The sequence below is a fragment of the Oratosquilla oratoria genome, chromosome 4, assembly GCF_046742065.1.
Source record: "Oratosquilla oratoria isolate Oo_2021 chromosome 4, ASM4674206v1, whole genome shotgun sequence".
NCBI lineage: Eukaryota > Metazoa > Arthropoda > Malacostraca > Stomatopoda > Squillidae > Oratosquilla > Oratosquilla oratoria.
The window spans coordinates 56,624,355-56,682,425 of NC_134780.1; the positions used below are offsets into that span (position 1 = coordinate 56,624,355).

The window sequence follows — 58,071 nt, forward strand, 5'->3', positions numbered from 1 at the left end:
GAGTGAAGAGGTTAATCAATCTTGTCTCCCAACACCTATAACCTTGCTCTCCTCCACACTTCATTTCTCACTGTCCAGCCTCCTAAGGTTCAGGCATTTCATCTCAAACATTTACTGTTCCATGTTTCTGCTCAATACAATGCTGTCAGCAAAATCCACTCTTCTTGCAATATCTTCTTTCTATTTCCAAATGTCTTATCTTTTTTAATCCCCCAAGGTATTTGCTTCTCAATCTACATTCTACCACCACCTCCATTATTGGTTGCTACATTTGCCCCCAAGTATCTAAAGCTATCCACTTACTCTTCCTTAACCACTTCATTACAACTCATTCTAGTGCACAGTTTGGGCTGCCATGTCAACTCCCTTCCAATTTGGCACACACTCCATTTGTACATCTTGTTGCCTTACTTTTACCCACATGTTCAACTTTCTTTTGCACCTTCCCAAACTCCACTAACTTCTTTAATCCTTCCTCTGATCCTACTAGAAGCAGTGTCTGCAAACAACTGGCTAATCCCCCATTTTTCCTCAATTTAACCATCTCCAATCCCCGGCCCATTATCCTTGCATTTTACCTATCACACCACCCCATCCGTGTATTAATTGAACAGCTATGGTGACGGGATGTCTTGTCCCAGGCAAGGCTCACCTTTAACTTAAACCACTCTCTCCACTTGTAATTCTAACACAGGCTCTACTACTCATTAAAAGCAGCTGCTCTTGTATACATATACCAAGGGAGGTAGCCAAAAAAACAAAGGTATAAAAATCATTCCCATCCATTCCATCCCCAGTACACCCCACCCCTCTACCACTACCTGGATGATGGGTCATCCCTGCATCTTGTCCACTGCCCTGGGTCAGCAGTGTCGCAAGGCACAGCACATCCATGGCTGCTCCTAACAGCTTTATTTCTGTCCCATATATGCAATACTTCCCACAGTGCCTTCCTGACTACCCTGTATGTCTTTTCTAAATCTGTAAATGTCCAAAAAAAACATCCTTAAGTTTTACTAAAGCTTTCTCAAATATGCCTTGACGCATCTGATCTAAGCAACAACCTTTCGTAAACCCTCTGTTCCTCTCCTAATCCTCTCAATCAAAACCCTCCCATAAGTGTTCCCAACTAAACAGACTAATCCCTCAAAGCACTACTTACACTTGACCCCTTTTGCCTTGTATAGTGGAACAATACAGGCAGCTCCAGCACTGCCCTCTTTCAGACAAATGTTGGCGAGAGCCAATCCACCATTGTACCAAACTTTTTTAGATGCTGGTGGGATGAGGAAACAAAGAAGGTTGTAGAAGAGAAGAAGCGAGCATTCACAGATTGGTTACAAAAGAGGACAGGGGAGTCATATGAGACGTACAAAGAAAAGAAAAGAAGTAAAGCAAAAGGTAAAGGAGGCAAAGAGGAGAGCAGATGTGAAATGGGGTATGACAGAAAATTTTGAAAGTAATAAAAAGATGTTTTGGAAAGAAATTAAGAGAGGAAGAGGAGGTAAAAGGTACCGATGGAGAGTTGATAATGGAAGAGATGGCAGTGAGGGGAAGATGGGCAGAATATTTTAGGGAGTTGCTGAATGTGAAGGAGGATAGGGAAGGAAAGATAGCTGCAGTGGGAAATACGAAGAAAATGAGTGAGGAGAAATAAGGAAGGATGAGGTGAAGGCAGTTGTAAAGATGATGAAAGCAGGTAAGGCACCTGGTCTGGATGGATGTCATGCAGAATGTCTGAAAAAGGGAGGTTTAGTGATGGTGGACTGGTTGGTGGTTATTTAATGTTTGCTGGAGAGAGGGTAGAGTACCGGAGGACTGGAGTAGTGCCTGTATAGTTCCTCTTTACAAGGGAAAAGGGGACAAGTGTGAATGTAGTAATTTCAGAGGGATTAGCCTGTTGAGTGTAGTAGGGAAGGCTTATGGGAGAATCTTAATTGAGAGGATTAGGAGAGGAACAGAAGGAGTAATTGGTGAGGAACAGTGTGGATTTAGGACGGGTAGAGGTTGTGTAGATCAGATCTTTGTGGTAAGACAGATATGTGAGAAAGCTATAGGAAAGGGGAAGGATGTTTTTTTGGCTTTTATGGATCTGGAAAAGGCTTATGATAGGGTAGACAGAAAGGCACTGGGAGGTTATGCAGATTTATGGGATAGGAGGAAAGCTTTTGGGAGCTGTCAAGAGTTTTTATGTGAGTAGTAGAGCATGTGTTAGGATTAGAAATGGAGAGAGTGAGTGGTTTGAAGTAAAGGTGGGACTTCGTCAAGGATGCGTTATGTCGCCCTGGCTGTTCAACTTATACATGGATGGGGTGGTGCGAGAGGTGAATGCTAGGGTAGTGAGTCAGGGATTGGAGATGGTTAAAGAAAATGGAGAAAAGTGGGAGGTGAGCCAGCTGTTGTTTGCGGACGACACTGCGCTTTTGGCAGGGTCAGAGGAGGGATTGAGGAAGCTGGTGGCAGAGTTTGGGAGAGTATGTGATAGAAGAAAGCTAAAGATAAATGTGGGTAAAAGTAAGGTGATGAGATGTACAAGGGGTGAAAGTGGCAGTAGACTGGAAGTGAACATTAAGGGAGAGCGACTGGAGGAAGTGGATAGTTTTAGATACTTGGGTGCAAGTGTAGCAGGAAAAGGTGGAGGTAGAATGTAGATTGAGAGAAGCGAGTAAATGCCTTGGTGGTTTAAAGAGTGTAATGAGAAATAGACATTTGGGAATGGATGCGAAGAGGAGACTGTATGAAGGAGTGATTGTGCCAACAGCACTGTATGGGGCAGAAACGTGGAACATAAGAGAAGGAGTTTGAATGTGTTTGAGATGAGTTGTCTGAGAAGTGGTGGGGGTTACTAGGCTAGATAGAGTGAGAAATGAGGAGGAGAACAGGGGTGAAAAAGGATTTGGGAGATAGGGTTGATGAAAGAATATTAGGATGGTTTGGACACATGGAAAGAATGAGTGAAGAAAGACTAGTAAAAGAGGTATGGAAGGCAGATGTGGAGGGAGTGAACATGAGGGGACGTCCTAGGATGAGGTGGATGGATGGGGGGAAGAGGGGAATGTCTGTTGAGGAAGGAAGGGAGAGGACGGAAGACAGAGGTGAGTGGAGAATGGTTGTATGTGGATGATGATGTGACTGCATGAGGAGGAATGGGTGGGGGGGTTGGGTAGTATGTGTGAGTAAATTTTGACGCAGCCCGAAGGGATTTCTCCCCGTCCTCGCCCTATATGCAAAGAGGGACGGAGAGGGGGGGTCGCCGATTAAATGAAGCGGCCTTGCTGTGGATGTACTGTGTCTTGCGACACTGCTTCTGACCCAGGGCGGTGTGCAGGGATGACCCGTCATCCAGGAGGTGCTCAGATGAGAGGAAGGGTGGGAGGGGTGTGGAGTGTATTTGGGGATGAAATGGGTGGGAGTGTTTTTATGCCTTTCCCTTTTTGGCTACCTCCCTTGGAAGGGGGAAAAAGCCTTGGTGTATGTATGATTTATGGTGGAAGGTATGTTGAAAGGAGAAAGGGCTTAGAGAATTGAGATGGAGTAGAGGTAAGAGTGCAAGATGAATGGGGGTGTTTGAAGGAAGAAGTGTGCAAAGATTGTAGAACAATGGGTTTGGGAAGGAAGTGGTGGGATGCAGAGAAGTAAACATTAGGGAATGGGACTGGGGTGGGGGGGAGATGAGTATGAGGTACCAAGAAAATGGGTTAACCAAATGAAGATACATACATATACCAAGGCTTTCTTCCCCCTTACCAGGGGGGTAGCCAAAAAGGACAAGGCACAAAAACATTCCCACCCATTCCATCCCCGAAAACACTCCACACCCCTCCACCCTCCCTCCCATCTTAGCACCTCCTAGATGACGGGTCATCCCTGCACCCTGTCCACTGCCCTGGGTCAGAAGCAGCATTGCAGGACACAGCACATCCACAGCAAGGCCGCTTCATTAAATCGGCGACCCCCCCTATAAAGGAGAGGACGGGGAGAAATCCCTTCGGGCTGCGTCAAAATTTTTGCTCACACACACTACCTCACCCCCATTCCCCCGTCCAATCCACCTCGTGCATCACAACATTTTCCATATACAACCATTCTCCATTCACCCGTCTTCTGTCCTACCTCAACCGACATTCCCCTCTTCCCAAATGAAGATAAAGGAAGAAAAAAGTAGTGTTGATATTTTTTTAAATGGATGTTTTGGAAGGAGAGTTGGGTAGAGAAGAAACAGCAGAAAAAACATGTTAAAGGAGGCTGATGCTGTAAGGGGAAGGTGGGTAGTTTTATAGCTGTTGAATGTGGTTAGGGAAGGATTGATGGTGGCAGTGGGATGTCAAAAAAGTGACTGATGAGAGGTAAGAAAAGAATAAGTACAAGTTTTGAAAAAATAGTCAGAGTTGCATATATCTGAAAATAAGGACTGATAGTAGTTGAAATATACAGTTTTCCTGTATTTCAGATATTTCTCTGATAGTGGGGTTAAAGTGTAGATTTACAAATTTTACAACATAGTTTCCCAAGGAGGTGGCATGTATACCATATCTTGTGTACCACACTTTCCTCCCTCCTATTGTAGGTCCTTACGGATGAAAGGACTTCCTTGCCCTGGTTCAGAAGCAATGCAGCTAAACTACTTGACTTAGTTGGTGACCTTCCCTCACTCCCCTAATGTGGGAAATATGGGAGAAATCCCTAGGGGCTATCATTGTTTACCTACCACTCCTACTCTCCCTCTCGTACCTTCCTTGCATCAAAGTATATTTGCGTTCTCTACTCCTCTCAATCGCCTGCCTTCAAACTTCCTTGCTCAAAGCCCCCTCTCACCATCTCCTAAGTGGTCCGCTTGTGTTCATTCCATCTACCTTTGTATTCCACACTTCCTTCAATCCTTTTTAGCATTTTTTTTTCAAGTGTCCAAACCATTCCAATCTATCTGCCATCATTTCCAACCTGGCTAGTTTCTCACATTTATCAAACCTTGCAAGTCATTTTGTATTGACACTTAAATTCAGCCTCCACCCTGTAATGTAGAGGAAAGGGAGGCTTCGATAGATTTAAATTAGTGCATAGAGGGTTTGGTGGAAATGTCAATGTTGTGGTATTGGGAAATCTGTGCTAGGGTAAGATGAATCAATAGACAAAGTGGTTGGGAGTGGAGTGCCTGGTAAAAATGGTAGTGGAGAGTTGATTATAGCAAATTGTGTTTAGGAAGAAACTAGCATGGGAGAGGGTAGTGGATGGACTATACAATAGTAACCAGAAGAGTTGGAGATAAATAAATGTCGGGTAGAGTGGAGGGAGGTTTCTTCAAGGATAATGTGGATGAAGGTGAAACTGGGTAGGTGTGTAGAGGAAAGGGAGGGTTTTTAGATAGATTTAAACAAGTGCGTAGAGGGTTTAGGGAGATGGAGTGGTTGGGAAATTATAGCATATAGTGTTTAGGAAGAAAATCGAGTATAAGTACACATGGGAGACTGGTGGATAGGGCTTTAATGGACTATGTAGTGGTACCCAAGAGAAGAGTAGGAAGGGTTTTGAATGTACATGTTCTAAGGGGACAGTGGGACAATATTTGATAAATTTTTAGAGGGTAAATTGAGAGTGGAGGATAGATGAGAACAGAAGGTAAGGAGGTGCTTAAAGGAAATTGCTTAAATGATAAAGAAAAGGAACCATACACGATGAGAGGAGCGAGTGATAAAGTAGAACTAGGAGTGGAGGAGGAATAGGGATGGTTCAAGGAGAGTGTTGCAAGATGTGCAAAGTTGGTGCATGGAACGAGGAGGAAATAGAAGGAATGGTAGTGAGTGGTGAGATAAAGAAGTATGTAGAAAAGAAGCGAGCATTCAGATTGGTTACATGAGAGGTAAAAAGAAAAGTAAAGCATAAGGAGGCAAAGAGGAAAGCAGATAGAAGTATGACAATTTTGAAAGTAAAAAAGTTTTGGAAGGGAATTAAGAGGAAAAGGAGGGAAATTAAGTAGAGAAGAAAAGGTAAAAGGTGCAGATTGAGGGATAATTGAAGATGGGCAGAGTATTATAGGGAGTTGCTAAATGTGAAGGATAGGGAGGGAAAGATAGTTGAAATGGGGAGCTCTAAGAAAATGAGAAATAAGGAAAGATAGGGTGAAAGCAGTTTTTAAAATTAGCAAGGCAAAGCACCTAGGTTAGATGGGTGTTGTGCAGTGTTTAAAAAAAAAACTAACAGTAATGGACTGGCTGGTGAGGTTTAATGTTTTGTCAAATACGGGTGATTGTATAGTTCCACTATACAAAGGAAAAGAGGACAAGTGAGTGCAGTAGTTCCAGAGGGATGAGTGTTAAATATAATTTTGATTGAAGAACAGGAATAATTGGTGAGGAACAGTGGAGTTTAGGACAGGAAGGGTTGTGTAATCATTTTTGTGGTAAGGCAGATGTGTGAGAAAACATTAGGATGGTTTTTGGGCCTCAGGATTTTGAATAGGCTTATGATGGTGTAGACAGGAAGGCACTGTGGGAGTTGTTGCAGATATTTGGGATAGGAGGAAAGTTAAGACCAGTTGAGAGTAGTAGAGTTAGTATTAAAATCTGAAATAGAGTGGTTTGAGGTAAAGGTGGGACTTGGCCAGGGATGTATATGTTGCCTTCGCTGTTTATACAAGGATAGGGTGGTGCGAGAAGTAAATGCAGGGGTAATGGGCTGGGAATTGGAGATGGTTAAAGAAAATGTAGATAATCCAATTGTTTGCTGCCAACACTGCTTGTGGCAGGATCAGAGGAGGGATTAAGGAAGTTGGTGACAAAGTTTGGGAAGATGTGGGTAAAAGTAAGGTGATGTGTACAAGGGGAGAATGGCACCAAATTGGAAGTATTAAGGGGGAGGTGAATAGTTTTAGATACTTGGTTGTGAAAGTGAATGGAGATGGAGGTAGATTGGGGGATTAAAAAGTGCAATGAGAAGTAGACGTTTGGGAATGGATGCTTAGAGGAGTGATTGTGCTGACAGCATTATATGGGGCAGGAACATGGACCATAAAAGAGGAGGAATTTGAATGTGTTTGAGATGAGGTGCCTGAGAAATATTATAGGGGTACTAGGCTGGATAAGTGAGACGATGTGGTGAGGGAAGTGGAGTTAGGGTTGAAGAAAGAGTATAAGGATGGTTTGAACACATGAAAATAAGTTAAGAAAGATTAGTGGAAGGGGTGACAAAGAAAGAGACATGGATGGGGTAAGAGGGGACTGTCTGTTGAAGGGAGAAGACAGAAGATGGGGGTGAATGGTCATGTATAGATGATGCTGTGATGCATGGAAGGGAGTGGGTTGGGGATGGGGGTGAGGGAGTATGTGGATTCTCCCATTCTTCTCTTTTTCTACATAAAGGGACGGAGAGGGGGATGTTGCCAATTAATTTAAGCAGCCTTGCTGTGGATGTGCTGTGTCTTGTGACACTGCTCCTGACCCAGGAGCCAAGATAAGAGGGAGAGGGGGTAGTGGAGTATGTGGGGATGAAATGGGGGGGAATTGATTTTTTTCTCTCTCTCTCCTTACCTGGAAAGAATGAGTGGAGAAAGATTAGTAAAAGAAGTGTGGAAGGAGTAAATATGAGGGGGCGTCCTAGGATGATATGGATGGGGTGAAAGGGGCTTTACAAAAGAGGAATGTCTGTAGTGGAAGGACAGAAGATGGGGGTGAATGGAGAAGGGTTGTGTATGGATGAGGCTGTGATGCATGAGGGGGATGGAGGGTGAGGAAGTATGTATGAGAAAAAATTTGACGCAGCCCGAAGGGATCTTGCCCTGTCTTCTTTTCTGCATGAGGGGATAGAAAAGGGGGGTGGGGGAGAGGTCACCGAATTCATGAAGTGGCCTTGCTGTGTCTTGTGACACTGCTTCTGACCCAGGGCAGTGGACAGGATGCTGGGATAGGAGTGAGGGTGGAGGGCAGTGGAATATATGGGAAATGAAATGGGTGGGAGTGTTTTCTATGCCTTTTTTGTTTTGGCTACCCCTGTGTCAAGGGGAAAAAGCCTTTGGTATATTTATGTACCTCTATTGTAAGGGGAAAGCCTTTTTTTTTTTTTTTTTTTTTCCCCATACATACATAGGGGTAAGCCAAAAAGAAAAAGGCATAGAAACCATTCCCACCCATTCCATTCCCTACATATTCTACTCCTCTCCTCCCTCTTATCTTGGCACCTCCTGGAGGACGGGTCACCCCTGCATCCTTGGGTCAGAAGCAGTGTCGGAAGACACAGCAAGGCCGCTTCATAAATTCGGCAACCCCCCCTCATGCAGAAAAGGAGATGGGGAGAAATCCCCTTGGGCTGCGTCAAATTTTTTCTCATACATACAGACGCTCCTCTACTTACGTTCATTCGTTTTACGTTTTTTTTATTTTACGTTTGAACTGACTTTATTTTATTTTTTATTTTTTTTAAGTTTAGCGCGCTCTCCGTAGTTCAAACGATACTTACGCATGACGCTGCGTCCATTGTTTACATGGCAGAAACGACAGAGTGAACGTGCCTTGCCTCCTCCTCCATTTATGTTGCTTGAATTTAATTTATTTGAAATTAATGTTACAGTAAACTCGCGCTTATCCGAACGTGTTTTAACTGAATAATCGCATTAACCGAACATTTTCTCAATACGGTAGCCATCACTTCAACCGAACGTATTTGGATGTCAACCGAACATTCAAACACCCCGACGCCTGTTCCGCCACCCGCAAGCTTCACCAAGTGCTCACATGGTGGCAGCACACTCCATGTTTACACCTGATCGGCTGTTTATACTCCAAGTTTACAGGTACGAATATTGCAGCCGACAATGCATAAAACTCTACGGGAATGAAACATACAAAGTAGGATTAACCGAACATTTTGGTTAATCGGACATTTCTAATCCCCCTTGGAGTTCGGATAAATGGAAATTTACTGAATTTTACAATGTTGTGTGTATAATTAATGATTTAGGGGTGTTTTATAAGATACGGTAATAGAATTTATGGATGTATAGTACAGTATGAACGGTCATACATTACTAGAATGTTCAGTAACAACTTACGTTCGGCCGTTCGGAACGTAACTAAAACATAAGTTGAGGAGCGTCTGTACTTCCTCACCCCCCACTCCCCCTTGTGCATCACAGCATCATCCATATACAACCATTCTCCATTCACCCCTATCTTCTGTCCTCTCCCATCCTTCCTCAACAGACATTCCTCTCTTGTAATGTCCCTTCACACCCCATCCATCCATCTCATCCTAGGACGCCCCCTCATATTCACTCCTTCCACACCTTTTACTAATCTTTCTTCACTCATTCCTTCCATGTGTCCAAACCATCCTAATACTTTCATTAACCCTATCTCACAGCTCCCTTTCCATCCCTGTTCTCCTCCTCACCTCCTTATTTCTCACTCTATCTAGCCTATCATACTTCTTGGACATTTCATCTCCTCTTTACCATTTATAGATTTGGAAAAGGCTTATGACAGGTTAGACAGGAAGGTAATGGGAGGTATTGCACATGCATGGGATAGGAGGAAAGCTATTAAAATCAATATAGAGTTTTCATGAGAGTAATAAAGCCTGAAGGAGTGATTGTGCCAAAAGCAATGTATGGGGCAGAAACATGGAACATGAGAGAGGAAGAGAAGGATTTTGAATGTGTTTGAGATGAAATGTCTGAGAAGTATGATAGGGGTTACTAGGCTAGAGTGAGAAATGAGAACAAGAGAGCTGGGAGATAGGGTTGATGAAAGAGTGTTAGGATGGTTTGGACACATGGAATGAACGAGTGTAGAAAGATTAGTAAAAGAAGTGTGGAAGGAGTGAATATGAGGGGGCATCCTAGGATGAGATGGATGGATGGGGCTTTACAAAAGAGAGGAAAAAATTTGACGCAGCCCAAAGGGATTTCTCCCCATCTTCCCTTTTTCTGCATGAGGGGACGGAGAGGGAGGGGTCACCGAATTTATGAAGTGGCCTTGCTCTGGATGTGCTGTGTTTTGCGACACTGTTGCTAATCCAAGGCAGTGGACAGGATGCAGGGATGACCCGTCATCCAGGAGATGCCAAGATAGGAGGGAGGGAGGGGAGTGGAATATATGGGAAATGAAATGGGTGGGAGTGTTTTCTATGCCTTTTTCTTTTTGGCTACCCCCCGTGTATGGGGGAAAAAGCCTTTGGTATATGTTTGTATGTAATAAAGCCTGTGGAAGAATTGGAAATTGAGTGCGAGTGGTTTAAGGTAAAGGTAGGACTGCCAGGGATGTGTAATGTCGCCATGGCTGTTCAATATATACATGGATGGGGTGATGCGAGAGGTAAATGCAAGATTAATGGGACAGGGATTGGAGATGGTTAAAGAAAATGGGATAAGCCAGTTGTTTGATGACACTGCACTTGTGGCAGGATCAGAGGAGAGATAAAGTTAGTGACAGTTTGGGAAGATGTGCAAAAGAAGGAAGTTGAACATAATTGTGGGTGAAAGTAAGGTGATGAGATGTACAAGGGGAGAATGTGGCAGAAAATTGGGAGAGACACAGGAGGAAGTGGATAGATGCTTGGGTGTAAATGTGTCAGGAAAAGGAGGTAGAATGTAGATTGGGGGAAGCAAGTAAATGCCTTGAGGGATTAAAAAGTATGAGAAATACATTTGAGAATGGGTGCTAAGAGATCGTATGGAGTGATTGTACCAACAGCACTATGGAACAGAAACATGGAAAGCTTGAGAGGAGTTTGAATGTGACATGAAGTGCTTGAGAAGTATGATGGGGGTTACTAGGTTGGATAGAGTGAGAAATGAAAAAGAGAATAGGGGTGGATAGGGAGTTCAGAGATGGTGTTGATGAAAGAGTATTGGGATGGTTTGGACACATGGAAAGAACAAGTGAACATTAGGGGGAGACCAAGAATGAGATGGATGGATGGAGCGGGTTAATGGGAAAGGGGGAAATGCTGAAGGAAGTAAAAATGTACAATGGGGGTGAGTGGAGAATGATTGTGATGGATGATGCTGTGATGCTGAATGATGTTGTAACACAGCCAGAAGTGATTTCTCCCCATATCTTTTTCTGCATGGGGGAATGGAGAAGGGGGGTTGCTGATTAAATGAAGCAGCCTTACTGTGTATTTGCAGTCTTGCTTCATTGCATCTGACCCAGGGCAGTGGGTGAGATGCAGGGATGTTCAGTCATCCAGGAAGAGCCAAAATAAGAGGGAGAGGGAGTAAATGGGAGTGGAGAATGTGGGGATGGAATGGGTGTGAGTGGATTTTGTGCCTTTGTTTTTTTTGGCTACCTTCTTTTTAAGGGCCTGTTGGCATTTGCATGTATTATTTTTTTCTACATTTCTCTAGTCCTGCATTGCAACCAATCCCAAAATGTTCATTTCTTTACTTTATCATCCCACCAGTCGCTACCCTTCTTGCTATTCCCTCCCATCCTCCTTGTCCCACACCTTGTCACTCCCTCCTGAAAATGCCCCTAGTTCCCCTTTCAGTGGTACCTCTACTCCATCCTTCTCTCAACTTCGGTACTCCTGGTCCTTTTCCATCTTTGTGAAATTTAAACATCACTTCACAATAACCACATAAATAATCAACCCCCTCAACCAACAATGACAACACACCCAACCCAAAACAACAACAACGCCAAAACCTCTGTTAGTCCTGTTTTGAGATTTTGTAGCCCTCTGCCCAGGATGAGGGAGAAGATTCAGAAGCAGGCTGAAGTAATACCAACAGCTTGTTACCAACTCCAAAGGTGCTAATGTATTAGATTCCTGTGGAGTCTATACCAAGTGAGACAGTGACAAAGTATATCACTGTCCATCTCTTCTGCAAGATATTAACTTCATTCTTCCAACAAACCATGAGCCCTCTGGCAATATTATGTGATGATAGTCTGAAAGTCTGTTAAGCCACGTCCACATGGTCGAGCTGTGCCTGGCAGGACAAAGTCTGCAGTCTATGCCCGCATAAGATGTCCACACAGCTGTCTGTGGTGGTTGGAGGGCAGTCGGATGCCAGCAGTTGTTGTGAGCGAGTGGTTCATTACAGTAAGATCACCATGGTGCGCTCCATACTTCGAAAGAAGATAGCACTATATTCTATCATAATTTGTGCCTGCATTAAAAAGAAAAACAAGAGACCACAGAGACGTGTCTGGTGCCGGGAGTGGTTGCAGAGAACTGAAAGAATGGGTAGCTCTGTGACAATCCTACGTGAATTGCATGAGGAAAATGAAACTTTGTTCCGCAATTACGTGCAGATGGACATAAACAGTTTCTATATTCTTGTATCGAAAGTGGAGAGCTATATTCAGAGGCAAAGCATTACACCAGCAGCACGTTTGTCTCTATTTCTATAATCAAAACACCTTACATTCCACAGACATTCATGTGATTTATATATATCAATCGAAGTTATAGTGTCTTGTCATGACCAATATGCACTAGCACTCGGTGTGGACATGGTGTACTAATAACGTGGTAGTCAGTGGATCTGCCTACACCCTACCTCGTGCGTTTGGCAGTGACGGAAGACCTCCATCCACTGCCCTCTATTGGCGCCGGGAGCGGACAGTTTGATGGTTTGCCCGCTGAAACTGCTCGTAAAAGGGCATTGGGAAAGAGGAAGGACCGGAGAAGACAGGTGAATGGAGAAGGGTTGTGTATGGATGATGCTGTGATGGATGAGGGAGTGGGTGGGGGGATGGGGGGTGAGGGAGTATGTATGAAAAATAGATTGATGCAACCTGAGGGGATTTCTCCCCATCTCCTTTTCTTCGTGAGGGGACGGTTGCCAAATAAATGAAGTGGCCTTTTGACACTGCTTCTGACCCAGGGCAGTGGACAAGATGCAGGGATGACCCATCATCCAGGAGGTGCCAAGATTTTCTTTTGGCTACCTCCCATATAAGGGGGAAAAAAGCCTTTGGTATAAGTATGTATGTAGGATAATCAAACAACATGTAATGCACAGGGAAATGTATTTTACCCAAAGTAGAAAGTCTAGTAATCCAATACATCACTGGATACAAAAATTGAGGAAATCTTTCAAAACCCACAAACTGAAACCAAACAACACTTCATACTTCACTATACCCAGTTTCACAGTATTCCTTCATTATCTCAGAACTGTAACCTACAACTGTTTTCAATTTTTCAAAATTATTTTGGGACTAGTCATTCAAGATCAGTTTTCATGCTTCACTCAAACTGCTCCAGTGTAATCTTTCGTCAGTAAGTGGCTTCACCAAATTTCAAGGGCTACATCTGTGAAGCACTTGCCACCTGTTTGGTTGCACCAACAATTTTACAAAGTACTGGTCATGGCATTTGATGAAAGGCCTGAATAGTTAAAAAAAAAAAAATACTAAAGGATCTGGTTCTGTACCATATGGCTACATATGAAAATCAAGTTGGAAAAATATATTGGGCTGAGTCCTGGCTTGGATTCAGCTGTTGGTAGAGAGCTTGAAAAAAGTAAACAGCAAGCACCCAATGCCTCACATATGGGTGCAAAACAAGCAAAAATAAACTACAAGAATATGACTAACATACAGGACAAATTTTGTTACCAATGCCTCATGAAAATTGAAATGGTCTTCACAGCACAACCTGGTGCCTGACACGAGTAGAGTGCTGGAAACTCAACCTGGTATGTGAATCTTGCTAGATCCACAGCCCCAAAAATTATGACTTAACAAAAGTTGCAATTGTACAATAAATCTGGAAATGTGAAAAAAACTACACAATACCTTACTATAACTTTTAACAACCAACTCTCGATCTCTTGGAATAGCATCAGTTATACTATTGGTCAGCACTAGAATGGTCTTTGGTTTTTCAATCTCTTATGATTGTGAAACTACTTGTCACATTCAAGGAAAACTGTTTATATACCCAATTTGCACTGTGTATATTCAAAATGGAGCAATAGGGGATTTTGTTTGAGACTTGGTTATTAGAATTTTGAAAAAACAATGTAATCAACAGAAGCCAATATTCACCATATGAATTTCTTACACAACTGAATAAAACTTTAACATATTCAACAAGCTGTCATTTACTATTGATGATGTTGGAAGGTAAGAATGAAGAATTGTTCCTCTTATCCTTGAGTGATTTTGTTGATATCAGCAAGAGCAGACTTTGCTTGAACAATTTGTACATCTATTCGTTCCCTCATGCCGGCAGAGGTAGCTTTGGTACGACTTTGCTCCAGGTCCTGAGAAGAAAATTATTATTGAATACATTTTGACATGACAGTTGCATGTCCTTCAGCCTTCCCATAGATATGCAATGTGAAGAACTTTGACAGACAATGACTTAATTCATGATACAGTTAAACAATGGCATTTCCCTCTTTATGAAGGAGGTAGCCAAGTCAAAGGGCACATACCCACTCCCATCCACCTCTGTTAATACTAACAGTTGTACCACTACAGTATATAGTTACAATATAGTACCTGTGCAATATTGCTGTATAGTAGTATTGTACTTGTGCTACCAGTTCAGTACAGGACAGTGTTTGTAGTGCTACCAGTATAATATAGAACAGTAGATCAGATTTTTGTGGTAAGACATATGTGAAAAGGCTTACAACAGGGTAGACAGGAAGGCACTGTGGGAGGTTTTGCGGATATACAGGATAGGAGGAAAGCTTCTAGGAGTTGTCAAGAGTTTTTATGAGAATAGTAGAGCAAGATTAGAAATGGAGAGTGTGTGTGGTTCAAGGTAAAGGTGGGACTTCGTCAGGGATGCATTATGTCGCCCTGGCTGTTCAACTTATACATGGATGGGGTGGTGGGTCAGGGATTGGAGTTGGTTAAAGAAAATGGAGAAAAGTGGGAGGTGAGCCAGCTGTTGTTTGCGGACGACACTGTGCTTGTGGCAGGATTGAGGAAGTTGGTGACTGAGTTTGGGAGTGTGTGTGATAGAAGAAAGCTGAAGATAAATGTGGGTAAAAGTAAGGTGATGAGATGTACAAGGGGTGAAAGTGGCAGTAGACTGGAAGTGAGCATTAAGGGAGAGCAACTGGAGGAAGTGGATAGTTTTAGATACTTGGGTGCAAAGGTGGAGGTAGAATGTAGATTGAGAGAAGCGAGTAAATGCCTTGGTGGATTAGACATTTGGGAATGGATGCTAAGAGGAGACTGTATGAAGGAGTGATTGTGCCAACAGCACTGTATGGGGCACAATACAGTGCCCCATATGTATGTACTAGTGCAGTTAATACAATTATTTTTATTTATTCATATTTTTTAACAAGGCATAAAATTACTGTCAACCACACTAGCTGGTGGTATTGGGGCCAATGATCTGAGTCTAGAAGACAGGTCCTGACTAATTTCACCACGCAATTCCACAAGGATGGAGGTACACAAGTACAGTATACTATTAGTGCTAGGACTTTGCTAGTGCTCTGAAGTGCTATGCTATTTATAAGTAGTGCTATATCAATACATTACTAGTACTGGTAATAGTGCCTATAATAGTACTACTAGTGCAACTGAAGTTGGATACCAAACTACTGTGCTGAGGTGCAGACCCAAAGAAATCTCTAACAGATCCGAAACTTAAACCATATCATCACCTTTACTTCAATAATTTAGCTTCACAAACTCCCCACCCCACCCCTGTTGGAAGGCTAGGATGGTGCCCCTCAGAGGACTTTGTAGCATGGGATTTAATGAACCATGCTCTTGGTTTAACTTTGCCAGTGGCAGAGTTTGAATTGCCATGCCCCTACATGCCCTAACCCACTCAGCCAGTGACCTTCCAAAGAAATAAAGGTAATGGTTAATATTCTTAAATATTTATTTACCTGCAAGGTTGCCATGTAGCCAGCCACATTGTGGAAGACCTTAGCATGCTTATCTCCAAGGGTCATGATTAACTTACTGCTGGGATCAAACATCAGGCCAACAATGTCCCCTATAAAAGAAAATTCATAAATCATCAACTCTCACCACCAACAATAATCACCATCCTGTAAATGTGTCAAATCATTGTTATAAGCATTACCATACATACACCAATGGTTTTCCCACCCTTACAAGGGAGGTAGCCAAAAAAACAAAGGCATAAAAACCACTACCACCCATTCCATCCCCACACTCCACCCCACTCCCTCTTTTCTGGTCTCCTCCTGGATGACAGGTCATTGCTGCATCTCGCCCACTGCCCTGAGTCAGAAGCAGTGTCTCAAGACACAAAACATCCACAGCAAGGGTCCTTCATTAACCCCCCCTCCCCCTCTCTGTCCCCTCATGCAGAGATGGAGAAGACTAGGAGAAATCCCTTCAGGCTGTGTCAATTTATTTTTCACACATACCCACCCACTCCGCCTCATTCATCACAGCATCATCCATTCATAACCATTCTCCACTCACCCATATCTTCTATCCTATCATATCTTTCCTCAACAGACATTCCCCTCTTTCCCAGTGTCCCTTTTACCCCATCCATCCATTTCATCCTTGGTCACCCCATCATGTTCACTTCTTCCACACCTCTTTTACTAGTCTTCCTTCATTCTTTCCATGTGTCCAAATCACCCCAATACCCTTTCATCAACCCTATCTCTCAACACCCTTTCCACCCCTGTTTCCTCACCTCATTTCTCATTCTATCCAGCCTAGTAACCCCTATCATACTTCTCAGGCACCTCATCTCAAACATTCAAACTCCTCCCTTATGTTCCATGTTTCTGCCTCATACAGTGCTGTTGGCACAATCACTCCATACAATCTTTACTTAACATCCATTCCCAACTGTCTATTTCTCATTACACTTTTTAATCCACCAATGTATTTACTTCCTTCTCTCATCTCCATTCTACCTCCACCTCCATTCCTCCCTTTCCCGCCACATTTGCACCTAAATATCTAAGACTATCAACTTCCTCCAGTCTCTCTCCCTTAATACTCACTTCTAGTCTGCTGCCACTTTCTCCCCTTGTACATCTCATTACCTTACTTTTACCCACATTTATCTTCAAATTCCTTCTTTTGCACAACCTCCCAAACTCTGTCACTAGCTTCTTCAATCCATCCTCTGATCCTCCCACTTTTCTCCATTTTCTTTAACCATCTCCAATCCCCAACCCACTACCCTTGCATTTACCTCTCATACCACCCCATAGAACAGCCAAGGCACATCCCTGACAAAGTCCCACCTTTACCTCAAGCACTCATTCTTTCCATATCTGATTCTAATACAAGCTCTACTACTCTTGTAAAAATTGTTGACATTACCACCATCCTTTTAATGGACATTATCTATTTGTTTTATTTCCCCCTCTCCTATCTCAAAACAACCATTATTATGACTTAAAAGGCAGTGTCAATTAACTGTCATTATCATTACCACCATCTCTTTAACGAACAATGATTTTTTTTCTCGAATCTATACAATTTCATTCAGTTCTTGTCAGAGTTAAAGGTATTATGGAGAGGAGCAAAAATGAAAACAATCAGGTAATGTACACAGGAAAAAAAATTAAACCAAACCTTGAAATTAGAAAAGTCCTTTTGTATACATGTCTACTATTGATATTACACTTTTTACATTATGAGTATAAGGAAAAATAAAATTGTCCTATCGGATGGCTTCTGTGTTTACAAAGTTAAAACCTAAGCCTTACCTGAGTAGATGTCAGTGATCTGGTTAAGGCATTCTCCAGTAATGGCAGAGAAGAAAGACAAGGATGAACCTGCTCCCAGCGCAATTGTTCTGCCATCAGGGGACAACTGGATGAGGCCACGTTGATCTTTAGGTTCATGCTGCCCCGTCAGGATCAGATAGGGCTCCTGACCCTTGTCAAATTCAACTATGAAAACAAAATAATTGTAAATAAAAAAATATATATATAAGGCCTAAATACCAAAATACACATATATATATATACCAATGGCTATTTCCCCCTTACCAGGGAGGTATCCAGAAACAAAGGCACAAAATCCATCCCCACTCACTCCACTCTCTCCCTCTTGGCTCCTGGATGATGGGTCATCCCAGCATCTCACCCACTGCCCTGGGGCAGAAGCAGTATATTGAGATAACTAGGTTGCTTCATTTAATTGGTGACCCCTTCGGGCTACATGTACTCCCTCACCCCCCTCATAACATCATCCATACACAATCTCCATTCAACCCTATCTTCTGTCTTCTCCCTTCCTCAACAGATATTCCCCTCTTTCTCAATGCCCCTTTTACCCCATCTATCCATCTCATCCTTGGTCACCCCCTCATGTTCACTCTACCTCTGCCTTCCACACTTCTTTTACTAATCTTTCTTCACTTGTTCTTTCCATCTGTCCAAACCATCCCAATACTCTTTCATCAACCCTATCCTCAAATTCCCTTTCCACCACCACTCTCCTCACCACTTCATTTCTCACTCTATTAAACCTAGTAACCCCTATCATACTTCACAGGCACCTAATCTCAAACACATTCAGACTTCTTTCTGATGTTCCATGTTTCCCCCATACAGTGCTGTCGGTACAATCACTCCTTCATACAATCTCCTCTTAGCATCCATTCCCAAATGTCTATTTCTCATTACATTTTTTAATCCCCCAAAGCATTACTTGCCTCTCCCAATCTACATTCTACCTCCACTCCTCCCTTTCCTGCTAAATTTGCAACCAAGTATCTAAAACCATCCACTTCCTCCAGTCTCTCTCCCTTAATATTCACTTCCAATTTGCTGCCATCACCTTACTTTTACCCACATTTATGTCCAACTTCCTTCTTTTACACACCTTCCCAAACTGTCACTAACTCCCTCTTCTGATCCTGCCACAAGTGCAGTGTTGTTAGCAAATAACAACTGGCTTATTTCCCACTTTTCTCAATTTTCTTTAACCATCTCCAATCCCTGGCCCATTGCCCTCATGTTTACCTCTCACACCACCCCATCCATGTATAAATTGAACAGCCAAGATGACATAACACAAACCTGGTGAAATCCCACCTTTACCTCAATCCACTCATTCTCTCCATTTCTGATTCTAACACAGGCTCTTGTAAAGTATGACAAAAAAAAATTAAAGTAATAAAAAGATATTTTGGAAGGAAATTAAGAGGAAGAAGAGGTGAATCAAGTAGAGAAGAAAAGGTAGGTGCTGATGGAGAGATGATACTGGAAGAGACAGCAGTAAGAGGAAGATGGGTAGAGTATTTTAGGTTGTTAAATGTGAAGGAGGATAGAGGGAAAGGTAGTTGTAGTGGGAAGCATTAAGCAAATGACTGATGAATGAGGAAAATGGAGGAGAAATAAGAAAAGATGAGGTGAAAGCAGTTACTAAAACGAGAGCAGGTAAGGCACCATGATTAGATGGGTGTCATGTGGAGTGTCTAAAAGAGGGTAGAGTGCCAGATGACTGGAGGAGTGCCTGTGTAGTTCTGTTTTACACGGGAAAATGGGACAAGTGTGATTGTAGTAGTTTCTGAGGGATCAGTTTGCCGAGTTAGTTGGGAAGGCTTATAGGAGGGGATTGAGAGGATTTGGAGAGGAACAGAGGGAGTAATTGGTAAGGAACAGTTTGGGTTTAGGGTAGGTAGGGGTTGCATGGATCAGATATTTGTGGTAAGGCAGATATGTGAGAAATCCTATGAAAAAGGTAGGCATATTTTTTGGGGCCTTCATGGATTTAGAAAAGGCTTATGGCAGGGTAGAGAGGAAGGCACTGTGGGGGATATTGTACATATATGGTACAGGAAGAAAGCTGTTAAGAGTAGAGCCTGTGTTTGAATTAAAAATGGAAAAACCAAGTGGTTTGAGGTAAAGGTGGGACTTCACTAGGGATGCGTCATGTCACCATGGCTGTTCAAATTATATATGGATGGGGTGGTGCGAGAGATAAAGGCTTGGGTAATGGGATGGGAACTGGAGATGATTAAAGAAAATGGAGAAAAATGGAAGATAAGCCACTTGTTGTTTGCTGGCAACACTGCTTGTAGCAGGGTCATAGGAGGGCCTAAGGAAGTTAGTGACAGAGTTTGGGAAGGTGTCCAAAATAAGAAAGTTGAAGATAAATGTAAGGTGATGAGATGTAGAAGGGGAGAGGATGGCAGCAAATTGGAAGTGATTATTAAGGGAGAAAGACTGGAGGCAGTGGATAGCTTTAAATATTTGGGGGTGAATGTGGCAGGAAAGGGAGGAGTGGAGGTAGACTGTAGGTTGAGAGAATCAAGTAAATGCCTTGGGTGATTAAAATGTGTAATGAGAAATTGACATTTCAGGAATGGATGATAAGAGGAGATTGTATGAAGATGTGATCGTGCTGACAGTACTGTATGGGGCAGAAACATGTAAGATGTAGGTAGGGGGTTACTAAGTTGGATAGAATGAGAAACAAAAATAGGAGGAGAATGGGGCTGGAAAGGGAGTTGGGAGATGGGGTTAATGAGTACTGGGATGGTTTGGACACATGGAAAGAACAAGTTAAGAAAGATAAGTAAAAGAGGTGGAGGGAGTGAACATGAGGAGGCAACCAAGGATAATATGGATAGGGTAAAAGGGGCATTGAGAAAGAGGGTGATGTCTGTTGAGGAGGGAAGGGAGAAGACATAAGATGGGGTGAGTTAAGAATGGATGATGCCGTGATGCATGGAAGGGGCTAGATGGGGGATGGGGGGTCGAGGGAGTACATGTAAATGATATTTTGATGCAGCCCATAGGGATTTCTCTTTTTCTGCATGAGGGAATGGAGAGCAGAAGTCACCAATTAAATGAAGTGACCTTGCTGTGGATTGCTGCACTGCTTCTAACCCAGGGCAATGGATGAGATGCAAGGATGACCCATAATCCAGGAGGAGCCATTAAAAAAGTGAGGGAGAGATAGTGGAGTATATGGGGATGAAATGGGTGGGAGTGGATTTATGCCTTTGACTTTGGCTACCTCCCTTGTAAGGAGGAAAAAGCCCTTGGTATGTATGCATGTAAATAGTAAAAATAATATTTAATACAGTAAAAAGGTACTGACGAATGAGTTCAATCAGTAATATTAAGTGACTGTGCTGCCCTTACTGCTTAAATGGGATCAATGATGGGTACCTGCAAGTAGTGGGCCTGAAAGACATATGTTACATGGAGATTCATCTGCTGCTGCCACATACAGACTGAGAAAAGGACCAAGCTAAAAGCAGTCACTACTTAAATGGCTGACATTGCTAACAAGTGGCCCTTGTGCAGGGAGCTTTGCATTACCTGGGAGATACATATCATATGAATGGTGTCCAAGGGGCAGTGAGAAAGGGGGGGATGTCCATTAAGGAAGGAAGGGACAAGATGTAAGACAGGGATGAGTGGAGAATGGTTGTATATGGATGATGCTAAGATGAAAGGAAGGGAATGGGAGGGTTAGGGGGTGGTTATGTGCGAGTGATATTTTGATGCAGCCCAAAGTGATTTCTCTGTCTTCTCTTTTTCTGCATGAGGAGATGGAGAGAGGAGGGGTTGCCGATTAAATGAAGTGGCCTTGCTATGTCTTGCTGCATCACTTATGTTCCAGGGCAATGGGCAAGATACAGGGATGACCCATCATCAAGGAGCCATGAAAAGTGGGAGGGAGGAAGGAATGAGTGAAGTGGAATTATACATTTTGACTTCAGCTACTTCCCTTGTAACGGGGGAAAAACCCTTAGTATATGTATAAACATATCTAAAAAAAAAAAAAAAAAAAAAAAAAAAATACAGGTACTCGGAAAATTTCAAAATCCGCTTTACAAAATGATGAGTTTGTTGCCAACTATAGAATGAACATGCCCAAACTTTTCCAAGCTTATACCAGGCTGTCAAAAATTTGTGTGTTAAGGAATCTGTGCGGGAATTTCATCGAAAGGTGATCAAGTTCAATGATTCTCTACGAAACGACAAAGATTTTCAATATTCCGATGAAATGTTTGACAAGTCTTGAACTTTTTGATGGACAAATTGAAGACTGTTTCTGAAGGTTTTATGAAGCATTGCTTTGTCGTGTAAAACTGGGCGTAGCCTGGGTGCAAAGTGCCCCACAAGCGAAGCGAAGCAAGCAGCGCCGCAGGCCAAGCACCCATGGCGCAGCTGTGGCTGGTGAAGCCAGGTGCTTGTACATACATACATACATATACCAAGGCTTTTTCCCCCTTCCAAGGGAGGTAGCCAAAAAGGGAAAGGCATAAAAACACTCCCACCCATTTCATCCCCAAATACACTCCACACCCCTCCCACCCTCCCTCTCATCTGAGCACCTCCTGGATGACGGGTCATCCCTGCACCCTGCCCACCGCCCTGGGTCAGAAGCAGTGTCGCAAGACACAGCACATCCACAGCAAGGCCGCTTCATTTAATCGGCGACCCCCCCTCTCCGTCCCCCTTGTAATCACTAAAAAAAGATTTTCTTTTTAAATGTGATTCAAGTCACAACCCAACACTAAAATCATACCAACGCTGAACTCGCCTGCCACTCGACACATTATGCCCCAGATACAATTACTACATAGAAAACACAGAACACATTATCTTGAACATTCTTACAACTACTCAGTCCACAAATGTCTGGAATAAAATAGCTATACAATGGAGCCCCTATGGAGAAATGTCTTGTCAGTTGAGGCAGCTGTCCTACTACTGGTACCATGTAACCCAATACTACCAGCTGAATGGTTGGATTGTCAGCAACTAAACTGGCTGCCCCACTGGTGACCTGCCAGTGAAAAGAGTGTGTTGGGCACCCATGTGGAGGAAAAAGAGAACCATCAAAAGGGCAGATGAACTCAGTCATTGTCCATCCAACCTTGTTTTAGGTCAATAAACCATGTGTCAGCAATAGATGGGCAAGCACTTTACCTGGCCCACTGAGCAGTGTAATGCTGTTGTAGTTATTACAGTGCTGCCAGTCCCCTTTACCCTTTCAGAGGGATGACCAGACACTTTTCCCAGTCATAGGGAATGGTACTGCCAGGTTGCAGACAGTACCACAACTCACTCCCAGCTTTAAGCAACTCCACAGTGGTGTTGCACATGCCAGCTGCCTTTTCACCCTTTAACTTACAGCCTCTTTAACCTCTGTCAGAGGGGGTGCAGGGGCGTGTTATGCAGTTATCTTCTTTGGCAAATGTGTCATGGTTCACAACAGCTCTGAGCACAATGATGTGATCAATCAACACTTACGAAAGATCTTACATACCAAAAGAAGCAGCCACCAGTGGATAATCAGCACACAGGACATGACCTGACCAAGCAGATATATAAGGCCAACAGAAACTGATGGAGTGACTAAATACCACGCAACCCAACTGACCACCTCAAAGCCTAAATGAAGAGTATCTCCATCTCTATTGCCACCTCCCCAGAGCTGCAGTTATTTCCAGTGGTATCCTACACTGCCAATCTCTCCCTCTGCATCCAGAGCTACCATTTGCTCTCCTAGGCAGAACCTTCTTGGTGTCCATCCCCTGGTGCATTCCCACATCCAAGCCATGGTCCTGTGGGCAGTGCATTTACAAGAGATTGGTTCCCTGAACCATGGTGTTCTCTTAAAAATAAATCTCTCCATCACCCCTATCCCCCAGTATTTGCCTTCCAATTAGGACCTCCTCTAAGTCACCAACTTCCTGACATCTGGTGCCCAATATGGGGTCAGTGCCTATTCTGATAGTCATCATATTAAGACAGCAGGGCAGGGCTGAAAGTAATGGATTTAAATTGGACAAATTTAGGTTTAAGAAGGAAACAGGCAAGAATTGGTTTACAGAGTGGTTAACGAATGGAATAAACATAGTAACCATGCAGTGAGGACTGAAACAATTGGTTGTTTTAAGAGAAGATTAAATAACTATGGATAGAGATGACAGGTGGAATGGGATATGGAAGTGCCTAGTGTGGACCTTATGGTCTTTTACAGTCTCTTTCTTATAATAACAACGGCATGCTTATATTCAGGACATCATCCAGCATTAAAACATTACCAACACAGAATAGGCCTGGCCACAGATACAAACTGTCTTAAATTTAACATCCCATAAGACACTGAGCATCTCATTCTACACTAATAATCCCTAAACAACACAACATTTCTTCCCCCGAGTGAATTATGGGCCCACCAGGTGGCTGCTGCTGGTTACTTGGAAGCTGCAGGTCACCTGCAGGAGAAACCTGGGGCAATGGACTGACAACTTGACAGAATTTATTCAATGAGTGACCTATCGGCTGACCTGGTGGCTGTGGCCAGTTTAATTAGGGTTGGGGACCTCCAGAAAGAGATTGAGGCAACAAATTGATTGACTGACCAAATACTCAATTCCACTACCAATTTCTTTTTTCCCTTTTTCTATCAACACACCTCACTTCTGATTATAAAGAACTTTTTTGTCCTTACTGTTGGTGTCGTAGAGTCTCCAAGTGCCGTCCTTTGATACAGAGACCATTTTTGTCGAGTCCGAGTTGAAGTGGCAACTGTAAATACCAGACTTGTGACCCTTAAGCTGGTAGGCACGCTTAATACCCTCAAAGGACCCTGTCTTGTTGAACCGTACTTCCCAGACCTTCACATCTGGGGTAAACCCTGTAATGATACAAACATATGGGATAATCATAAATACAAATTGGGTTTAACGAACAATCCTTCTCTGTGAACTTAGAAAATATTCTAATATATGCTTTGTATACACTGTGTATACATAAATGCCTATACTGGAGTATTGACTGCATGTTATTGTGCAGCATTAATTGCACAGTAACATATAGCCAACGCCTTGGGACTGTCTTGGGGTGTCCATTATGACTAGAGCCACAAATCATTTTGTCTATGTTAGAGTGAAATCCCTACTCCTACAGGAATGATGCTACTTTTGTACTGTAGCTATCCCTCCATTATGCTGTTCCCATTTAAAACTATTCTGTGCTACTTCTTTAAGTATATATCCTTTTTGCCTCTACTTCTGTAGTAGGGGGAGGAAAGAATTCTGCCACAGTTTCCCATGCAAATCATAAAAGCAAGCTAAGTGGGATGGAGTGATGGGACTAAGTATCCTGCTCTCTGTAAAATTATCCTACAAGAAATCAAGGCATAAGAGGGTCTGGAGGAAATTTCCAACCAGAACTCTATGACCGTGTCATTGAATGTACATGGATGTGGTAAAGATGAGAGTAAAAAAGAAGAGATAGGCAATTTGTTTGTGAGATGGAAGAAAGTTGTGTTGACATTAAGTGAAACAAAGTTGAAAAGGTGGGGTAATTTTTGTAGGGAGGGTGTCAGGAGTGAGGGGATGGAGGAAAAGGGCATCTTTGCTGGTAAATGATGTAAATGATGAAATAGGAAAGTGCGGTGGAGTGGAAGGTTAATGGTGATGAAGGTGAAACTGGGATGAGAGATGTGGGTCTTTTTAAACACATGGGCCTGATATTGAAAAGAGTGTAGATGAAAGGTGGGGTTTCTGGACAGATTCAAATGAGTGCTTTGTGAGTTTTGTGAGATCTCAATGCTAGAGTAGGGGATGAACCATCAGATGGAGTGGTTGAGACATTTAGAGTGCCAGTTAAAAATCATAGTAGAGTTGATGATAGATAGCAGTGTTTAAGACGAGAGTCGAGCATAAGCACATGTGGGAAAGGGTGGTGGATGGAAAGACGGTTGATAAGGCATTATTGGACTACATAAAGGTATCCAAAGGAAGGATACAAGGATGATTTGATTTCCATGTTCTTTTTGAGGAGAGAATGGGAGAATGTCAGATAATTTTTTGGTGGAACTAAGTTGGGAGTGGAGGATAGGTAGAGAAACAGGGATATAGGTATTTAGAGTAAAAATAGGAAGGAAAAGGACAAGATGCACGGATGACCTGTCATTCAGAAGGACCCAAGAAATGAGGGAGGGGTGATGAATGGAAGTGGAGTGGGTGGGGATGAAATGGGAAGTAGTGGAATTATGCCTTTTGATATTGGCTACCTCCCTTGGATAGTGGAAAAAGGCCCTCTTGCTAAAAATGACAAATACTCTACACTTTGAATATCAATATTCTACATAACTTTCAGATATACATAGAGCTACAAAACTGAATACATAATAAGTACTGTAATCCTTTGTAATAACCCCTTTCCGTACCTGTTGTGGCAACAAATCGACCACAAGGAGAAATGGTTGCCGAGTAAGTATCTCCATGCCTTACATCTATAGTTTCAAGGATCTCTCCTCGTAAGTCCCAAATGACTAGTTGATTTGTGGAAGAACATGTCATTATATATTTTCCTGTTACAGCAAAACCCATTGATAGAACTTCTTCTGTGGCATCATGCTGGAAAGAAAATACAGAATTAATTCCTACCATCTATTACTATTACATCTTTCAATTCTGTATTGGGGCATTAACTGCATAATGAGCCTATTCTTTACCCCTTCTATGACAACTTCATCTTTCTTTGATCCCCCTGTTGTGAGGGGGAAGGGGGAAAAGAATGCCACCACTGTATTCCCATACATATCATAGGTGACAAAGTAAGAAATTCTGTTTGTAGGGAGGGAGAACACATTGTTATGTCAAGGAGAGTGATTTGTTGGTTATGTTGAGGGGGTTGTCTACTGGGGTGATGGCTAGACTTTAATACCTTCAGGCTCCACTCTAGTACAGTGGAATCTCAGGTTATGAATGTCTCTCAACACAAACAAATCAGCTAATAATAATAAAAATAAAAAAATCATGATGAACACGCAAGCCAGAAATATCACTGGAAGGCACAGTTGTGATGTAGTAACTAAATTTTGTAAAATTATACCATTGTGATAAAGCAGTAGCAAGCAAAAACAATTATCACTGGACAATTTTTTTTTGTGAAACAGAAGCCTAGTGAATCTCAAGCAGTCAAGTCATCCTTAACAATAGAAAAGAGTAAGAGAAAGAACCCCAGAAAGACAGTTACTTTATATTTTTATGAAAGGAACCTACTCTTCCAAACAATAAAATTTTCCCCCTTCCCCTTCCCCACTTTTAATCTATGGAGGGGGTTCATCCATTTATATGGCTTTTAGATTATCATACCCATTATAATGGGGAGAGAGTTTCCAGTAGATAATTCTTTCAATTATATATATATATATATAAAAGGGGGTAATGTACCCTTTCTATTATTTTGTCATGTAGGGTAGGAATCCATTGTGGTAACAACAGCTATTTTTCTTTGGAAGCATATCTTGAATATCTGCTATGTATGTGTCTACCTAGGTCTCTTAATCCAACATTCATCAACTGTTACTTATGCGGACATTTGGGCCCAAGACATCCATTTTGGGAATTGGCCTAAGATGTAAAGCACCACCAATTCCCCAAATGGGTGCTGTTTCATTTATAATGACCAATAAGTGACTTCTCACTGGTAATCATGATACACTGGTTAAAACTAATCAACATCTTTAACTAGGCAAGGCTCATCAATAAACTCTGATATACTGGTGTCTCTATGGGTTAAAAACAAAGTTGGGAGAGATTAATTTATTCCAGTTATATACAACTTCATACTGTATGCATACATATTCTGAAACCCTAGTTACTGAATTCTGAGAGATTTCAAATTCCAAGCTTTCAAATTGGAGAATGGGTGCCTGCAAACTTTCTATTTTATTGAGGTTACTGGTGGACTTCTGGAGGAAGACCTCCCGCCCTTTCAGTCATATGCCTACTCATGAGGTGACAGTTATCTGCAATGCAGTCCTCAAGTCTCCTATGGTACCAGTTAAGTAGAATCTGTAGCATATCACAATATTACTTGAAAGTTGACATTGGATGAGGGAGGTGTCAACTACCTTTACCAATAAAAAGTCTAGAATCAATCTTACCTGTGGGAATGTAAGTGCCAGCTGAATGTTCCCTAAAGATCCATCCGATTTCTTTCCAACTTTATATACTTCAATGACATTTGCTGTCGCCTTGAAAACAATGAAAGCCTTTGAGTCCGGACTCCAACAAACATGTGTGGCATAATCATATTCAATGTTTCCTCGGACACTGCGATGATCCTTCTGAGAAAGGTCTTTCGTGTTCCAAATAAGAACACTCCGGTCTGGTGATGGACAAATGTTGGAAAAACTTTAATATAGTACTTTGTAAAAAGATGGCATCAATGCACTGTACATTCAAATGTTAGACTGGTGGAGGTGCAGAAATAGAAAAAAAGGAGGGAGGCAAAATCATTAAATAAATATTTTATATTATATATAATAAACACAAAAAATGAAGAGACATGTGGAGATATTGAGAAACAGAGATACGAGAGAGAGAGAGACGAGAGAGAGACGAGAGAGAGAGAGAGACGAGAGATGAGAGAGAGACGAGAGAGACGAGAGAGAGAGACGAGAGAGAGACGAGAGAGAGACGAGAGAGAGAGAGAGATTCAATAAATTCCATTACAATTATGTTGATGAGAGTATATTCTATTCTGATTATTCATTTTATGTGGTTGAAGCTGGATCCCAGCCTGAATAACCTTGATAAGTTGTCTGATAATGGCCTACACAATTGAAAGTACAGATATGTCACTCATGTTTTCATGAGTATCCATCATGGAGAAATGAGGGATACTCGTGAGGGACCAATGATGGGTACCAGCTTGTGTTGGTATCGTGAGACAAATATCTCGTCTTCAAATTCCATCTTAAACTCTACCTCCATCTGAAGGTCACTGAATCCCAAGTTCTCCATCAACTTTGACTCTCTCTCCTCCATTTTTCATATAAGAGATGAAAACCAGTGACTGATCCACTCCTATTGACCACCAGTGACACAGAAACAAGACCCATACTACCATGGCATACAATAGTACAACACTTCTTCCTAAATAGATCTATACTGTGGGGCTATGGGTTTCTGGTCACATAAAGCAACAGTTATCTTTCATTAAAAAAAATTGTCAGAGATGATGGCTCTCTATATAATTACTAATTATTGTTAGAGTATTGCATATGATGGTGTCTTGTTTAGTGATCTGGTTGTGTATGTTTTTGTGAATGTGGTAGGTGGTGGTTGTTGTTGTTCACTAGATTGTCTGGTTGAGCAGTACCATCTTCCAGAGGAACGCAATGGTTGGAGCAAGGTTTTCCCACAAATCCCTTACAGAGTATATGTAGTGTTGTTGGCATGCAAGATTGTGTACAGTGCAGTCTTCCTTGTGTTGTATAGTATGAGGTGACAGTTATCTGCAATGCAGTCCTCAAGTCTCCTATGGTAACTTTGAAGGGCTGGGTAGCCTCACTGGGGGAGAGAGTATTCAGAGGGATGGATATGAGGGGTTGGGCATGTAGCAATGTGTTGTCTTTCAGTTTGCTATTGGAGCAGTGAGCAATATGATTATGGATATGCTGCTGGAGGTGGGTGTCTGGTGGATGTGGAGGCAAAGAAGAGAGTATTTGTGTGTAATATAGGTATTTGGGTTGTGACATGCAGTGTGTTTTACCATGGTCTTGGATCACGTGTTGGACTCATGACTGACATCTATTTCCCTTCCAGAAGAGCTCAGAGCTCATATATGATTGATCTATGGGTAATGCTGTGACCTTACACGCACACACGCACCCAACTGCCCACCCATGAGAGTTGGAGTAACAACCCACAGCACAGTGATACTGAAATTATTTCAGCCCTAGGCGGGATTCAAACCTGGACCACCATAGTGGAAGCCAGAAACTAACCACTGTGCCACAAGGTGTGTAGTGGGTGGGCTGTGCTTGTGGAGGCTGCAGTAAGTGTTTGTATGCCTCTTGTATCTAGGTGATCCTTGACTGAAGAATTTTGTTCCATGTTGTAGATGGTCTGTAGATGTGCAGCAGATTCCTGTGGTAGGCTGTTATAGATGTTTGTGTAGTTTAGCAGGTGTAATTTTTTTTGTTACATTCTGTTAGTGGTGTTAGTGAAATGTAGTACAAGGGGTGTGTAGTGTTCAGGGTTCTAGCATTGGATCATATTTGTCATTTTCATGGGGTGTTATATGGGGATGATTTTGGTTTGTATGTGCAGGTGTCCAATTAGGGTGGTTTTGGTGCATCCTACTATTCCTCTATGCTCCATTCTGTAAAATTTGTAAATTGTTTGGGTTATGCAGCAGCATCCTCAAATGAAACAAGGTCTGGATCTCTGTCCCCATCACCTCAATCTTCACTGCTGATCTCTGCCATCCTCACTACCAACTGGTTCACAAAATCTATTCATGGATCAGAACTCTACCTGACTGTATACCTTTTTGTATCCTTCTGCTGGGTGTCATTCCATGTAGGCATCCATGGCAACAATAGACTACTACCTACTAGTCTCAAACAATGCACATGTGGCAAGATGCTGGGAACAACACTCAACAAACCATCTAAAAAACAAACCCCATTTACATCTAAGGCCATCTCCATGTTAACATAAGATGTTTTGAAACAGCAGTCGTACACTTAAGAACAGAATATTCCCATTTCATACATGGCCACCTTGTGACAGAAAACTACCTATACCTCTCTGCCAGTGGAAAGCACCTTTACAATATCACAAAAGTACATACATATACTAAGGGCTTTTTCCCCCTTTTAAGGGAGGTAGCCAAAAAACAAAGGCATAAAAACCACTCACACCCATTCCATCCCTATCGTACTCCACTCCCCTCCACCCTCTTATCTTGGCACCTCCTGGATGACATGTCATCCCTGCATCTCGCCCACTGTCCTGCGTCAGAAGCAGTGTCACAAGACAGCACATCCACAGCAAGGCCGCTTCATTAAATCGGCGATCCCCATCTCCGTCCCCTCATGCAGAAAAGAAGACTGGGAGAAATCCCTTCAGGCTGCATCAAATTATTTCTCACACATTCCCTCACCCCCCCATTCCACCTCATGCATCACAGCATCATCCATATACGACTGCATAATCTATACAACATCCTGCAATGACTTCCGAGTCATTCACTTCTTCAAAGAGCACTGATAGTACACAAATTCCTGTCAAATAAAATGCCTGCTACAACTTTGTACAATCATTCACCTCTTCAAAGAGCACTGATGCTACAAAAATTCCTGGCAAATAAAACCCTATCACCTCTATTACCTCTCCACAAATCCCTACAGAAAACAGGACTAGGACTAATAACCAACTATAAATACCCTTGAAATGTAAGATAATGAACAACAGTACTAGGGGATTGTCCATAACCACAGGAGCAATGATAAAGCCATAACAAACCCTGTCAGTTTCACATACACCTTATTCCAGTCCACTAGATAGTTGGGGGTTATCACATGCATTAATGGTAGTACTATTTTAAATGTCACTGATGTTCACAGATGTATTTATAATTCACATGACATTTCACCAAGACTTGTTACATCCCTTTGAAAGGATCTTGTAGACACCAGCTTTGATGTTCTACTACTTTCTTTTTAATTACTTTACTGTCTCAGGTTTGGCATAACACTTGTATGGTGTTAACCTCGAGTATCCAAGCAAGAATTGTGGTGCCATCATTAGTCAGAAGTAATCCCAGCCTCTCTCTTGGACTCTTTGGTGATAAACTCCATGAACTTCAGTTTTGTAACCAGTTATTGGATGTATTGGCATTCAATCCATTATTGCTGGTCTCTTGCAGAATACCTGTGGACTTCAGGTAACTGGCAATGGCCTCTAAGCAGGTCTACAAGTCACCCAGGGAAGATCTACCGTGTTGCCTAGGTATCGTTAGTGTGGGCCATTGTAGTACGAGGTGTTTATGTGTCCTCTGTGATTGTAGCATCTGAGGTAGTTTGAATTTATGGCCAGGCCTATTATGTGTTTATATCGTTTTATTTTATTATATACCTATTTTTTCCAAGATAGATTTTGATAACATACATACATATACCAAGGCTTTTTCCCCCTTCCAAGGGAGGTAGCCAAAAAGGGAAAGGCATAAAAACACTCCCACCCATTTCATCCCCAAATACACTCCACACCCCTCCCACCCTTCCTCTCATCTGAGCACCTCCTGGATGACGGGTCATCCCTGGATGACGGGTCATCCCTGCACCCCGCCCACCGCCCTGGGTCAGAAGCAGTGTCGCAAGACACAGTACATCCACAGCAAGGCCTCTTCATTTAATCGGCGACCCCCCCCTCTCCGTCCCCCTTTGCATATAAGGAGAGGACGGGGAGAAATCCCTTTGGGCTGCGTCAAAATTTACTCACACATACTACCCCACCCCCCACTTCCCCGCCCATTCCTCCTCATGCAGTCACAACATCATCCATATACAACCATTCTCCACTCACCTCTGTCTTCCGTCCTCTCCCTTCCTTCTTCAACAGACATTCCCCTCTTCCCCAAAGCCCCCTTCACCCCATCCATCCACCTCATCCTAGGACGTCCCCTCATGTTCACTCCCTCCACATCTGCCTTCCATACCTCTTTTACTAGTCTTTCTTCACTCATTCTTTCCATGTGTCCAAACCTTTTGTAACCAATCTGTGAATGCTCTCTTCTTCTCTTCTACAACCTTCTTTGTTTCCTCATCCCACCATTCACTACCCTTTCTTCTATTTCCCCCTGTCCTCCTTGTTCCACACACCATCCTTGCACACTTTAAGACTCCCTCCTTGAACCATCCCCATTCCTTCTCCACACCCATCTCTGCTCTATCCTTTACTCCCTCCCACTCCTCCTTCAGCTAATTTTCGTACTCCTTCTCCTTTTCCTTTTCATTCAAGGAGTTCACTCTAAGAACCTCCCTACATCTAAGAACATCTCCATTTTTGTTTGTAACAGTCCTGGCAATAAATCCTAATAGCCACTGATGACAACACAGCCCATGTAGATTATATTGCTCCAAAGATACATCACTTCAAATGATAAATACTAGCCTTACTGTTGTGCAATAAACCCAATTTCAGGGTCTGGTCATTCCACTGCTCCAAATATCTTGCAGTAGAGCCCATGGCTCACAGGTAACTGGCAACAGTGACCAGACTTATTCCATGTCACTCAAATTTTGTTATATGCTATAGCTAAGGCAAAACAGTGAAACACTAGGTGTTCAGTATCCTGACCATTACATCTGGAGTAATTTGTAGCCAGGCCTATTCTGTACTGGACAGTGACTTACACAAGCATGCTAGTGTGGTTCTAGTTTCTCTTGTGAGGAACTTCAGACATGTACGGGGGGGGCTTACTGGAATATGGAGGTTATAAGTAACTTGAGCCTGTTTTGCAAGACATGAATGTACTATGTGGTGGTGGTAGTTTGTAGGTAATTTTAGATTGTTATCCTTGCATGATGTAGTTTTGGGCAATTAGGGTTGTGGGCCCTCACATGGTGTACCTACCATTTTCATGTGATGTTCTATGGGAAGTCTTGGTTCTAGTGTGCAGGTATTCTATCAAGTGGTTTTGGTGTCTTTCCCAATTGTTGGGAGCCAAGCTGGGAAAGCATAGTCAACAGTTCCCAAACCAGATATTAGTTTCTTTCTGTTCAAAGCCTATGCTTACTATTTAGCATACTCGTTTCTTGCCAATTCCCACTGGTCATTTGATTTCACTACTGTACAATTTTTGATTCATGGTTGTCTGGAGCAAGGAAAGTTCCTTACAATTTCTGGGGGAAGGAATGATCTATTATCAAGCCAGTGTTCTAGTTTGTCTAAGGACTGGTTCTGTACCACCATTTTGTACTTCCTATGCTGTATTCTTTGACCAACTTGCCCACCTACACAATTGTATCTTGTATCACAGCTCCATCTAAAACTATCCCACAAAAACAATGGGAAGAATTGTTCTGGAACCTATACTATGACCTAGTATGGAGCAATCAAGTACAGATGTCAGGCCTACTACTGTCCACCAACAGCCCTTTGAATACTAGAACCTATACACTCCCTATGCACAAGTTCCTTTCACAGTAATCCACTAGTTTCTACAAAGTGGGCCTCACCACCTGGTACCACAAAAGCATTCGTAACCACATCAAGAACACCCAATTTCCCATTCCCTCAAAACCTCTACAACACATTACTAAACTTTACGAAGACCTGCATAAATTAGCCTGCTTATACAAAAAAATTGCAGTCCCACAACCCCACCTTCAACCTCTGCCTACTTCCAGCACTCCTGCCTCACCCTAATAGCCATGAAACCATTTGCCAGCTGCATTCAGATAAGAATCTCTCCCACATTTATCAGGGGTCACTAATGACCCATTCAAACCAAGGAATATATTACATTCTAGTGTCCCCAAACTATACAAGGGCTCCCCCGACCCCCTCACAAGATAGGTAGCCAAATCACAAGACATGTACCCACTTACCACCTTCCCTCCCTCATCTTGTTCCCTAATTATTCTTACCCAACCACCATCAAGAACTACCATTCCTGCCCCTTCATATTCACAAACCCTGCCCAATGCATCCTTGGCAATTAGATTGTGTCCTACTGGCAATTTCCACAACCCACTTGTCCACAATATCTACTTATCCAAACCCCTACTGACTTCAAATCTATCTGCTGGGTGCCACCTTGTTTCCAGCAATGAAGCTGACAAGGATGCTCAAATGGCATTCATTCCTTTTGACGACTCCAGCAACACAAAACATGGCTAAGATCCTGGGAACAATACCAAATATTTATGTATACCAAGGGCCTAAAAGGCATGTGCCCACTCCCATCCACCACACTTCCCTCCTATCTTAGCTCCATAAGTCTCTGCTCCAATTTTTTTTTTTTTTTTTTTTTTTTTTTTTTACATCACTTTCATTTTCTATATCCTGAACTAAAATAATTACTACATACAGCCAGGTCTTACAATGTTAAATTTTCAGTAGGAATTAAGAAAAGCCTTGGAATCTTACTCTATTTATTACTAGTTTTAACCAATACAAGTATAAAAAAGTTAAGAGTTTGTGTTCTGTACAGTTCAAGCTATAAATGGGGGTAGGTCATTTTAAAACTACTCATTCTCTCATTCATGCATACAAACTAGCAAAGGTATGAAGAGGTTCAAATGCGATGGAGAAAAGGTGTTGGTCATGGACAATTTGTTACCTAAAAACATTAACAAGACTGTGGGATAAACAAGTTGTTGACAAATTAAATAGTAGCACTTGGTACATGGATAGAAGATTAGAATTTGAGTGCATACACACATGTGTGTGTGTGTGTGTGTGTGTGTGTGTGCGTATGTAAACAAGTGTTCATGCAAGTGCATAAATTCAAGTGTTTGTGCAAGCACTTTTGAGCATGATATGCATGTTATACGTGCACCTGTACATGCACATGAAAAATCTGGTCCCCAACCTAGCTGATGGACCATACAGGGAATTAGATTGGATACTTGCAGCTAGCAACAATCGTTGGGCCCTTCCACTGATCACAAGAAATACGAGCCCTCAACCATTTCTTGTGTTCAAATAGTATGAAGTTCTGGATTACATCTTCAAATATAGTCAAGCAATTTTGTTCAATGCCATTATGTCAAGATGGAGAATATTCCAAGTACTGGTGCATCTAATGAACCTACACCATGAAAAAGACCATCTGAACAAGTGTGCAGTTTTGCTGTACCTTATTACCATCTTTGCCATACAATCACTTTGAATCGTATGCCAGATCCCCTTAACTTTCATAACAGTCTAATAGGACAGAGCAACTCCTTGGGTTCTGGGAAACATGTCCAGGTTAACAACCTCCTTGGTACAATGTTGACAAGACATCAGAATTAGGGCAGTAAGAGAATCTGAATATACAAAACATTACAATACTGCTGCTGAACCAATTTCCAATGGCAAATTCCTCATCCATCATAAAAGGCTAAACAATACTTTATCCCCTAACTTAGCAAAATGGTCAAAGATGCCAACACCCTCCTGTTCTTCCATTACAATTTCCAGGCCTTCAAGATGTGTCACTATCCCTCCATTCAACACCTTATAACAATGCCAAAACTGCAACACTTTTGCTTGAAGATTAAACCTATACAAGCTCTGGGCTAGTGATCAACTGGGGTGAAGGTTATCAAAGTTGTGATTTCTGCAGCAGACTTCTGCTGGAGAGAGACTGAAGAAATTTCAACCTTGGCGAATTTCAGTGCAAATTTTTAGTCTTGCATGATATGTTTAAAAAGCACGTCTTCAAAACAAACTTCCACAATGTTCACATCACAAAATTACATGCATACCAAAGATCCTATCCCCCTTACACGGGGTGGCCAAGTCAAAGCACACGCCCTCTAAAACTAAACCCATTCAAACTTGGAATGATAAAAAGCTAGTCTGGATGGGAAGACCTGGAAAAAAAAAAAAGCTACATCATAAATAAGAGATCAGATCTTGATGCCACTTCCAGGGCATGGATCCTATTGATGCCAAACCCTTCCTTGCTTAAGTAATTATTGGCAATAAGTTTCAGCCACACAGTGGCATGTTGAGACCTAGAGGAAGAGATGAGGTGAGAGGGAAGGGAAGAGGAGCAAGAAATAGAAACAGCAAGGGGAGAGAAAAAAAAAAAAAAAAAAAAAAAATTAATACAAACAGGCTAAACAATACTATTGGAAGGCTGAAAGAACATTACAAAAGCCCCTAGATTCTAAAACCTACAGCTGATTATCATTGAGCATTTTATCACAAAAAAGTTGTACTTTCCTAACTTAAAAATACAGATCCTTCACAACCAAGACACATTAACAGCCAGCCTTTTAAAAACCAACAAGAGCTGCCAGCCTCAACTTTGTGGGTCTACAGCAACATTTAAAACATAAAATCACACAATTTGTTCCTAAACAGTAGCTTTGGCAACACTGGACTCCTTTACCATCAAACAACCGACTAGTAAAAACAATTCAAGTATCACTGCTGGTTCGACTAGACTTCCAGCTCATGTGAAATAAAAAAGAAATAAAAAGAAAAATTACATATAAAAATAAAGATCTAAATACTTTAGGTCCAATACTTACAAATGTAACACCAACCTACAATTATGCCCAGTAATTCCAGCTTCTGGACAGTGGCAGCAATGTAAGGCACGGAGTACCTCTGTAAGCAGACCATATTCAAGGCACTCGTTTTATCTTAGCTTTCCTGCCAACGTGTCTTTGCCTCCTGAGAAGTTTAGCTTTGCCCAATGGAGAACCAAATTCAAAGCAGCACAGGCATCCTCAAAACTATCGTGTCCACCTTCCCCCTGCTGAATATCCTTCTTCAAGTGCCACAAGACTAGACGTTTCAAGCCAGGCTTCTTGGCTGGCACATAGCAGATATTATCTGCCAGTGCAGGAAGAGGTCTTGTTGGAAGTTGTTGGCGGAAGCACAAGGCTGTGTCTATCACCCGCCTGTGAATAATTCGCAAGCAAGCCAAATCACTCTCCATACTGTGTCCTACCAGTACAGAGCTTTTGGAAACCATACTCAGCATTTTGCTTTGCATTTCACTGAAGGACATGGCACCCTCTAGGTGCTCCTCTCTTACTCCTGAGAAGGGCGTGTTATAATCTAATACTTGCCCAACGGGTTTCACGTATACATCCAATGCAGCTTCACCTGTAACTTTCACTAAAGACACTTTGGCAACTTCAAATCCATGTTCAGTGAAGACCATTTCACAATCCAGGCCATAAACCTTTGAATGACCCAGTTCCTGTGTTGCTTTGAATCCCACCAGGGGCCCATTTACACCAGGATTCATTTTCATATACACATGCCTGTTCAAAGCTTTACAACCCTTTGAATCCTTATAACTATTACAACACTGATACCTCATAGTTTTATCTCTACGTTGTGTTAATTTCAGGGGATGATAGTGACAATCATATTTACTTTTAAGGTTTTCCTTAATGCAAAATGCTTCCCTGCATCTAACACATCTATATCTTGGCTCGCTAAATCTTAGAAGACCTACATGTGATATTGGACCAACACGATTATGGTCATCTTCATTTTTACTATTGTTATTTTGTTCTATAAAATCACCTGGATGTTCCTCACCATCTATTACTAAACTAGCAGGGTCATCTTCAATCAACTCTGGTTCCAAGCCTTCCCCCAGACTCTCTCCATTCTCTGAACTGTTGGGCATAATGCAACTATCTGTGCTACTGCTCTGATCAAAATCAAAGCTTTCCCACTCCATACTTTCCTGAATTCTATTGAAGCCTATTGTCATATCGTTAAATGTTGTACCTGCACCACAGGACTTGTAAATGTAGACACCATTATCTGCCTGGAATGGGAAACCATTAAGCATCCTGTACTTGTATGGAACACAGAAAGGAACCATTCCCTCCAACAGCTGTTTTTCTTTCAGATTCAAGGCTTTAAACAGCAATTTTGTTTCACTACTCTTAAGTGTGTTTTTACGTTTCTTGTTCTTTTTCTGCCTCAGTGACTGTTTGTATCCCTGTGGAGAGACCACAATACTGTCATCTGACAAACTATGATCTTCAGTTGACGTGCTGCAGTTATTAGTTGAGGTTTCTGAACTCGTGTCTCCATCCATTTCCCTGCTTGTGGGGATTAATGGCAGGGTGGGTAGTCTCCTGCGACTGATACCAAGGTGTGCGAGGGCACCTCCAGGTTCTAAGGGCAGGGAGGAGAAAGACTGCTGTGCTGACGTATACAAGTTGTTGCCCCCGTCTGTGGAGAAATACAGTGAACTCCGCTTAATAAAGGCACACAGAAACATTATCTCCGCTTTATCGGGACACTTACAAACCAACTACATGGTGTCTCGATTAAGCGGAGTACACTGCAGCTCCCGACATGCAAACCCACTAACTGCCCCTACATACTAACTAAATGTCTAATACTTGTTGTTGGTTGTAGGCAGTCTCAGGAATGAGCTATCTTTATAATTCAAATTCTAAACTAGTTTCACAAATTGAAGATTCATATGCATACCATTTCATCTCAATGAAAGTACTAAGATCATTACTCAAATCACAATCTTATAGACTTGGCAACTTATATTTACCCTTCAGAGGAGAGATATAGAACAAGATATATAAACAAGCTTTAGTCAGGGCACTGCTGTTGATATCGTGTCTTCCTTCATTACATCTGACCCACACTGGGCAGAATTCGTCCACAAGGAGCCAAGATAATGACAGTAAATGTATTTTGGATGGGCATGGGACGAGTTAAGCATGGGTATGTACAGATTGCCACACACCCCTTCTTAGCACAAGGGGTCATATTGGTTTATTATGTATATATAAAAGTATACACATAAAGAGTCCTTTTCACCTTAAGAGTGGTGGCCACATCAGATGCAACACCTCATGCAAAACCCATTTGTTGTTCTGTTTCTGCCTGGGTCAGAAGCAATGCAGCACAGCTATTTCCACAGTAGGGCCTAACATCCATAGTTTGAGTACATGTATGATCATACACATGCATATTGTACATATAAAGAGGGTGCATAGACTGTGGCAAGACAAGTTTTTTGTAAAGGGTGCAGATGTCTTAGCACTTTCATGGAACTAGAAATTGCAAATTACAGGGGTAAGGTAGACATTGCGATAGGGGCATTGGATGCTCGTCTGAACAAGTGCAAAAGATAGGAGTGGATGTAGAACGGTGGTAAATGGACAAAGTAATAATGTGGACTTAAATGATGTCCCTGTCTGTTCCATAAATTCATCAAGTGGATGAGGTAGAGCATATGTGCATTGTGTGCATTTTGTGTGTGTGTATGTTGTGGTGGGAGAAAAACCACAGCTGCTATTTAACACTGCTATGACACCTTGCTGTATTGTTTGTGACCTGAGAGTAGGGGGACGGATGATCATTCATCCAGGAGGTACTAAGATTAACACAGATTTTTGGACATGTAGGTTAGGTGTCCACTGACTCAAAACTATTCTAAGAATGTGTACATGTGCACACTGATGCACATATATACATGTAATACAGCCATTAGAAATTCATTGATCTAGAAAGCAGTACCAACAAAACCATAAATCATATACAACTGCAACTTTTTTCAATATAGCTTGGGACTTAGTGACATTCTTCAACTAAAGAGTAAAATACCAATGCATGATTAAACAAGCCATGTAACAAGTACCAAAATTCTTACCTTCAGCAGCTGTTATTATATATTTCCCATTTGCTGATATATCAAAGCTCCTAACACTAGCGGAGTGTCCTTTCAGGACTGCATACTGGTGTGGATGTGTAGGTAATTTGTTAGGTGCTGTCTTGACTCTTTTCTCTGGTCCTTTCTTTTTACTTTTGTTTCCTTGTGTGGCTGTACTCTCACTTTCCTTCACTTTCTCTTCTTTACTAGGACCTGAAATATAAAAGTGAAGTAAACATTTCTGGTGAAAAAATTCCCCAGATACCAATCCAATAAAAATACCTCCCACAAAATGCAAAAACCACATCATTGAATAACAATGGCACTTCATGCAAAACCCACATCATTGAATAACAATGGCACTTCATGCAACCAGCTAGCTTTAAAACACTGCCCCAGATGCAAACCACCCCACAAATGGAGTCTTGCATCATACTTTACCCTACATCAGCCTTAAGGCCCTATACATACAATCAACCCCAACAGACACTCACTAAATGCACATTCTGGCAAATTAGGCAGGCAAACAATTTGATTGCCAGTGCCCGAACTTCACCCCTATCACCAGACAGTGGCCGACGCTTAGGGGTTTGCTGCCAACCCCCATGTGTTACTGTCGCTAACCACCACCCGTGTGTACAACAGTCTTTGCCCAGTAGATGGGCAATGCTCAATTGTGTGTACAGGCCTTTACATCTCTTCAAGTGATTTGTGGGTTGATCTTATGGCTGGTGCATTACCTGGGAGCTATGGGCGTTTTGCAAGAAACTTTGGGGCAATTGACCAATTTTTTCTATACATGCTAATTACATCAAAGTTCTTTTTTGGCAGAAATTGTTACTTCCAAATCAGGTCATTCATTTTGGCAGAACAACTTTGATAAGATCCCAACAACAGTTACCTGCAAGTAATCCTTCAATCCACTGCCCCAAGTTTTTCTTGCAGACTTGATTCTCTGGTAATTGACAGCCACAAGATTAACCCATAATACAAAAAAAGATTTCAGTTTTGTACAATGGTTGCATCTGAGGCAGTGCCTCCAGTGCTTACTCTGTGTTGATATTGTCTTGTCCAATCAACTTTAATGCAGTTGCACCTGCATAGCTTTTGCTTCTCTTGAGAAGAACTTTTTCAGTGGAACTGATGTCTGAAGGGATATGGTGGTTGGTCTAAAGTTCTCAGTGATCTGGGCATGAACAAATGTATGTGGTGCACATGGGTTACATTTTAGTATACTATAGGTAATGTTTCAGCATTTGACTTTTCTTGCTTGGTGAAATGGACAAGTAGTTATTCTCATGCATGCACCTATATGGAGAGTTTTCCAAATTCTTGAGAAGCATGCTGTGGAAGTTTAGTTGAATATGGTTCCAGATCCAAACTGATTAGCTTCATTCTGCTGTCCAAAGCCTGTGCCTACAATTTATTCAAGTGCTTATTTTCTTGCCAAGTTTCACTAAGATCTTTGGTGTATGGGTTGAAGATCATGTATCAAGAGTGAGGCACAATCACCTATGTTTTCCAATGGAAGAGCTGGCCATTTCATTTTATTACTGGAAATTCCTCACCCATGGAAGTCTAGGGCAAGCAATGTAACTAAAGACTTGTGGGGGCAGCCTCCATCCTATTACTTCTATACTACTATTCTTGTAAAAGAAGGCTTGGGTGTTGGTTATAGTTACTATGATGGGTTATCAGTTTATCTGTAGGTGCACCACTATAGTGCCATGTGCTGGGTCTGGTTTTGGGAGATCCTTAAGGTTGAATAATGTAGGCAGCATTGCTCCTTTTAGTTAATCCCAGAAGCTTTTGTTGCAAGTGAATTGTATCCGACAAATTTTGCAATATCTTGTCACTGTGGATGTCAGACTTTATGGGAAAATCTAGGAACCTTATTAAATTCAATGCTGATATATTGCTACCATGACTTCTTTCTGCTGGTACTGGCTAAATCCCTTCAGCACAGAACTGTGCTCGAGAAGTACCATCCCCCTCCCTGAATCCATGTTGGCCTGGTCCTAACAAAGAATAGTTTCCCTGCCACCAATCTTGAGAACATGTGAACACCAACTCATCTACAAGGTCCAGCTGGATGTTGGCACTAGTCTGGGTCCCAAGATCTATTTACTTTCCCCTTCACCTTTCACCACAAGTAAAAACTAGCTACTGCAGTTTCTATTCCAAGTCAGTGACAATATGCCATGCTAATAACAGTCCACTATCATTTAATGGGCAGGCCTTCCAACCACTGCCAGCCAGTGTGGTATTGTATTCCAGTTAAACAAGGAAACTGGACAATTTTTTTTAGAGTGCAACAAATAATTCTACCATGGAATAATGATAAAATACTATCCAATATCAAGAAGTATGTATGGGCAGCTAGCAAGTTGTGGTTATGCAGGAAACTTGTGAAACTAGGCAATTACAAATGGATTATCAAATGCACACCAATTTAAAACTACCAAGGAATGTGGAATTTACCATGTATGGGACAACTTAATTTCAATCTCAGTACTGAAGCATCAAGTGTTTAAGGGATAAAGAAGTATTTTATGCCAGGAGGCACATTGCTGCAGCCTAAGTCATCTTTGCCCTTAAACACTTGGATTGTTGGGGCAAGTAGCAATCACTACTGGGAATCTGTGCAGGATTTGAATTCACAACTAAGCAAACAAGAGCAGTACTTCTGATTATACAACCAGCTCACACCAAGGGATAAATCTCACTAAAAAATTCTATGAAGCACTTTCAAGCTACATAAACATCAACCTCAAAAGAATGCAACAATTGATATATAAAAATGGGTTATTGCTCCAACTAAAAACCCAGACATTTCCTTTACAAATTTCAAATACAAGTTCTACTTCATACCACAGGTTATACAAATTATTCTACCCCTTTTTCTTTATATACTACACACACAAGACAATCTGGATGGGTACACTGGGAGTTAGGTATCAGGGTCCTCTGAGGGTCCCAACTACCAATAAACTGCACCCTCATGGCATTATGCCATGCAGTCCTTTTCATACTTCTTAGGCCATTCATTCAAAGTCTAATTAAGATTTGCCTCACCAACAACTTTTCACAAATCTAACCATAATTCACACTTGTTGACAAGGCTTACTTCTATTATTGTTATCGTCCTATTCTTTGGAGTTTCATGTTTAAAACTTCTGAAGAGGTGCTCGTCAATTATGTTGCACTGCATTTACTCGAGATCAGTAATAAAAACTGGTATACATATCAGGCAATGACATTTAAACTTTGGTCCCCACTAACGATCACTTAAAATTCATGTTTATTCAATATCCATAATGTCCCCAAGGTATCCAGATACTTTTGTCAAGTATTCAAGTAAAGCTTGAATAGGTACAAATCACTATTTACATGATCTACATCACTAATGGCTGAAAATGGGTACTTGCCAATTCTGGTCAAAGACGTAATGTAATTTTCCCCCATTCAATGGCCCATATGATCTGGATCCCTTTGTCAAGTATTCAAAGTAGGTCTTGAATAGGTACATTATCTGCATCACTAATGGCTGAAGATGGGTACTTCCTAATTACTTCCTCCACCTCTTCAATCAAGGAGATCCAACAACCTGCCACTGCTCCCTTATGAAAATGACACCTAATGTTTACTCCCAGACAAGGGAGAGGCTTACCAGCAACTGTGGTGATGCAAATTACTAATCAAACTTGTAACATCTATTTTCTACACTGCTTGCAGTAGTTCAATCAACTGAAAGACTAAGTGGTAGTCCTACAAAATGGAGTCAGAACTACTGCCCATTTTCCAAATTATCAGCCTCCCCTGCATGAAGAGGTGGACAGCTTCCATAATGAATACAAGATATATCAACAGATTTTCTACACTTAAAATAGGAGGGCAAACTACTGGACACTGCCCCATCTTATAAGCAGAGGACAAGTCCAACACTAAAACAACAAAACAAGTCAGTTTCTCCCCCTAGATTTATTGCATGCATGAAGAACTTTCCATCCACTATGGCAACAAGTCAAATTAACATCTGACCTAGTTCTGGACCAAAAGGTACTTCCAGTATGCTCTTCATTTGTAAACCTTTGAATTAGGCAAATACTTACTATCAATGCCATCTTTATAATTTTTCAATACATAAAGTCTTTCACAAGAGGTACCCTGACAATTCTAAGTCATTTCAAGACAACCCAGGGCTAGGTAGTTAAAACTGATAGCATGAGAAGTCTAAACCCTTTAAATAGCAACAATGCTGGCATCTACATCTCCATTCCTCTGGCATGTTTATAATGTGTGAACCAATCCCTGATCTACCAGGTAGGGGGTGACTGTACACACAGTTATGTGCCACCACAAGGCAAAAATAAGTGTTTTTGATATAGGTGCCACACTGTCACATGGAATTAAAGTGGCAGGCAAACTGCACTCTAGGAAGTGCAACTGTTGCATGGACTATAAGAATTGTACAGGAAATTCGCTTCCTTTTGATCACGTTAGGATTATGTACAGAAGCACTGCCTTACCTTAGGGTGGCAATATCATTGAAGGCAACTGATTTTGAAGCGGTAAGCTTCAGTCTTGAACAGCATCAGCAAGACTTGGTCCAGAGTTAATATGTCCAATCAATAGCTGCATGGCAATTCTTCTGGTAGGTCTTGTCAGACCTAATTCTAACTAAAAACTGCACACAACTTTGCACTTCTGAGAATCTATAGATAACAGGGCACAACTTCCAGTAATGGATTTAGATTGGACAAATTTAGATTTAAGGAAATTGGAAAGAACTGGTTTACCAAGAGTGGTCAACAAATGGAATAGATTTAAGGAAAATGGAAAGAACTGGTTTACCAAGAGTGGTCAACAAATGGAATAGACTCCAAACTACCTAGTAAGTGCTGAAACTATTGGTTTTAAGAAGAGGTTAGACAACTTTATGGATGGGGATGACAGGTGGTAATGGACATAGAACTGCAGGAGGCACCCTAGTCTCTTTTTCTCACGTTTGGATGAAAACTTCAGTATCATCAAAAATTAATTCTGCTGCACACTGGATATTTAAATGGATCAATCCTTTAATAATAGTTAAGCTCACTTCCTCACTTTACACTCATACCAACAGGAAATGTACTAAAATATGGCACCACAACTTCCAAGTGCAGTATACCAATGCTAGGCCTCAATGCTCACATCACTATCCAATGCAAAATGTGAGGCCTTCAGCACAAGAACCTCACATGAATTGCTTGGATTCAAAACATGTGGCAGTAAAATTGTTCAAGATCTGTCCTCCAGTACAAGACACCTCTGCCAAAATTCTTCTAGGAGAGTCCACAACCAAATCTAAATTGCATACGCAATGGATAGTAAGCAAAGCAAGTAATAGCTTTGCTAGTAAACAAATTTTCATGACTTGACATGGACTGTCCTTGTTTAACATTCCAAAAAACAAATGCCAGCCTCTCAGGACTACACCTGCAGATGGAGAGTTGAAACCTTAAATGTCTGGCCGATTCCAACATACTTGTGCCTGTTCAACAGTTCAAACATATCCAAGTTTACCACAGACCAATGACAAGTCTAGGTATCAACCACTTGATCACAGCCAAATCCCAAGTAAACATAAACTAAGGTATTACTTGTGCCTGTTCAACAGTTCAAACATATCCAAGATTACCACAGACCAATGACAAGTCTAGGTATCAACCACTTGATCACAGCCAAATCCCAAGAGCAATAACTACAAGTAGAGGTTTACAACCTTGAAAAGGTGGCTAAACCCAAACAAAAACTATGCAACTTGAAAAAAAGTTATCCTCCACATTGCATTATATACATGTAAAACTGAATAAAAACTAAGAAAATAAGACTGTCACAGTTATCCCAAAATACAAGCAGCAACCCAAATCAAGAAAGCAAGATACAAGCAGAAGTCAAAGAATTCAATGCAAAATGCATTTCTAAGAGTCATCCTATTACCCAGTCATACCATTCTCCCCACTACAATATTCACTTGTACAAAGGATTTGCCTTGATCCTGGAACAATTGGTACCACCAGCTGACCTTCAACTTACATTGAAGGTCTTCCTCACTAAATGCATACATGCCTACAATAATATATTAAAACCGAGCAACAAAATACACTTTAAATAAATTTAATACCAATCAGCTATCCTGTTATGGTTATGCCATAGATAATCCAAGAACTATGGAAAATAAAGTGGAAATAACTAAATATACCCTATACAACCTTAATACATTCTGCTTTAACCAATACTCCAAACCAAGTGGATTTCCACTTTATAAAAATACACAGGGAAAGCCCTTATACATTCACCTGTGTACCAGACTTCATACACCTACACATTCCCCCCTGTACCTTACTTTATACATCTAATCTATCATACTAATTTTCCTGGAATATACATCACTGCATGGCAACACACTGTCCTTGTCCTTGCAACAATGCCTAAGGGAATAACAATGCGAGGTGGTGAAGTAAGGAGGTGGGGAGAGGGGGTACGGCATGATGGGGAAAGGCGGAGGGAGCTGTGGGAGGTGTACTCTGGGTCAGTGGCAAAACAAGTTTGGGTTCCAACTCGGAATGCAGGAAGTGACTGGGGCATACCGGCGTGCACATGCCCGGCCTCGTTCCCATTCCCATCTCTTCTATAGCTATAAACCTGTGCTAAGCTCACAACCTTATTATATAAATAGTTTCTAGTTCACAATGATGCCGTATGTATGAAAGTCTGGGAGGAAAATACACCCCCAAGGGGTAATATGGATAAGCACCCGACCATCGACCTCATCACGTACATACTAGCTTCACAAAAAGCACTTATTCTAATCCTATATGGCTAGACCTTACCTGTTTCTAGAGTTTCTTCACTTGAACTGTTACTAATGCGGCCCCATATCCACAATAATGCAAGAAGTGTAAGGCCAACACATAATGTGAATAATAATATTGCTGGAGTGTAGACGGAGCTTGTCTCGTATCCCGCCATGGTGGTGAATGACGTCACGCCACGTGTTGACCAATCAACGCGTGAGTATACCGCTACGAGCCGCGTCGTGCAGCAAAATATCAACAATAGTGATTCTCCTCAGTTGAACAGAATATCAGTCTCAAAAGATGAATATTTGCAATAAAATGTTCGGGCATTATATCCATCTGAAAGTATCCGCATATTCAGAAAACTGCAAAATTCAACACTAACTTTTCCCAATGTTTCTCTGCTGTTTCAACAGCACTACACTTTCTTCGATATAATGCTTGTCTGTCGTCAAGTTACATGCACTTGCTTTTCCTTAACAGGAGGCTTGACCAGCACGCTCCGCTCTCGATGGTAGCTCCTAGGTTATGGTGCACTGGCGCATGTGGTCGCACAGTCGAGTCACACCCGCAACGCTCGAGAGCCCTGTTGGCGCGAAAATTGAGTTTCCAATTCGTATTTGTTTCCCTTTACTTGAGGATAAACGATAGATACATTCGTCCTTTTGGAATATTCATTTTCATAGAACTACGAAGGATGGCCAACAAATCAATCTACTTTGTACATTACTGTGTGCTTTAACTAAAGATTAAAAAAAAATGTGGTGTTTTTTCAACACAGGAAAATTATTCAAGTTCAATTTATGCTATATTTACTTACAATTTTATATTTCACATTTTTACCTAGAAAGTTCGAACCGTTACCCACAAAATCATGTACATCTACCCACTGAACAAGCCAATAAATCCAAATATAAAAGCGAAATTTGTCAACTTCTTCCAAGCGCACACTGGCAATTCCAATTATACAAAGCTTGTTTAAATTTCGGCGGTTTATGTACGTGATTATAGAAAAGTAGAACAAAACAGCAGTGTGTGGACACGTGCCAAAGCATCAATGCGCTGGTCGGAGTATGTTTGCATAATACGAAACAAATAAGGAACCCCGAATTTCAGTTGTGGCACCTGCCTCAAGATTTCTCCACGGGCTCACTTTGTTGGTGCATTTCCTAATAGTTATTCATGCACGTGTGTGTGTGCGTGTGTGAGTGTGTGTATGTGTGTGTGTGTGTATGTATGTATGTATGTATGTATGTATGTATGTGTGTGTGTGTGTGTGTGTCAATGAACAGTATATGTGTGTGTGCTCGCGAGCGCGCACGCACACACGTATACATTTAGAGGTCATAACAATCTGGGTACACTTTGAATTGAATCAGGGATATTTACAAATGGAGTAATATGTGATCCTATCCTGTAACACTACTTGGCAAATACGCATGCGCGCGTGTACCTATGCAAACTGAACATTGAGACACCTGCAGCAGCTGAAGCCATTTCCACGAACATATTCAATAAAAAATATATATGAAGATACGGCTACGGACAAAGGGAAGGAGACGAAGAGAATAGAAAAAAGGGAACTAAACCACCGGTAATTTAAGTACTATTCGGTTGGTCACAATATGTATAGTTAAAAAAACACAGAATGATCAAACATCACGAGAAAGAAATTCAAAACGGCCCAAAAAAAAGGAATAAACGGTTTAAAAATTCAGCTGCCCAAATAAAGCTATGGATGGTGTTTATCTAAACCGTAATGATATAATAAATGAAATAAACTTATATATGTATAGATAAATAAATTGACAAGCAAATTAACAAATAGGTACATAGGTAAATAATTAAATCAAAACTAGATTATGGTAGATAACAATGAAAAAGTGAAAACTAGGGAGCCCTTTCAGGCCTGCTGTCGATAAATACAAATGCACATACACACATGTGATTTCTATACACGCAGAAACATACATAATTCATCAAACTAAGAAAACTGAGGCACGAGGGTTTTCCAAAATGAGGTTTATCACGATTAGTCTAACAAATGAAAATAGAGAGAATACAGCAATATCACCTACTCCCCATTTTTTTTCTATAACAATTATTTTCTTATTAATTCGGCTTTCGTTGAAATTGCATTCACACCATACATCCATCCACCCACTCCTTCCTCTCTACCGTATGTTCGTTATCAGAATCTCGAGGGATGAGGGTGGGGGTGGGATGGGAGTGGGGTGGAGCTTAAAACCTACCGAAGAATGAGAACCTGGGGGGATGAGGATGGGGGTGACTGATAGTAGCTGGGAAGGGTAATCCTGGATGAGTAAGTAATGTTTATCACACTGGGTTTCCACGGGCTTCACCAGCGCCGACAGTTGACAGTTCGTTTGAATAAAAACGATTTCGGTTAGAGTATTCTATTTTTCAGATATCCAGATATCAAATTATCTTTCCGTCATATATAGCAAAGCTGAATGACGAACGAAGACATTGCAAACCTATACGATTGTTAGACATCCTGTTGAAATTTTCTTTGAGATGTCTAGATTTGTGTGAGGTAGGATGTGGAAGGAAAAATAGCCTAGTGTGATAACCTCAGCTCTCTTATCACACACACTCCCACGTCTCCTGACTGTACACAAGTGTGCACTGCTCACGACTAGACTGCTTTTCGACCATTCATGCCGTCCTCATGAACGAAGTAGATCGCTAGGCGACAGAGCTACGAGTCATCTGTTTTCTAATTTAACGGATATTTGTCGGCTACGATTGCGACACGACTGCGTGATGCGTTTAGGGAATGCGCCACCACAGTCACACGACCAATCCATGGGAATATTCATTTTGGGCCTGGTTAGCGGGTGATCACATCTAGACCGATACTGACACCAAGCGCATCGCCATGGACTTCTGTCTCCCATCCTTTGTCAAAAGAAAGCGATTGCTCACTCTGCTATGTCAATGGAGGGTATAACTCATCTAAACCAGACACTCCTTTTGGTGTACAAAAGGAAGCTTGAGGAGGAGGACGGTGTGGCGGGGGTGGGGGGGAGATGCCGAGATCCTGCTGGTTGCGACCCTGGATCAACAAAACGCTGGGAACACCTTGCTGAAGAGCTCCCCCTGAAGGGCGAGAGTTCCTACCAATATGGGCCTGCGACTAGACCCTTACAATAACGGTCGACAACTACGAAAATATCTCCTGCGCGTTCCAAGTAACTCACAACACAATTTCCCTCAACGTGTACGAGACCTCACACGCACTCACAATCGCAGGACCCACTTCCAATTGGCACGTCCCTGATAGCGAACAGGAACTTCCTCATGTATTGGAAGGATCACTAGGCACCCTATAGATAGGTAGGGCTCCACCGAATATACTGAATCAAGTGGTACCACCGATACAATAAATATGTGACAACATCTCAACTAACCATGAACAGTACACCCAATGTTGTCCCGGGTGTTCTTTTTGGATCTAAAAGAAAAACCGCGTTACTTTGTGTCCAGGCAGACATTAAACAACCTGAAGATGAAGATCTGCAAATACAACGTGAAAACCTTCACAGAAGACTACCGCCTGCAAATTTAATGGGCAAACTGGAAAACATTACCTGAGATATCGTGGGAATGAGTGAAGTTCAAATGGAGGAGGAAAATCTCGTGCAGCTACACGTATTACCACTTGCTCTACCATATGGATAATGGTGAGGAAATGTCCAGTGGAGTAGGGTTCCATTAATCGAAAGTTTGGTGGCAATGTAGGAAAACTGAGCAGAATTAGGGTAGCATGCGTGTTCTTGTCGGGCGACAAATTATTTTCTCTCTCGCTTTTGTAAATGTTTCACTTCCCGTTGAGTAAATGATTGATGTACTATTTGTATTTTTTTTTTTTTTTTTGCCAGTTTCTAGTACTTTAATTTTTTGGCAACTGCGTTAATTCCCCGCACTTGGTTTCATCCATATATTAAAGCTGAGCCTTTTTGTAACAATTTACGGTGTTTTTAATATTCTACTTTCCTTTCAGTCTTTGTGTGGTATACAGATATGTTAAAGCAGCTTCTCGTTCTTTTAATTATGCCATTTGGGTAAGTAAAGAACATTAAGTACTGACTCTTGGGGGGGGGGGATGGACTCCGTTAGTTACTTATCCCCATCCTAGCAAGTTCTTATCATAGGAACTGATATATGGCGTGAACTCGGTGACCCTAATGAAAGCGTGACTGTGCTCTGCCAAGGGGACCAACGTGTCCAGTGGGCGTGTCATACTATGTCCCTAAGCCATTGGCCAAAATATATACAAAGGGATGGAGATGGCCAATCGTCTGAGTGAAAGAGGTGTCAGGCTTTTATTATTATTATTATTATTATTATTATTATTATTATTATTATTATTATTATTATTATTATTATTATTATTATTATCATTATTACTATTATATATATATATATATATATATATATATATATACATATACATACATATATATATATATATACATATATATACATATATATATATATACATATACATACATATATATATATATATATATATATATATATATATATATATATATATAGTATTTGATAAAATACATACAAAGGATCCAGAGCCTGATTCAACCATAGATTCCATAGCACTAATCTATAACTCTCATGCATATTTGCATCTTGTTCACTGTCCTCTCTCAACCGGCCATGACTACCAATACACCAACTTGAGGTGTGAAGAAGTGACCGCGACATCCATTTAGCTATCATGCTGGTCGGAGACACTGGTCTGTAATCTATGGATTCTCCCTTCTTTATGTACTGGCACCACATTAGCCTTTTTCTAATCCCGTGGCACTATTCCTTTTCCTGATGAACAATTAGGTTATGAATTTTGTCTGACAGTTATTCTCTCCTATCCAGTTTGAGCTGCCGTCAGACTGGATTTTTTCTCACATATGATGTTTTCAGTAGCTTATATACTGCTCTCACCCTTCTGCTCTCCGAATTATTTTTCACTATTAAAATCTGATTGGAAACATTTATTTTTTTCAGCGCGCGCGCGCGCGCGTGTGTGTATGTGTGTGTATTTACCTCAATGTAGTATACAGGAAGGAGCAACGCTCGTTGAGCCCCGTCTCCTACTTTACAATTTATCATACTTAACCTCAAATTCACGTACAGTCCCATCTTGATATATATCCTTGATTTACGATTATCATATTTATATTTGAATTCATGTATTGTTCGAGCTTGGGCTATATCACCTTCTAAGCTATTCCAAGCACGTATCTATCCATTTATAAGGAAAACTGTATTTCCTCACATCCTCTAGACATGTAGTTTTTCTTAATTTGTTCCCATGACCTCTTAAAGCCCCCATCCTTAATCAAGAGATCTCTTCTGCCAATGCAATCTATCCCTTTTAGTGACCTGAATACTGTAATCATATCACTTCTTTTTCTTTGATCTTTCAAAGTTGGTAGACCCAGTGCTTTCAGTCTATCCTCCTCATATGGTTTATCTGCCAGGTTGACGATCAATTTGTTTGTATTCTTCCCCATCTTCCCTATATCCTGCAATCTGTGTGGGGACCATACTACTGACGCAGGGTTTCGATGAGGTTTTTTTTTTTATCATCTTTTCATTCATATAGTGGAAAGCCACTTCAGTCTTCCGCAGCAGTCCATTCGTCTCTCAAAATCCTGCTGTTATGCCTGTCAGGTGACATTTTTTTTAGTAACATTCCAAATTCTTTCTCCTCTTTGATTTTTGGAGTGGGTTCTTTTACCAAGAAATAGTTTAAGGATAACATTTCTATTACTTTGCATTTTTTTATTGAAATAAATTTCCCATTCTTGGCTCCATGCAAAAATAATGTCTAGATCTTTTTGCAATAATGTCGTTCCTAATTCCATCCGTAACAAACTATAAATTTAATTAGATGACTCAAAAATTTTATGTAGTCTGCACTCCAGTGTCTCTTTTATATTTGGTATTGTAATGAATATTGATCGATGTATTTATTCTGTTAATGTCTCTTTGTTGTATACATTATGAATTATTTCTGCCATGATTTCCAGTCAACATTCTCCTTTGATACGGCACATACTACCTCTGTTTTTCTTTCTTTTTATCTTAACATGGCTGTTCTTACATTTTCTTTTAGTGTGCCTGACCAATCTTCACTGTTTATTTCTCATATTCTTATAATTTCCTCGGGAAACAACTATTTAGTGATTTGTTTTTGTCTGAAATGTAATCTACTTGTTGCAGTTGTTCTGGGTTCGCATGTGTCTTCATTCACCTTTGTATTTTTCTGTTGAGATCTCTGTATTTCTCCCCGTCTATATTCTGTATTTTTCTGTTGAGATATATGTATTTCTCTCCGTCTTTGGACTTAGTGATCTTTTTACACCCATTACAGCAAGAATGCTATCGGTCACCCCATGATTTACTGTTTCTTCTCGCTCACTGGTAAAACCCCATTTGCTACCACTGCATCGGCCCTTTGTAATGTCGACCACTGCTCTCGTGTTAAAGTAAATTGCTCCCTGATACCATTGTTTTCCAAGACTTTGATTTATTTGCTACTTTTCCTGTTACTTTTGAGGAATTTTTCTTGTTCCAGTAATTGGTAACACAGGTTATTTTAATTTTAATCAAGTTATTACGCTCAGGTAGCACTGGTACGTGCTCACTGTGGCGATCTTCATTTTTTTTTTTACTGCATTTCTTATTCATATTTATACGCACACCCGACTTAATGAAAGAGGACAGCATCATGGCTGACCGTAATGTTTACGTTCCAAGAGTGGATGGAAGAGATGTAGGGAGACCAGGAACAAGTTTGCAGAGAGATCCAGAGGCAGAATTTCACTGGAAGAATAAATAGAATTCATGGTGGGTAAGTGTAGGTTGGGAACAGAAATGAGTAAAGTCATTTGTAATTGGGTTTAGTGCATTAGGCAGTAATAATGTGAATATATATGAATATCATATATGAATATATTAATAGTATATATTATAAAACTTGTTCTACATTTTTACCAAGTTCATATATAATATGGTGGATTTGTTGTATTGTAGGCGTGAGAAAGGATTTCTACCTTCAAGAGGGTATGGCATAATTTGTAGATTACCTTGTATACTGGGCCGTACTAACTTAAAAGAAATTTGTATAATGCATTACGTTGTATACTATACGTTGGTCAATAAACTAAACTAAGCTAAGAACGGGAGGTGAGAATGGTGAAGAGGGTTGGGGGGGGAGTGAAGGGGAAGGATGGTCAAATGTTGGGAAGACTGTGGAGGTCACCTCTCACGTTGCTTTATGTAGGTGAAAATAATGAGAGTGACGGCGGGAAGAATTTGTGTACTTATAGCACATGTGTATGGTCTTAATATGTCATTCTGAAGGGCAAGGAACACAGTAATATTCTGTATTTGCGTGTATGCGTGTCGCTAACTCGATTTCCTTTGAAGTGTGGCATGTACGGTATATGATCAAGCGGATGTCGAGCTGTTGAGGAGTGGTCGATTCTTTCCCGCTCTCCTCATCGTACATAGTGACTGGGATATTAGTGGTTCAAACTATTGATAAGGCAAGGATATTTGGTACCGGTAAACCCCCACCTTAGTTTATAAAATATAAAGTCAGGTTTAGCATTTAGCTTAGGTAAATATACTCTTCAATTTCTTCAAGGTCTTTATTATCGATCATGATAACGTCACTGTAAAGTTTGGAATACAACACTGGTTTTCCTGTTATTCATCTTCAAACCTACTTCCAGACTCCTTGTTCAAATTACTTTGCATATCTTGAAAACCTATTGCTGCTTCTGTAATGAGAATAATGTCTGCTTATCTCAAGTAATTGAAATATTCTTAATTACTGCTCAAACTATTCTTAGTTATTGCTTGTGTGCAATTCCATATTTTTCCTGTACTCCCTTCTCGATCTATATTTTTTCTGTAGCACATTTATGTACGATAGCAGCAACTTTCGCCTCAATGTACTGTGGAACCTTTAAAAAAAATTCCTTTTACCCTGGCAGCGTATGATTAAATAGTGCCTTTTCACGATTTACGAAAAACTAATCGCTTAGTTTTATTGTCTCCTTTAGTTTCCTCAATTAGCTGAGTGTTGGCATATGGACTATAGTGAAGCAACCGGTTTTTATCCAAAATTCTGCTTTGTCCGTAAGCCTTGGGAAATAGTGAGTGCGTAAAATGAGGAAACAGTTACAATGATGCAACACTAGTGATTTTACTTCGACAGGGAAGAGACTAGAAAGACTTTGGTAATTATATTACAAAATAATTAGTTGTGGATCTCCACAACAGGAAAACAGTAAATGGTCACCCTCCGCAAGAAAGGAAAACGTGTTGAAAATGTCCACGTGGATGTTGTATTTACGTATGTGTGCGTTAACGTTTAAGTATATACTGGTTGCAACATAGTTCGTTACAACGTTCTGTACAAAATAATATATAAAACAACTTCCTTAACAAAATGCCAGTCTTGATCGCTAATACTATATGAAGGCTTGGTGCACACGTGGGAGAAATGGTGGTACACATTGTCCTTGATCCTCTGATGAACACTCACCACGTGCGAAATCGTAGCGAGCACATGTGTCTTTGTGACGGCAACGACGAGCCGTCGCGTCTTGTGGCTGAGAACTGGAGGGGCGGTTGGAGGTGGAGAGGAGGTACTTCCCCCGGAAATGTTTGCCTTATCCTGATCCTCCTCCCCCTCCTCAGCCCAAATTGAAGTTTCCACATGCCTTGTCAAGAGGCCGCCCTTCCTCCTTGCGTCTTTTCCGGTCATGAAATGAATATATTTCTCCCCACCCCTTCAACGCTCCCTGTCTCGAGTAGTGCAGACGACGCTCCGTCTCCCGCCTTCCGCCATGGAAGACAACACTTCGTGGGACTCCGGCCGGTTTCTTCCCTCCCTTGCCGGCAGGAACACGGTTAACCTCAGTTGACCTCGACAATTAATCCCACTACTTCCCATCCTCCCAAAATTGACAATAAAATGGGTTTAAGCGACTCAGGTCAGCTTTGCTGTTCCATCGACGGCGCCATGGGTTGACCAGGAAATCCAAAGAGGATAATTTCGTTATATTGTCAGCCCTAAAATAACTCGCATAAACGGAAACAAATCTGCATAAGCCAGTGGCTGTTCGCCACGTCTTCATTTTGTGTTTTTGCAAATGTATCTAATTATAGACCTACGTCCCATAATCATTATACTTGGGATTAAGTTTGTTGAGAATTTACAAGATTTGCGAGGCAGCATACGACTGACGAGTTTAAAAGTTTCCCGGTCGAGTCGTGTCGTTAGAATTTCAAATTCTGAGAGGAACTGCTTCGCCCAAACATTCCTCAAGAACATTGAACCTCTTTCTTGCCGAAGGAGTGGCGTGCAAGGGAACAGTCTGGAGACTAAGAACAACAGCATGCTAGTACTGCCCGGTACGGCAGACGGCAACTAGAACAAGAGATCCACTTCATACGGAAGTGGTTGATCGAGACCTTGAATCCCCTTCTTATGGAAGACGCGCCGCCGAGATGAATAAGAAGACAGTCGTAGGGGACATTTATGGGCGATCGAATAGATGTAAACGTGACTTGCAATGAGTTTGTGCTCAGCCATTACTTGTATTATACATTTATTTATTCACTGGATATAAAGGGGGGTGGTTACAGATGTCAAAATAAATTCCTCGACATTATCTGGTGTAGTATTTGGTAAGAAAGACTTGGCAAAGTGTCGTCATTGTAATTCGTTGTGAATGAACAATTTTGTTTACTTTTCCTAGTAGGAACAATTGACGGACCCTTTTTCTATTAGATGTGAACTAATAGAATAGTACTAATACGGCATAGGGAATTGTTGAATAACTTAAGGTTCCAACCGTACAAACACACGAGGTCCGGTTTTGTTTATACAGAAAATGTGATTCCCATATACTACCACATTCCATCTGGTCATTCATTCATTAATGTTTTCTAAATGCCGCGCTAAGGTACCGAAAAAATATTATTTGCGCATAATTACTTTTCTCAATAGTAGGTAGATCAGTCCATCTTAATCGATGTTTCCCAGAAAATGACTGATTATGGGATGGTTTGAGAAACTGTTCTCTGAGTGTTCGTATTATATCCAATTATCCAATTATATCTTGAGGGAAACTTATCAAAATGATAAAGTTAGCTGAGAAGCAGGACATAGCGTGTGTCTACCAAATGCTCAATGTTGTCAGACATTTCAATCGAAACTACCGCAGTTGACCTAAAATATTGTCGAATTTTCCTATAAAAAAAAAATCGTGCCAAAAGATGGGGGAAATACAAATATATCCTAGACCAGGTCCGAGGACCGAGTGTCAGCCTCTCGGGGTTGCACCTCCAGATTTGGGGGGGGGGGTGCTGACGCGTTTTGAGGATGGAAGGGGAGGAGATGATTCTCTCTGAAGTCCGTCTTTCTGGGCCATTCCGAACGGGGCCTCTCGTGCGTCACTGGGTCTACGGGATAATGTTTTGCAAGAATCAGGTCTTTCCAAGATGCTGCCCGGAGATGATAATACGGCGAATGCACATCCGGTTGTCTGGTACCTCGGGATCTACGTTCAAGTCCAGTAGTGAGTGACGAACCACAAGAAAATCCAGTGGGTCTAGTAAAGATGAATAGACATACTTACGAGTATGTCACATCATGATGCTAATCTCAGCCTCGTCCTACATTTGTGATCTATTTTTGTCCATTCTAATATATATATATATATATATATATATATATATATATATATATATATATATATATATATATATATATATATATATATATATATATATATTATGATCAGACAAGACAATGTGCCTTCCAAAAATACAGACGTACGCTCAATTCCTCAATTCGAAGTTTGTTTTGACAATCGTTGCCAAGGTAGACCGCTGACTCTGGGCGGGCAGGTTTTGGGTCGCCGCCAGTAGAGGTGAAGGACCAGAACAGCCTCAGGCGGAATCTTCCCCGGCTGCTGCGAAGCTCTTCATTCTGTAGCTAAAGGTAAACACACACACACACATACACACACACACACACACGCACGCACGCACGCACGCACAATCGAACAGCGATTCCAAGATCATGGAAAGACTAGAAGATGAAGAAGGATTCAAGCTGTTACCATAAAAAAA

At 41.3% G+C, this 58,071-nt stretch overlaps 1 protein-coding gene across 2 annotated transcripts; it reads right to left on the minus strand.

The window, feature by feature from the left end:
- Positions 1-12,954: 12,954 nt before the first annotated feature.
- Positions 12,955-47,431, minus strand: LOC143024872 (transducin beta-like protein 2). Of its 2 annotated transcripts, XM_076184211.1 has the most exons (8): positions 46,903-47,413; positions 40,028-40,240; positions 27,807-28,030; positions 26,082-26,271; positions 24,357-24,542; positions 17,633-17,818; positions 15,812-15,921; positions 12,955-14,212 (listed from the first exon to the last, which is right to left on the minus strand). In XM_076184211.1, the coding sequence occupies exons 1-8, from the start codon at positions 47,039-47,041 to the stop codon at positions 14,096-14,098; spliced, it is 1,365 nt and encodes a 454-aa protein (XP_076040326.1). In that variant the 5' UTR covers positions 47,042-47,413; the 3' UTR covers positions 12,955-14,095. The 2 variants fall into 2 exon arrangements, with proteins under 2 accessions (XP_076040326.1, XP_076040325.1); XM_076184210.1 differs by lacking the exons at positions 12,955-14,212; positions 15,812-15,921; positions 17,633-17,818; ... (1 more) ...; positions 26,082-26,271; positions 27,807-28,030 and adding an exon at positions 34,802-38,583 and having other exon boundaries at positions 46,903-47,431.
- Between the last annotated feature and the right edge of the window lie 10,640 nt (positions 47,432-58,071).

Coding starts and splice junctions, on each gene's coding strand:
- LOC143024872 (XM_076184210.1), bottom strand. CDS start 47,041: ATGGCGGGATACGAGACAAGCTCCGTCTACACTCCAGCAATATTATTA. Junction 40,241..46,902: donor TGAAGAAACTCTAGAAACAG/GTAAGGTCTAGC, acceptor TTTATATTTCAG/GTCCTAGTAAAGAAGAGAAA. Junction 38,584..40,027: donor TATAATAACAGCTGCTGAAG/GTAAGAATTTTG, acceptor ATTTCTCCACAG/ACGGGGGCAACAACTTGTAT.